The following is a 71,199-nucleotide window of genomic DNA, read 5'->3' on the forward strand; positions in this document are numbered from 1 at the left end:
GACATCCCCTCCTCTCCAGGGGAACTCAGGTGAGCGCTTTGTGATATCCCCCCTGCTTGTAACAGAGATCCCCTCCTCTCCAGGGGAACTCAGGTGAGCGCTTTGTGATATCCCCCTTGCTTGTAACAGAGATCCCCTCCTCTCCAGGGGAACTCAGATGAGCGCTTTGTGATATCCCCCCTGCTTGTAACAGACATCCCCTCCTCTCCAGGGGAATTCAGGTGAGCGCTTTGTGATATCCCCCCTGCTTGTAACAGACATCCCCTCCTCTCCAGGGGAACTCAGGTGAGCGCTTTGTGATGTCATTTCAGTTGGTCACCTGTTTCAAGGTGGAGGTTGGCTTCCGCTGTGACTCCTGGTGTGTTGTGATATCCCCCCTGCTTGTAACAGACATCCCCTCCTCTCCAGGGGAACTCAGGTGAGCGCTTTGTGATGTCATTTCAGTTGGTCACCTGTTTCAAGGTGGAGGTTGGCTTCCGCTGTGACTCCTGGTGTGTTGTGATATCCCCCCTGCTTGTAACAGACATCCCCTCCTCTCCAGGGGAACTCAGGTGAGCGCTTTGTGATGTCATTTCAGTAGGTCACCTGTTTCAAGGTGGAGGTTGGCTTCCCCTGTGACCCCTGGTTTGTTGTGATATCCCCCCTGCTTGTAACAGACATCCCCTCCTCTCCAGGGGAACTCAGGTGAGCGCTTTGTGATGTCATTTCAGTTGGTCACCTGTTTCAGGGTGGAGGTTGGCTTCCCCTGCGAATCCTGGTATGTTGTGATATCCCCCCTGCTTGTATCAGACATCCGCTCCTCTCCAGGGGAACTCAAGTGAGCGCTTTGTGATATCCCGCCTGCTTGTAACAGACATCCCCTCCTCTCCAGGGGAACTCAGGTGAGCGCTTTGTGATGTCATTTCAGTTGGTCACCTGTTTCAAGGTGGAGGTTGGCTTCCGCTGTGACTCCTGGTGTGTTGTGATATCCCCCCTGCTTGTAACAGACATCCCCTCCTCTCCAGGGGAACTCAGGTGAGCGCTTTGTGATGTCATTTCAGTTGGTCACCTGTTTCAAGGTGGAGGTTGGCTTCCGCTGTGACTCCTGGTGTGTTGTGATATCCCCCCTGCTTGTAACAGACATCCCCTCCTCTCCAGGGGAACTCAGGTGAGCGCTTTGTGATGTCATTTCAGTAGGTCACCTGTTTCAAGGTGGAGGTTGGCTTCCCCTGTGACCCCTGGTTTGTTGTGATATCCCCCCTGCTTGTAACAGACATCCCCTCCTCTCCAGGGGAACTCAGGTGAGCGCTTTGTGATGTCATTTCATTTGGTCACCTGTTTCAAGGTGGAGGTTGGCTTCCGCTGTGACTCCTGGTGTGTTGTGATATCCCCCCTGCTTGTAACAGACATCCCCTCCTCTCCAGGGGAACTCAGGTGAGCGCTTTGTGATGTCATTTCAGTAGGTCACCTGTTTCAAGGTGGAGGTTGGCTTCCCCTGTGACTCCTGGTGTGTTGTGATATCCCCCCTGCTTGTAACAGACATCCCCTCCTCTCCAGGGGAACTCAGGTGAGCGCTTTGTGATGTCATTTCAGTTGGTCACCTGTTTCAGGGTGGAGGTTGGCTTCCCCTGCGAATCCTGGTATGTTGTGATATCCCCCCTGCTTGTATCAGACATCCCCTCCTCTCCAGGGGAACTCAAGTGAGCGCCTTGCTGATATCCCCCCTGCTTGTAACAGACATCCCCTCCTCTCCAGGGGAACTCAGGTGAGCGCTTTGTGATGTCATTTCAGTTGGTCACCTGTTTCAAGGTGGAGGTTGGCTTCCGCTGTGACTCCTGGTGTGTTGTGATATCCCCCCTGCTTGTAACAGACATCCCCTCCTCTCCAGGGGAACTCAGGTGAGCGCTTTGTGATGTCATTTCAGTTGGTCACCTGTTTCAAGGTGGAGGTTGGCTTCCCCTGCGACTCCTGGTATGTTGTGATATCCCCCCTGCTTGTATCAGACATCCCCTCCTCTCAAGGGGAACTCAAGTGAGTGCTTTGTGATGTCATTTCAGTTGGTCACCTGTTTCAAGGTGGAGGTTGGCTGCCCCTGTGACTTCTGGTGTGTTGTGATATCCCCCCTGCTTGTAACAGACATCCCCTCCTCTCCAGGGGAACTCAGGTGAGCGCTTTGTGATGTCATTTCAGTGGGTCACCTGTTTCAAGGTGGAGGTTGGCTGCCCCTGTAACTTCTGGTGTGTTGTGATATCCCCCCTGCTTGTAGCAGACATCCCCTCCTCTCCAGGGGAACTCAGGTGAGCGCTTTGTGATGTCATTTCAGTTGGTCACCTGTTTCAAGGTGGAGGTTGGCTGCCCCTGCGACTCCTGGTATGTTGTGATATCCCCCCTGCTTGTATCAGACATCCCCTACTCTCCAGGGGAACTCAGGTGAGCGCTTTGTGATATTCCCACTGCTTGTAACAGACATCCCCTCCTCTCCAGGGGAACTGAGGTGAGCGCTTTGTGATGTCATTTCAGTTGGTCACCTGTTTCAGGGTGGAGGTTGGCTTCCCCTGCGACTCCTGGTATGTTGTGATATCCCCCCTGCTTGTAACAGACATCCCCTCCTCTCCAGGGGAACTCAGGTGAGCGCTTTGTGATGTCATTTCAGTTGGTCACCTGTTTCAAGGTGGAGGTTGGCTGCCCCTGCGACTCCTGGTATGTTGTGATATCCCCCCGGCTTGTATCAGACATCCCCTCCTCTCCAGGGGAACTCAAGTGAGCGCTTTGTGATGTCATTTCAGTTGGTCACCTGTTTCAAGGTGGAGGTTGGCTGCCCCTGCGACTCCTGGTATGTTGTGATATCCCCCCTGCTTGTATCAGACATCCCCTCCTCTCCAGGGGAACTCAGGTGAGCGCTTTGTGATGTCATTTCAGTTGGTCACCTGTTTCATGGTGGAGGTTGGTTGCCCCTGCGACTCCTGGTATGTTGTGATATCCCCCCTGCTTGTATCAGACATCCCCTACTCTCCAGGGGAACTCAGGTGAGCGCTTAGTGATATTCCCACTGCTTGTAACAGACATCCCCTCCTCTCCAGGGGAACTCAGGTGAGCGCTTTGTGATGTCATTTCAGTTGGTCACCTGTTTCAGGGTGGAGGTTGGCTTCCCCTGCGACTCCTGGTATGTTGTGATATCCCCCCTGCTTGTATCAGACATCCCCTCCTCTCAAGGGGAACTCAAGTGAGTGCTTTGTGATGTCATTTCAGTTGGTCACCTGTTTCAAGGTGGAGGTTGGCTGCCCCTGTGACTTCTGGTGTGTTGTGATATCCCCCCTGCTTGTAACAGACATCCCCTCCTCTCCAGGGGAACTCAGGTGAGCGCTTTGTGATGTCATTTCAGTGGGTCACCTGTTTCAAGGTGGAGGTTGGCTGCCCCTGTAACTTCTGGTGTGTTGTGATATCCCCCCTGCTTGTAGCAGACATCCCCTCCTCTCCAGGGGAACTCAGGTGAGCGCTTTGTGATGTCATTTCAGTTGGTCACCTGTTTCAAGGTGGAGGTTGGCTGCCCCTGCGACTCCTGGTATGTTGTGATATCCCCCCTGCTTGTATCAGACATCCCCTACTCTCCAGGGGAACTCAGGTGAGCGCTTTGTGATATTCCCACTGCTTGTAACAGACATCCCCTCCTCTCCAGGGGAACTGAGGTGAGCGCTTTGTGATGTCATTTCAGTTGGTCACCTGTTTCAGGGTGGAGGTTGGCTTCCCCTGCGACTCCTGGTATGTTGTGATATCCCCCCTGCTTGTAACAGACATCCCCTCCTCTCCAGGGGAACTCAGGTGAGCGCTTTGTGATGTCATTTCAGTTGGTCACCTGTTTCAAGGTGGAGGTTGGCTGCCCCTGCGACTCCTGGTATGTTGTGATATCCCCCCGGCTTGTATCAGACATCCCCTCCTCTCCAGGGGAACTCAAGTGAGCGCTTTGTGATGTCATTTCAGTTGGTCACCTGTTTCAAGGTGGAGGTTGGCTGCCCCTGCGACTCCTGGTATGTTGTGATATCCCCCCTGCTTGTATCAGACATCCCCTCCTCTCCAGGGGAACTCAGGTGAGCGCTTTGTGATGTCATTTCAGTTGGTCACCTGTTTCATGGTGGAGGTTGGTTGCCCCTGCGACTCCTGGTATGTTGTGATATCCCCCCTGCTTGTATCAGACATCCCCTACTCTCCAGGGGAACTCAGGTGAGCGCTTAGTGATATTCCCACTGCTTGTAACAGACATCCCCTCCTCTCCAGGGGAACTCAGGTGAGCGCTTTGTGATGTCATTTCAGTTGGTCACCTGTTTCAGGGTGGAGGTTGGCTTCCCCTGCGACTCCTGGTATGTTGTGATATCCCCCCTGCTTGTATCAGACATCCCCTCCTCTCCAGGGGAACTCAAGTGAGCGCTTTGTGATGTCATTTCAGTTGGTCACCTGTTTCAAGGTGGAGGTTGGCTGCCCCTGCGACTCCTGGTATGTTGTGATATCCCCCCTGCTTGTATCAGACATCCCCTACTCTCCAGGGGAACTCAGGTGAGCGCTTTGTGATGTCATTTCACTAGGATTCCAAATTCCAGCTAGAGGTGGGCTTCCTCTGTTACTCTTAATGTGTTCTGATATACTCCCTGCTAATAACTGATGAACTCCTTGTCTCTAGGGGAACTCAGGTAAGTTCTTTGTGATGTCATTTCAACAGGTGTCCAGTTTCTAGCTGGAGGTTGGCGCTTTGTGAAGTCATTTTAGTAGGTCTCCAGATTCTAACTGGAGCTTGGCTTGCCCTCTGACTTCCAGTGTGTTATGTTATCCCCCATGCCAGAAGAGACATTCCCTCATCTCCAGGGGAACTGAGGTGAGTGCTTTGTGATGTCATTGTAGTACGTCACAAGATTCCAGCTGGAGCTTGGCTTCCCCTCTGGTCTAGTGTGTTATGTGTTCCGCCATGCCAGTAAGAGACATTCCTTTGTCTCCATGGGAATAGAGTTGAGCGCTTTGTGATGTCATTTCAGTAGGTCTTAAGGTTCTAGTTGTAGGATGGCTTTCACTCTGACTTCTAGTGTGTTATGTTATCCGCCCTGACATTAAGAGACATGTCCTCATCTCCAGGGGAAGTGAGTGAGTGAGTCATTTCAGTTGGTCACCTGTTTCAAGGTGGAGGTTGGCTGCCCCAGGGACTTCTGCTGTGTTGTGATATCACCACTGCTTGTAACAGACATCCCCTCCTCTCCAGGGGAACTCAGGTGAGCGCTTTGTGATGTCATTTCAGTAGGTCACCTGTTTCAAGGTGGAGGTTGGCTTCCCCTGTGACTCCTGGTGGGTTGTGATATCCCCCCTGCTTGTAACAGACATCCCCTCCTCTCCAGGGGAACTCAGGTGAGCGCTTTGTGATGTCATTTCAGTTGGTCACCTGTTTCAGGGTGGAGGTTGGCTTCCCCTGCAACTCCTGGTATGTTGTGATATCCCCCCTGCTTGTATCAGACATCCCCTCCTCTCCAGGGGAACTCAAGTGAGCGCTTTGTGATATCCCCCCTGCTTGTAACAGACATACCCTCCTCTCCAGGGGAACTCAGGTGAGCGCTTTGTGATGTCATTTCAGTTGGTCACCTGTTTCAAGGTGGAGGTTGGCTTCCGCTGTGACTCCTGGTGTGTTGTGATATCCCCCCTGCTTGTAACAGACATCCCCTCCTCTCCAGGGGAACTCAGGTGAGCGCTTTGTGATGTCATTTCAGTTGGTCACCTGTTTCAGGGTGGAGGTTGGCTTCCCCTGCGACTCCTGGTATGTTGTGATATCCCCCCTGCTTGTATCAGACATCCCCTCCTCTCCAGGGGAACTCAAGTGAGCGCTTTGTGATATCCCCCCTGCTTGTAACAGACATCCCCTCCTCTCCAGGGGAACTCAGGTGAGCGCTTTGTGATGTCATTTCAGTTGGTCACCTGTTTCAAGGTGGAGGTTGGCTTCCCCTGTGACTCCTGGTGTGTTGTGATATCCCTCCTGCTTGTAACAGACATCCCCTCATGTCTAGGGGAACTCAGGGGAGCGCTTTGTGATGTCATTTCAGTTGGTCACCTGTTTCAAGGTGGAGGTTGGCTTCCGCTGTGACTCCTGGTGTGTTGTGATATCCCCCCTGCTTGTAACAGACATCCCCTCCTCTCCAGGGGAACTCAGGTGAGCGCTTTGTGATATCCCCCTTGCTTGTAACAGAGATCCCCTCCTCTCCAGGGGAACTCAGGTGAGCGCTTTGTGATATCCCCCCTGCTTGTAACAGACATCCCCTCCTCTCCAGGAGAATTCAGGTGAGCGCTTTGTGATATCCCCCTTGCTTGTAACAGAGATCCCCTCCTCTCCAGGGGAACTCAGGTGAGCGCTTTGTGATATCCCCCTTGCTTGTAACAGAGATCCCCTCCTCTCCAGGGGAACTCAGGTGAGCGCTTTGTGATATCCCCCTTGCTTGTAACAGAGATCCCCTCCTCTCCAGGGGAACTCAGATGAGCGCTTTGTGATATCCCCCCTGCTTATAACAGACATCCCCTCCTCTCCAGGGGAATTCAGGTGAGCGCTTTGTGATATCGCCCCTGCTTGTAACAGAGATCCCCTCCTCTCCAGGGGAACTCAGATGAGCGCTTTGTGATATCCCCCCTGCTTGTAACAGACATCCCCTCCTCTCCAGGGGAATTCAGGTGAGCGCTTTGTGATATCCCCCCTGCTTGTAACAGACATCCCCTCCTCTCCAGGGGAATTCAGGTGAGCGCTTTGTGATATCCCCCCTGCTTGTAACAGAGATCCCCTCCTCTCCAGGGGAACTCAGATGAGCGCTTTGTGATATCCCCCCTGCTTGTAACAGACATCCCCTCCTCTCCAGGGGAACTCAGATGCGCGCTTTGTGATGTCATTTCACTTTGTCACGTGTTTCAAGGTGGAGATTGGCTTCCCCTGTGAATCCTGGTGTGTTGTGATATCCCCCCTGCTTGTAACAGACATCCCCTCCTCTCCAGGGGAACTCAGGTGAGTGCTTTGTGATATCCCCCCTGCTTGTAACAGACATCCCCTCCTCTCCAGGGGAACTCAGATGCGCGCTTTGTGATGTCATTTCACTTTGTCACCTGTTTCAAGGTGGAGATTGGCTTCCCCTGTGAATCCTGGTGTGTTGTGATATCCCCCCTGCTTGTAACAGACATCCCCTCCTCTCCAGGGGAACTCAGGTGAGTGCTTTGTGATGTCATTTCAGTTGGTCACCTGTTTCAAGGTGGAGGTTGGCTTCCCCTGTGACTCCTGGTGTGTTGTGATATCCCCCCTGCTTGTAACAGACATCCCCTCCTCTCCAGGGGAACTCAGATGAGCGCTTTGTGATATCCCTCCTGCTTGTAACAGACATCCCCTCCTCTCCAGGAGAATTCAGGTGAGCGCTTTGTGATATCCCCCCTGCTTGTAACAGAGATCCCCTCCTCTCCAGGGGAACTCAGGTGAGCGCTTTGTGATATCCCCCTTGCTTGTAACAGAGATCCCCTCCTCTCCAGGGGAACTCAGATGAGCGCTTTGTGATATCCCCCCCTGCTTGTAACAGACATCCCCTCCTCTCCAGGGGAATTCAGGTGAGCGCTTTGTGATATCCCCCCTGCTTGTAACAGACATCCCCTCCTCTCCAGGGGAACTCAGGTGAGAGCTTTGTGATATCCCCCCTGCTTGTAACAGACATCCCCTCCTCTCCAGGGGAACTCAGATGCACGCTTTGTGATGTCATTTCACTTTGTCACCTGTTTCAAGGTGGAGATTGGCTTCCCCTGTGAATCCTGGTGTGTTGTGATATCCCCCCTGCTTGTAACAGACATCCCCTCCTCTCCAGGGGAACTCAGGTGAGTGCTTTGTGATGTCATTTCAGTTGGTCACCTGTTTCAAGGTGGAGGTTGGCTTCCCCTGTGACTCCTGGTGTGTTGTGATATCCCCCCTGCTTGTAACAGACATCCCCTCCTCTCCAGGGGAACTCAGATGAGCGCTTTGTGATATCCCTCCTGCTTGTAACAGACATCCCCTCCTCTCCAGGAGAATTCAGGTGAGCGCTTTGTGATATCCCCCCTGCTTGTAACAGAGATCCCCTCCTCTCCAGGGGAACTCAGGTGAGCGCTTTGTGATATCCCCCTTGCTTGTAACAGAGATCCCCTCCTCTCCAGGGGAACTCAGATGAGCGCTTTGTGATATCCCCCCCTGCTTGTAACAGACATCCCCTCCTCTCCAGGGGAATTCAGGTGAGCGCTTTGTGATATCCCCCCTGCTTGTAACAGACATCCCCTCCTCTCCAGGGGAACTCAGGTGAGAGCTTTGTGATATCCCCCCTGCTTGTAACAGACATCCCCTCCTCTCCAGGGGAACTCAGATGCACGCTTTGTGATGTCATTTCACTTTGTCACCTGTTTCAAGGTGGAGATTGGCTTCCCCTGTGAATCCTGGTGTGTTGTGATATCCCCCCTGCTTGTAACAGACATCCCCTCCTCTCCAGGGGAACTCAGGTGAGTGCTTTGTGATGTCATTTCAGTTGGTCACCTGTTTCAAGGTGGAGGTTGGCTTCCCCTGTGACTCCTGGTGTGTTGTGATATCCCCCCTGCTTGTATCAGACATCCCCACCTCTCCAGGGGAACTCAGGTGAGCGCTTTGTGATATCCCCCCTGCTTGTAATAGACATCCCCTCCTCTCCAGGGGAACTCTCCAGGGGAACTCTCCAGGGGAACTCAGATGAGCGCTTTGTGATGTCATTTCAGTTAGTCACCTGTTTCAAGGTGGAGGTTGGCTTCCGCTGTGACTTTTGGTGTGTTGTGATATCCCCCCTGCTTGTAACAGACATCCCCTCCTCTCCAGGGGAACTCAGGTGAGCGCTTTGTGATATCCCCCCTGCTTGTAACAGACATCCCCTCTTCTCCGGGGGAACTCAGGTGAGCGCTTTGTGATGTCATTTCAGTTGGTCACCTCTTTCAAGGTTGAGGTTGGCTTCCCCTGTGACTCCTGGTGTATTGTGATATCCCCCCTGCTTATAACAGACATCACCTCTTATCCAGGCGAACTTAGGTGAGCGCTTTGTGATGTCATTTCACTTGGTCACCTTTTTCAAGGTTCAGATTGGCTTCCCCTGTGACTCCTGGTGTGTTGTGATATCCCCCCTGCTTGTATCAGACAACCCCTCCTCTCCAGGGGAACTCAGATGAGCGCTTTGTGATATCCCCCCTGCTTGTAACAGACATCTCCTCTTCTCCAGGGGAACTGAGGTGAGTGCTTTGTGATGTCATTTCAGTTGGTCACCTGTTTCAAGGTTGAGATATGCTTCCCCTGTGACTCCTGGTGTGTTGTGATATCCCCCCTGCTTGTATCAGACATCCCCTCCTCTCCAGGCGAACTCAGGTCAGCGCTTTGTGATATCCCCCCTGCTTGTAACAGTCATCCTCTCCTCTCCAGGGGAACTCAGGTGAGCGCTTTGTGATGTCATTTCACTAGGATTCCAAATTCCAGCTAGAGGTGGGCTTCCTCTGTTACTCTTAATGTGTTCTGATATACTCCCTGCCACTAACTGATGAACTCCTTGTCTCTAGGGGAACTCAGGTAAGTTCTTTGTGATGTCATTTCAACAGGTGTCCAGTTTCTAGCTGGAGGTTGGCGCTTTGTGAAGTCATTTTAGTAGGTCTCCAGATTCTAACTGGAGCTTGGCTTGCCCTCTGACTTCCAGTGTGTTATGTTATCCCCCATGCCAGAAGAGACATTCCCTCATCTCCAGGGGAACTGAGGTGAGTGCTTTGTGATGTCATTGTAGTACGTCACAAGATTCCAGCTGGAGCTTGGCTTCCCCTCTGGTCTAGTGTGTTATGTGTTCCGCCATGCCAGTAAGAGACATTCCTTTGTCTCCATGGGAATAGAGTTGAGCGCTTTGTGATGTCATTTCAGAAGGTCTTAAGGTTCTAGTTGGAGGATGGCTTTCACTCTGACTTCTAGTGTGTTATGTTATCCGCCCTGACATTAAGAGACATTTCCTCATCTCCAGGGGAAGTGAGTGAGTGAGTCATTTCAGTTGGTCACCTGTTTCAAGGTGGAGGTTGGCTGCCCCAGTGACTTCTGCTGTGTTGTGATATCACCACTGCTTGTAACAGACATCCCCTCCTCTCCAGGGGAACTCAGGTGAGCGCTTTGTGATGTCATTTCAGTAGGTCACCTGTTTCAAGGTGGAGGTTGGCTTCCCCTGTGACTCCTGGTGTGTTGTGATATCCCCCCTGTTTGTAACAGACATCCCCTCCTCTCCAGGGGAACTCAGGTGAGCGCTTTGTGATGTCATTTCAGTTGGTCACCTGTTTCAGGGTGGAGGTTGGCTTCCGCTGTGACTCCTGGTGTGTTGTGATATCCCCCCTGCTTGTAACAGACATCCCCTCCTCTCCAGGGGAACTCAGGTGAGCGCTTTGTGATATCCCCCTTGCTTGTAACAGAGATCCCCTCCTCTCCAGGGGAACTCAGATGAGCGCTTTGTGATATCCCCCCTGCTTGTAACAGACATCCCCTCCTCTCCAGGGGAACTCAGGTGAGCGCTTTGTGATATCCCCCCTGCTTGTAACAGACATCCCCTCCTCTCCAGGGGAACTGAGGTGAGCGCTTTGTGATGTCATTTCAGTTGGTCACCTGTTTCAAGGTGGAGGTTGGCTTCCGCTGTGACTCCTGGTGTGTTGTGATATCCCCCCTGCTTGTAACAGACATCCCCTCCTCTCCAGGGGAACTCAGGTGAGCGCTTTGTGATGTCATTTCAGTTGGTCACCTGTTTCAAGGTGGAGGTTGGCTTCCGCTGTGACTCCTGGTGTGTTGTGATATCCCCCCTGCTTGTAACAGACATCCCCTCCTCTCCAGGGGAACTCAGGTGAGCGCTTTGTGATGTCATTTCAGTAGGTCACCTGTTTCAAGGTGGAGGTTGGCTTCCCCTGTGACTCCTGGTGTGTTGTGATATCCCCCCTGCTTGTAACAGACATCCCCTCCTCTCCACGGGAACTCAGGTGAGCGCTTTGTGATGTCATTTCAGTTGGTCACCTGTTTCAGGGTGGAGGTTGGCTTCCCCTGCGAATCCTGGTATGTTGTGATATCCCCCCTGCTTGTATCAGACATCCGCTCCTCTCCAGGGGAACTCAAGTGAGCGCTTTGTGATATCCCCCCTGCTTGTAACAGACATCCCCTCCTCTCCAGGGGAACTCAGGTGAGCGCTTTGTGATGTCATTTCAGTTGGTCACCTGTTTCAAGGTGGAGGTTGGCTTCCGCTGTGACTCCTGGTGTGTTGTGATATCCCCCCTGCTTGTAACAGACATCCCCTCCTCTCCAGGGGAACTCAGGTGAGCGCTTTGTGATGTCATTTCAGTAGGTCACCTGTTTCAAGGTGGAGGTTGGCTTCCCCTGTGACTCCTGGTGTGTTGTGATATCCCCCCTGCTTGTAACAGACATCCCCTCCTCTCCAGGGGAACTCAGGTGAGCGCTTTGTGATGTCATTTCAGTTGGTCACCTGTTTCAGGGTGGAGGTTGGCTTCCCCTGCGAATCCTGGTATGTTGTGATATCCCCCCTGCTTGTATCAGACATCCCCTCCTCTCCAGGGGAACTCAAGTGAGCGCTTTGTGATATCCCCCCTGCTTGTAACAGACATCCCCTCCTCTCCAGGGGAACTCAGGTGAGCGCTTTGTGATGTCATTTCAGTTGGTCACCTGTTTCAAGGTGGAGGTTGGCTTCCGCTGTGACTCCTGGTGTGTTGTGATATCCCCCCTGCTTGTAACAGACATCCCCTCCTCTCCAGGGGAACTCAGGTGAGCGCTTTGTGATGTCATTTCAGTTGGTCACCTGTTTCAAGGTGGAGGTTGGCTTCCCCTGCGACTCCTGGTATGTTGTGATATCCCCCCTGCTTGTATCAGACATCCCCTCCTCTCAAGGGGAACTCAAGTGAGTGCTTTGTGATGTCATTTCAGTTGGTCACCTGTTTCAAGGTGGAGGTTGGCTGCCCCTGTGACTTCTGGTGTGTTGTGATATCCCCCCTGCTTGTAACAGACATCCCCTCCTCTCCAGGGGAACTCAGGTGAGCGCTTTGTGATGTCATTTCAGTGGGTCACCTGTTTCAAGGTGGAGGTTGGCTGCCCCTGTAACTTCTGGTGTGTTGTGATATCCCCCCTGCTTGTAGCAGACATCCCCTCCTCTCCAGGGGAACTCAGGTGAGCGCTTTGTGATGTCATTTCAGTTGGTCACCTGTTTCAAGGTGGAGGTTGGCTGCCCCTGTGACTTCTGGTGTGTTGTGATATCCCCCCTGCTTGTAACAGACATCCCCTCCTCTCCAGGGGAACTCAGGTGAGCGCTTTGTGATGTCATTTCAGTTGGTCACCTGTTTCAAAGTGGAGGTTGGCTGCCCCTGCGACTCCTGGTATGTTGTGATATCCCCCCGGCTTGTATCAGACATCCCCTCCTCTCCAGGGGAACTCAAGTGAGCGCTTTGTGATGTCATTTCAGTTGGTCACCTGTTTCAAGGTGGAGGTTGGCTGCCCCTGCGACTCCTGGTATGTTGTGATATCCCCCCTGCTTGTATCAGACATCCCCTCCTCTCCAGGGGAACTCAGGTGAGCGCTTTGTGATGTCATTTCAGTTGGTCACCTGTTTCATGGTGGAGGTTGGCTGCCCCTGCGACTCCTGGTATGTTGTGATATCCCCCCTGCTTGTATCAGACATCCCCTACTCTCCAGGGGAACTCAGGTGAGCGCTTAGTGATATTCCCACTGCTTGTAACAGACATCCCCTCCTCTCCAGGGGAACTCAGGTGAGCGCTTTGTGATGTCATTTCAGTTGGTCACCTGTTTCAGGGTGGAGGTTGGCTTCCCCTGCGACTCCTGGTATGTTGTGATATCCCCCCTGCTTGTATCAGACATCCCCTCCTCTCCAGGGGAACTCAAGTGAGCGCTTTGTGATGTCATTTCAGTTGGTCACCTGTTTCAAGGTGGAGGTTGGCTGCCCCTGCGACTCCTGGTATGTTGTGATATCCCCCCTGCTTGTATCAGACATCCCCTACTCTCCAGGGGAACTCAGGTGAGCGCTTTGTGATGTCATTTCAGTTGGTCACCTGTTTCAGGGTGGAGGTTGGCTTCCCCTGCGAATCCTGGTATGTTGTGATATCCCCCCTGCTTGTATCAGACATCCCCTCCTCTCCAGGGGAACTCAGATGAGCTCTTTGTGATATCCCCCCTACTTGTAACAGACATCCCCTCCTCTCCAGGGGAACTCAGGTGAGCGCTTTGTGATGTCATTTCAGTTGGTCACCTGTTTCAGGGTGGAGGTTGGCTTCCCCTGCGACTCCTGGTATGTTGTGATATCCCCCCTGCTTGTATCAGACATCCCCTCCTCTCCAGGGGAACTCAGGTGAGCGCTTTGTGATGTCATTTCAGTTGGTCACCTGTTTCAAGGTGGAGGTTGGCTGCCCCTGCGACTCCTGGTATGTTGTGATATCCCCCCTGCTTGTATCAGACATCCCCTCCTCTCCAGGGGAACTCAAGTGAGCGCTTTGTGATGTCATTTCAGTTGGTCACCTGTTTCAAGGTGGAGGTTGGCTGCCCCTGCGACTCCTGGTATGTTGTGATATCCCCCCTGCTTGTACCAGACATCCCCTCCTCTCCAGGGGAACTCAAGTGAGCGCTTTGTGATGTCATTTCAGTTGGTCACCTGTTTCAAGGTGGAGGTTGGCTGCCCCTGCGACTCCTGGTATGTTGTGATATCCCCCCTGCTTGTATCAGACATCCCCTCCTCTCCAGGGGAACTCAGGTGAGCGCTTTTTGATGTCATTTCAGTTGGTCACCTGTTTCAAGGTGGAGGTTGGCTGCCCCTGCGACTCCTGGTATGTTGTGATACCCCCCCTGCTTGTATCAGACATCCCCTCCTCTCCAGGGGAACTCAGGTGAGCGCTTTTTGATGTCATTTCAGTTGGTCACCTGTTTCAAGGTGGAGGTTGGCTGCCCCTGCGACTCCTGGTATGTTGTGATACCCCCCCTGCTTGTATCAGACATCCCCTCCTCTCCAGGGGAACTCAAGTGAGCGCTTTGTGATGTCATTTCAGTTGGTCACCTGTTTCAAGGTGGAGGTTGGCTGCCCCTGCGACTCCTGGTATGTTGTGATACCCCTCCTGCTTGTATCAGACATCCCCTCCTCTCCAGGGGAACTCAAGTGAGCGCTTTGTGATGTCATTTCAGTTGGTCACCTGTTTCAAGGTGGAGGTTGGCTTCCCCTGTGACTCCTGGTGTGTTGTGATATCCCCCCTGCTTGTAACAGACATCCCCTCCTCTCCAGGGGAACTCAGGTGAGCGCTTTGTGATGTCATTTCAGTTGGTCACCTGTTTCAGGGTGGAGGTTGGCTTCCCCTGCGACTCCTGGTATGTTGTGATACCCCCCCTGCTTGTATCAGACATCCCCTCCTCTCCAGGGGAACTCAAGTGAGCGCTTTGTGATATCCCCCCTGCTTGTAACAGACATCCCCTCCTCTCCAGGGGAACTCAGGTGAGCGCTTTGTGACGTCATTTCAGTTGGTCACCTGTTTCAAGGTGGAGGTTGGCTTCCGCTGTGACTCCTGGTGTGTTGTGATATCCCCCCTGCTTGTAACAGACATCCCCTCCTCTCCAGGGGAACTCAGGTGAGCGCTTTGTGATGTCATTTCAGTTGGTCACCTGTTTCAGGGTGGAGGTTGGCTTCCCCTGCGACTCCTGGTATGTTGTGATATCCCCCCTGCTTGTATCAGACATCCCCTCCTCTCCAGGGGAACTCAAGTGAGCGCTTTGTGATGTCATTTCAGTAGGTCACCTGTTTCAAGGTGGAGGTTGGCTTCCCCTGTGACTCCTGGTATGTTGTGATACCCCCCCTGCTTGTATCAGACATCCCCTCCTCTCCAGGGGAACTCAAGTGAGCGCTTTGTGATATCCCCCCTGCTTGTAACAGACATCCCCTCCTCTCCAGGGGAACTCAGGTGAGCGCTTTGTGACGTCATTTCAGTTGGTCACCTGTTTCAAGGTGGAGGTTGGCTTCCGCTGTGACTCCTGGTGTGTTGTGATATCCCCCCTGCTTGTAACAGACATCCCCTCCTCTCCAGGGGAACTCAGGTGAGCGCTTTGTGATGTCATTTCAGTTGGTCACCTGTTTCAGGGTGGAGGTTGGCTTCCCCTGCGACTCCTGGTATGTTGTGATATCCCCCCTGCTTGTATCAGACATCCCCTCCTCTCCAGGGGAACTCAGGTGAGCGCTTTGTGATGTCATTTCAGTAGGTCACCTGTTTCAAGGTGGAGGTTGGCTTCCCCTGTGACTCCTGGTGTGTTGTGATATCCCCCCTGCTTGTAACAGACATCCCCTCCTCTCCAGGGGAACTCAGGTGAGCGCTTTGTGATGTCATTTCAGTTGGTCACCTGTTTCAGGGTGGAGGTTGGCTTCCCCTGCGACTCCTGGTATGTTGTGATATCCCCCCTGCTTGTATCAGACATCCCCTCCTCTCCAGGGGAACTCAAGTGCGCGCTTTGTGATATCCCCCCTGCTTGTAACAGACATCCCCTCCTCTCCAGGGGAACTCAGGTGAGCGCTTTGTGATGTCATTTCAGTTGGTCACCTGTTTCAAGGTGGAGGTTGGCTTCCGCTGTGACTCCTGGTGTGTTGTGATATCCCCCCTGCTTGTAACAGACATCCCCTCCTCTCCAGGGGAACTCAGGTGAGCGCTTTGTGATGTCATTTCAGTTGGTCACCTGTTTCAAGGTGGAGGTTGGCTTCCCCTGCGACTCCTGGTATGTTGTGATATCCCCCCTGCTTGTATCAGACATCCCCTCCTCTCCAGGGGAACTCAGGTGAGCGCTTTGTGATGTCATTTCAGTTGGTCACCTGTTTCAAGGTGGAGGTTGGCTGCCCCTGCGACTCCTGGTATGTTGTGATATCCCCCCTGCTTGTATCAGACATCCCCTACTCTCCAGGGGAACTCAGGTGAGCGCTTTGTGATATTCCCACTGCTTGTAACCGACATCCCCTCCTCTCCAGGGGAACTGAGGTGAGCGCTTTGTGATGTCATTTCAGTTGGTCACCTGTTTCAGGGTGGAGGTTGGCTTCCCCTGCGACTCCTGGTATGTTGTGATATCCCCCCTGCTTGTATCAGACATCCCCTCCTCTCCAGGGGAACTCAAGTGAGCGCTTTGTGATGTCATTTCAGTTGGTCACCTGTTTCAAGGTGGAGGTTGGCTTCCCCTGTGACTCCTGGTGTGTTGTGATATCCCCCCTGCTCGTAACAGACATCCCCTCCTCTCCAAGGGAACTCAGGTGAGCGCTTTGTGATGTCATTTCAGTTGGTCACCTGTTTCAAGGTGGAGGTTGGCTGCCCCTGTGACTTCTGGTGTGTTGTGATATCCCCCCTGCTTGTAACAGACATCCCCTCCTCTCCAGGGGAACTCAGGTGAGCGCTTTGTGATGTCATTTCAGTTGGTCACCTGTTTCAAGGTGGAGGTTGGCTGCCCCTGTGACTTCTGGTGTGTTGTGATATCCCCCCTGCTCGTAACAGACATCCCCTCCTCTCCAAGGGAACTCAGGTGAGCGCTTTGTGATGTCATTTCAGTTGGTCACCTGTTTCAAGGTGGAGGTTGGCTGCCCCTGTGACTTCTGGTGTGTTGTGATATCCCCCCTGCTTGTAACAGACATCCCCTCCTCTCCAGGGGAACTCAGATGAGCTCTTTGTGATATCCCCCCTACTTGTAACAGACATCCCCTCCTCTCCAGGGGAACCCAGGTGAGCGCTTTGTGATGTCATTTCAGTTGGTCACCTGTTTCAAGGTGGAGGTTGGCTGCCCCTGTGACTTCTGGTGTGTTGTGATATCCCCCCTGCTTGTAACAGACATCCCGTCCTCTCCAGGGGAACTCAGATGAGCGATTTGTGATGTCATTTCAGTTGGTCACCTGTTTCAAGGTGGAGGTTGGCTGCCCCTGTGACTTCTGGTGTGTTGTGATATCCCCCCTGCTTGTAACAGACATCCCCTCTTCTCCAGGGGAACTCAGGTGAGCGCTTTGTGATGTCATTTCAGTTGGTCACCTGTTTCAAGGTGGAGGTTGGCTGCCCCTGCGACTCCTGGTATGTTGTGAAATCCCCCCTGCTTGTATCAGACATCCCCTCCTCTCCAGGGGAACTGAAGTGAGCGCTTTGTGATGTCATTTCAGTTGGTCACCTGTTTCAAGGTGGAGGTTGGCTGCCCCTGCGACTCCTGGTATGTTGTGATATCCCCCCTGCTTGTATCAGACATCCCCTCCTCTCCAGGGGAACTCAAGTGAGCGCTTTGTGATGTCATTTCAGTTGGTCACCTGTTTCAAGGTGGAGGTTGGCTGCCCCTGCGACTCCTGGTATGTTGTGATATCCCCCCTGCTTGTATCAGACATCCCCTCCTCTCCAGGGGAACTCAGGTGAGCGCTTTTTGATGTCATTTCAGTTGGTCACCTGTTTCAAGGTGGAGGTTGGCTGTCCCTGCGACTCCTGGTATGTTGTGATACCCCCCCTGCTTGTATCAGACATCCCCTCCTCTCCAGGGGAACTCAGGTGAGCGCTTTTTGATGTCATTTCAGTTGGTCACCTGTTTCAAGGTGGAGGTTGGCTGCCCCTGCGACTCCTGGTATGTTGTGATACCCCCCCTGCTTGTATCAGACATCCCCTCCTCTCCAGGGGAACTCAAGTGAGCGCTTTGTGATGTCATTTCAGTTGGTCACCTGTTTCAAGGTGGAGGTTGGCAGCCCCTGTGACTTCTGGTGTGTTGTGATATCCCCCCTGCTTGTAACAGACATCCCCTCCTCTCCAGGGGAACTCAAGTGAGCGCTTTGTGATATCCCCCCTGCTTGTAACAGACATCCCCTCCTCTCCAGGGGAACTCAGGTGAGCGCTTTGTGACGTCATTTCAGTTGGTCACCTGTTTCAAGGTGGAGGTTGGCTTCCGCTGTGACTCCTGGTGTGTTGTGATATCCCCCCTGCTTGTAACAGACATCCCCTCCTCTCCAGGGGAACTCAGGTGAGCGCTTTGTGATGTCATTTCAGTAGGTCACCTGTTTCAAGGTGGAGGTTGGCTTCCCCTGTGACTCCTGGTGTGTTGTGATATCCCCCCTGCTTGTAACAGACATCCCCTCCTCTCCAGGGGAACTCAGGTGAGCGCTTTGTGATGTCATTTCAGTTGGTCACCTGTTTCAGGGTGGAGGTTGGCTTCCCCTGCGACTCCTGGTATGTTGTGATATCCCCCCTGCTTGTATCAGACATCCCCTCCTCTCCAGGGGAACTCAAGTGAGCGCTTTGTGATATCCCCCCTGCTTGTAACAGACATCCCCTCCTCTCCAGGGGAACTCAGGTGAGCGCTTTGTGATGTCATTTCAGTTGGTCACCTGTTTCAAGGTGGAGGTTGGCTTCCGCTGTGACTCCTGGTGTGTTGTGATATCCCCCCTGCTTGTAACAGACATCCCCTCCTCTCCAGGGGAACTCAGGTGAGCGCTTTGTGATGTCATTTCAGTTGGTCACCTGTTTCAAGGTGGAGGTTGGCTTCCCCTGCGACTCCTGGTATGTTGTGATATCCCCCCTGCTTGTATCAGACATCCCCTCCTCTCCAGGGGAACTCAGGTGAGCGCTTTGTGATGTCATTTCAGTTGGTCACCTGTTTCAAGGTGGAGGTTGGCTGCCCCTGCGACTCCTGGTATGTTGTGATATCCCCCCTGCTTGTATCAGACATCCCCTACTCTCCAGGGGAACTCAGGTGAGCGCTTTGTGATATTCCCACTGCTTGTAACAGACATCCCCTCCTCTCCAGGGGAACTGAGGTGAGCGCTTTGTGATGTCATTTCAGTTGGTCACCTGTTTCAGGGTGGAGGTTGGCTTCCCCTGCGACTCCTGGTATGTTGTGATATCCCCCCTGCTTGTATCAGACATCCCCTCCTCTCCAGGGGAACTCAAGTGAGCGCTTTGTGATGTCATTTCAGTTGGTCACCTGTTTCAAGGTGGAGGTTGGCTGCCCCTGTGACTTCTGGTGTGTTGTGATATCCCCCCTGCTTGTAACAGACATCCCCTCCTCTCCAGGGGAACTCAGGTGAGCGCTTTGTGATGTCATTTCAGTTGGTCACCTGTTTCAAGGTGGAGGTTGGCTGCCCCTGCGACTCCTGGTATGTTGTGATATCCCCCCTGCTTGTATCAGACATCCCCTCCTCTCCAGGGGAACTCAAGTGAGCGCTTTGTGATGTCATTTCAGTTGGTCACCTGTTTCAAGGTGGAGGTTGGCTGCCCCTGCGACTCCTGGTATGTTGTGATATCCCCCCTGCTTGTATCAGACATCCCCTCCTCTCCAGGGGAACTCAGGTGAGCGCTTTGTGATGTCATTTCAGTTGGTCACCTGTTTCATGGTGGAGGTTGGCTTCCCCTGCGACTCCTGGTATGTTGTGATATCCCCCCTGCTTGTATCAGACATCCCCTCCTCTCCAGGGAAACTCAAGTGAGCGCTTTGTGATGTCATTTCAGTTGGTCACCTGTTTCAAGGTGGAGGTTGGCTGCCCCTGCGACTCCTGGTATGTTGTGATATCCCCCCTGCTTGTATCAGACATCCCCTACTTTCCAGGGGAACTCAGGTGAGCGCTTTGTGATATTCCCACTGCTTGTAACAGACATCCCCTCCTCTCCAGGGGAACTCAGGTGAGCGCTTTGTGATGTCATTTCAGTTGGTCACCTGTTTCAGGGTGGAGGTTGGCTTCCCCTGCGACTCCTGGTATGTTGTGATATCCCCCCTGCTTGTATCAGACATCCCCTCCTCTCCAGGGGAACTCAAGTGAGCGCTTTGTGATGTCATTTCAGTTGGTCACCTGTTTCAAGGTGGAGGTTGGCTGCCCCTGCGACTCCTGGTATGTTGTGATATCCCCCCTGCTTGTATCAGACATCCCCTACTCTCCAGGGGAACTCAGGTGAGCGCTTTGTGATATTCCCCCTGCTTGTAACAGACATCCCCTCCTCTCCAGGGGAACTCAGGTGAGCGCTTTGTGATGTCATTTCAGTTGGTCACCTGTTTCATGGTGGAGGTTGGCTTCCCCTGCGACTCCTGGTATATTGTGATATCCCCCCTGCTTGTATCAGACATCCCCTCCTCTCCAGGGGAACTCAAGTGAGCGCTTTGTGATGTCATTTCAGTTGGTCACCTGTTTCAAGGTGGAGGTTGGCTTCCCCTGTGACTCCTGGTGTGTTGTGATATCCCCCCTGCTCGTAATAGACATCCCCTCCTCTCCAAGGGAACTCAGGTGAGCGCTTTGTGATGTCATTTCAGTTGGTCACCTGTTTCAAGGTGGAGGTTGGCTGCCCCTGTGACTTCTGGTGTGTTGTGATATCCCCCCTGCTTGTAACAGACATCCCCTCCTCTCCAGGGGAACTCAGGTGAGCGCTTTGTGATGTCATTTCAGTTGGTCACCTGTTTCAAGGTGGAGGTTGGCTGCCCCTGTGACTTCTGGTGTGTTGTGATATCCCCCCTGCTCGTAACAGACATCCCCTCCTCTCCAGGGGAACTCAGGTGAGCGCTTTGTGATGTCATTTCAGTTGGTCACCTGTTTCAAGGTGGAGGTTGGCTGCCCCTGTGACTTCTGGTGTGTTGTGATATCCCCCCTGCTTGTAACAGACATCCCCTCCTCTCCAGGGGAACTCAGATGAGCTCTTTGTGATATCCCCCCTACTTGTAACAGACATCCCCTCCTCTCCAGGGGAACCCAGGTGAGCGCTTTGTGATGTCATTTCAGTTGGTCACCTGTTTCAAGGTGGAGGTTGGCTGCCCCTGTGACTTCTGGTGTGTTGTGATATCCCCCCTGCTTGTAACAGACATCCCCTCCTCTCCAGGGGAACTCAAGTGAGCGCTTTGTGATGTCATTTCAGTTGGTCACCTGTTTCAAGGTGGAGGTTGGCTGCCCCTGCGACTCCTGGTATGTTGTGATATCCCCCCTGCTTGTATCAGACATCCCCTCCTCTCCAGGGGAACTCAGGTGAGCGCTTTTTGATGTCATTTCAGTTGGTCACCTGTTTCAAGGTGGAGGTTGGCTGCCCCTGCGACTCCTGGTATGTTGTGATACCCCCCCTGCTTGTATCAGACATCCCCTCCTCTCCAGGGGAACTCAGGTGAGCGCTTTTTGATGTCATTTCAGTTGGTCACCTGTTTCAAGGTGGAGGTTGGCTGCCCCTGCGACTCCTGGTATGTTGTGATACCCCCCCTGCTTGTATCAGACATCCCCTCCTCTCCAGGGGAACTCAAGTGAGCGCTTTGTGATGTCATTTCAGTTGGTCACCTGTTTCAAGGTGGAGGTTGGCTTCCCCTGTGACTCCTGGTGTGTTGTGATATCCCCCCTGCTTGTAACAGACATCCCCTCCTCTCCAGGGAAACTCAGGTGAGCGCTTTGTGATATCCCCCCTGCTTGTAACAGACATCCCCTCCTCTCCAGGTGTACTCAGGTGAGCGCTTTGTGATGTCATTTCAGATGGTCACCTGTTTCAAGGTGGAGGTTGGCTGCCCCTGCGACTCCTGGTATGTCGTGATATCCCCCCTGCTTGTAACAGACATCCCCTCCTCTCCAGGGAAACTCAAGTGAGCGCTTTGTGATGTCATTTCAGTTGGTCACCTGTTTCAAGGTGGAGGTTGGCTGCCCCTGTGACTCCTGGTGTGTTGAGATATCCCCCCTGCTTGTATCAGACATCCCCTCCTCTCCAGGGGAACTCAAGTGAGCGCTTTGTGATGTCATTTCAGTTGGTCACCTGTTTCAAGGTGGAGGTTGGCTTCCCCTCTGACTTCTGGTGTGTTGTGATATCCCCCCTGCTTGTAACAGACATCCCCTCCTCTCCAGGGAAACTCAGGTGAGCGCTTTGTGATAGTAGTCAAACTGCGGCCCTCCAGATGTCCATGGACTACAATTCCCATGAGCCCCTGCCAGCATTCGCTGGAGGGCCGCAGTTTGACTACCCCTGGCCATGCGGCGCATCCTTCCAGGGACGGGCAAGCCTGGACCCATCCTGGGCCCTCCGCCAGCAGCAGTGCAGTCCCTGAAGCATGCTGGGCTTAGTGTCTGCATGTAACCCATGTCATTTTTGTTTTAATAATTTCCATCTGTTTAGGATTTAGGCCTAGGGAGCCAAAGGTTACTGAGCATGAGCAATAAATTGCTCATATATTAGTTGCAAAGCCCCACCGCTCAGTCAATCTGGCCCTGCAGCAGGAGAGAGAAGGGCCGGAGCTTGACGGAGGGAACTGCTACTTCTTTTGCAGGTGCTTGGTGGGCATAACGGCCAGGGGGGAAGGTTGCACCTTAGAATTTCCTATTTTTAATTGTGTACTGTTTGAAAGTAAGGCTTTCCCCCCCTCAGTGAGTCAGTCTGGCCCTGCAGCAGGAGAGAGGAGAAGGCCCAGAGCTTGACGGAGGGAGCTGCTAATTCTTTTGCAGGCCAAGCCAGGGAGTGAGTTCCTGAGCAGCAGCAGCAGCAGCAAGCCAGCTCCTGAAGGGGAGGATCAGAAGCAGCAGCCAGGCACTTCTATAATTTCAAGCTGGACTTTCTCCTTCCAGTGTGCCAGGACTGGTTCTGTTCCGAGTGCCCTTTCTGAAGGACACTGAAGATTTTGTTCCCATTAATGTTGCTATGCTCATAGCCATTGCGTTAGGGCCACCAACCTCTTGCTTTGCCCCACTTGAGCGGGTTCAAACAAAATTTCTTAGAGCGTTACTTCAGGTTCCAAACTGTGTTTCGAACTCATGGATACGCCTAGAGACAGGGTTTCCAAAATTCAAAGCGAAAGCAGTAACTTCATCCATCTCCCTATGGTTAAAGGCACACTGGGCCACAGCTGGTTTACTTCCTTCAATCCTCTGTGACAATTTTAAATCCCAGTGGCTGTTGGCCACCGAGAGGGAAATTATAAAATTAGGCTTTTCCCCACTTTCACTACTTGGGTTGGGGTACGATCAGGCGAAAATTGTAGTGAAACAAAGGATTGAGGACACAGAGCGTCAAACTGACCTTTCTCGCTCCCCTAGGTATGGTGCACCACCGTGTTCCAGATATATTCAAGCCTCTGCAGACTATCTCTCCTGTTTGGAAACAAAATACTATAGGAGAGCATTCACACTAGCTAGATGCTCTGCGTTGCCTTCTGCCATGCTGGTGGGCCGCTTCAAGAAAACCCCATTAGCTGAAAGACTCTGCTCCTGTAATTCCAGGGAGATAGAGTCAATCGAACACGTCCTCTTAAGGTGCCCTACTTTTAGCTCTGCGAGAAATAAATTCATCCTCCCATTACTCAGGAATTCCTCCATCAGTTCAAACAAAGAAAAAGTAAAATTCCCCCTGTGGAATAGTAGGGGCCATATTATTAAGCAGGTTGCCAAATTTTGTGCGCATGTGCTTAGCACAAGGGAAAGATTTTTAGAGGTATTTTACTATGCATTTTTTATAATGTACGCATTAATTATACAATTTTATATATTTTAAATTTTGTACTGGCTCCCTGATTTTGCAATCTTTTACTGTGAAATGTTTTTTCTCGTTATCTGTTTTATCTGGCCACAGTGCTGTATCAAATAAATTTGATTTGATTTGATTTGACATAGCCATTGCGATTTTGTTATATATCTAGTTTTACAGTTCTGGGGTTTCACGCAGCTCACATAGAGGTCGCCATCAGCAGAGGCACAACCTGGGAGTTGCCCTGGCCCCACTGCTGGGGGCAGAGCAGGCCCTCTGTCTGGTGCAGGCCCTGGGCTCAGGAGGAAAAGGGAAGGGATCCCTCGTTGCACACAATAGGCTATACCAGGGTAGTCAAACTGCGGCCCTCCAGATGTCCATGGACTACAATTCCCAGGAGCCCCCTGCCAGCATTCGCTGGCAGGGGGCTCCTGGGAATTGTAGTCCATGGACATCTGGAGGGCCGCAGTTTGACTACCCCTGGATGCAATACCATCTCAAGGCAAGTCTAAAACCGGCAGCAAGCACCGGAAAGCCACTAATCATTACAGCAGACTCTGGTCAGGCCTAATTCAACTATCACTGACCCTCCTTCCTGTGTATGTTTTAGTTGCTGGGCATATTCTTTTTAGAACATCTTAATGTTTTAAACTGTTTTTAGAACATCTTAATGTTTTAAACTGTTTGCCTCATTCAGGCCCCTAATCGATGGGAAAAGTGGGATACAACATTTTTAAAATAAAATAGTAGATAATAGTCACAAATTTCCAGGCGTTTCCCAACTTGGATCTGTCAACTGGCGACCCAAGCCCACCTACTAGTAGATAATTGAGGGTAGGACTTGAAATGAAACTACTGATTTTAGTCAAGGATTTGTTAAAAAATATTTTTTTAAGAGCCATCAGCAACAGACGTAGCTAAACCTGACCAGGTCTGAAAAGCTGGAAAATCTGTTATTGGAACAGGATGACAAGTGCTCATTCCCTTTCAAGACAATTGTGCCCTGTATCTTAAGAGCATTCAAGTCAGCTGACCTTTAAAATATTTTACAGTGTCAACAACACTCTAGTAAAAAAGAAAGTATGAGATAAGGAAGATGAAGGCTTGCAAATTCAATCAGAAGATAAGTTGTGCAATAGAAGTTATGCAACTTTAATTTTTCTTTCTTTTTTCTTCATCTCTCACCACACACACACACACACACACTTTGATTCACTGTTTAAAGTTCTTAATTCCTTTGGCCCAGCATCATTGACCAAGATTTTGGAGAAAATAAATTTTTGTGTGCAGCTCTCCTAATAACATTTTCAAGGCACAAAATTCATAACTTTTCCAAAACAATCTTAAAACATTCCTAGGTAGAAAATGCATGAGGAACAAATCCTCCTGGACAGATGAACATGCCAGCCTTTCATTTCTGCTTTCAGGTAAGAGGTTTCCCAGCCCCACTGTACCTTAATATTCCACAAATGAGGCGTCATCAAATATATTGCTTATGGATCTCCATTTAACTATATCAAAATAACATGGGTCAGGTCAGGGGACAGTGAAACTCAAAATGCTAAGGGAGGAAACAATCTAGTCATGATTAGCTTGAATTTTCATTAATTACAGGTTAATGGAGAATGAAAATGATAGAAAGAAACTCCAGCCTTTCAATGAAACCTCGTAACATTATAATAGTTACTGGCTTCCTAAGAACGGGCCTTGAAAAGGTCCCCTCCCCGGGCCCCTGGCCAGGCAGCTTAAGGTGGCCTTGGGCAGCTGCGCGCAGCCAGATCAAGTGGGGTGGGCGGGGGCTGGGCAGCTCGTTAGCAGGGCCCACAGACCTCCGTAGCAGTCAGGTAGTCAGCTCCTTAGCAGTCCTTAACGAGCAATCAGCAGGCCTAGCCTAGCAGGCCAAGAGGCCCTCGTTAGGAGGCCCTCTGCCGTGATCCTCTGCCCAGGGCATTACCTGGTAATGTATATTCCCCTGGAAAAAATGGCTGTTTTGGAGGGTGGATTCTATGGCTTGGTGCTGTGCTAAGCCCCCCCCCGTTCCCCAACAGCCCCTTGCTCAGGCCCCAGGTATTTCCCATCCAGAGCTGGCAATCCTAGTCAGACCCCGACCCGGAAGCTGGCAACCCTTTATGTCTGAGATTCAAGAAGCAGATACCTGCTCTCATGGTCCCTGTTGGAACAGAGGGCAGTATTTCATTGTGTTGCCAATATCAAGATGAGGCCTGGAGTTGCCCCCAAATAACAGCTGACCTCTATACTACCCAGATCAGTTCCTCTAGAGGAGGGCAGGCTGTAAGGGGTCTAGGAGGAACTGGAAGGAGTAAAAGCCAAATGGGTTCTTGACAAAGGGAATGGTTTGTAAACTACCTAAGGTGGTGTGCTATTATGAAGGCTCTAGTAAAGCAGCCTCGGTCTTTGTAGGTGTCCAGGTTTTAGGGCCACTGAGGGAAGAGAAGGGGAAGACCGATAACAGTCCCTGGGGAAAACAGCTTTTCTTCTTGGCTTCTCTACTGGACCTGAAGGAAGCCTCAAGATCACAAGTTACATGCAGATGGCAGGCCTTGGTACACAGTCAACAAGGAGCCCTGCAAGGAGGCTGGAGGAGAACCTTCCAGCAAACCTTCCAAAGGGGCAGGGGTGGCGTGACGTGATCTGAAGGTGGAGCCAGTGGGGACCATATCAATCCACATGAGTATTGACAAGCAGTCTTAGCAAAGAATAGCATGAGATTAGCTTGTTTCTTTTTAATAAATCACTTTTGCTGGACATGTCAAGCCTGTTTATTGAGACATCGACTAGGGTTGGGTGCTTCGGCGTACCAAGCGGCCAACCTGGCAACAGGCACTCCTCATTCTCCTCTGCTTTCTGCACCATCACTCCATGTACTCTAACCTGGAGTGTTCAAGGGGTGGGTTTCTTTTGCAACACATTCTGCGCATACCTCCCAGTGGCTTCAAGATTCCAGTCTTAGTCCCCAAGCCCAAAATGGTGCCAGCAAAGCAAACTGATCCATTACGCACACAAGTAAACAAACTCAGCCCTGTGCTCCTGGGGAAAGGACAGGGAAGAAATCCGCACCCCACACCCAAGTTGCCTCCAGCTCTTTTACGTCCCTTCGTACAGAAATGTGTGGTTCTTCTCGAAGACACAGTTCTCTTGTGCTGTGCAAGAACTGGCAATGCCGTTTGTAAAATCCTGATGGCTGCCCAGGGCCTCGGAGAGACCCGTGTTTCAGTCAGTTTTATTTGGCTGCCAGCTGGGTGAGGATAGAGCGGCATGAAGGGAGAACAATAAAAGAGTAAACCCCACAAAAGATTTTCCCTAACAAGAATGAGTTCATTGGTGCGGTGTGCCTGGATCTATATCCAAAGGAACAACAGACTCCCCCGGCTGTTGGGTTCAGCACGCACTCGCTACCTCCAGCCATTTCATCATGCAAAGAAAAATCCAATTTATCTTCCTGATCTGAGGCTCCCCTTCACGCCATGCATTTCTAGATGCTGGCACAACATGTCCCCTTAAGATAATGCTGAGGTAAATGTGGACGTTCCTGCTGAGGCAAAAAGCAATGCAAAACGAAACACAAAACCCTGAGATATTTTAAGGGGAGCTGAAAGTGCAGTTAGTAAACATTTCACAGGGATGGTTTTACACTAAAAGAAGTAGTCTAGTCAAGGAGGAGGAGGAAGGACTGCATTTCCTCACACTATTTCATGGCAGCAGTGGTGGGGATGGTGGTGGCATCATCACGTGGAGAAACATCAGAGCTAAAAGTTCTTCTGCTTCTTTTCCCATAGATTCCTCCTAGAAAATGTGGTCATCTCCTCACTCCCCCTCCCAACCCATATCATTAGTGTTCGGCTGACCCAAAGTCTTGTTTCAGTTAGCAATAATTACGCCTCAGATTAACCTCATTGGCTACGATTCTGCCACTGCGCAAATGCAAATTTTGTCAATTAGAGCCTGATTTAGTGTCACACACTCTATTTCAGGGGTAGTCAAACTGCGGCCCTCCAGATGTCCATGAACTACAATTCCCATGAGCCCCTGCCAGAGAATTTTGGCAGGGGCTCATGGGAATTGTAGTCCATGGACATCTGGAGGGCCGCAGTTTGACTACCCCTGCTCTATTTTATTGTCCATTGCACTTTATGCTCAGACATCAGTTCATTGTTCCTATCACTGTAAGTTTTTCTGGTCCCATGGCACATTGAGATTCACTCAATATTTCTAGTTGATAAATCCCCAGAAATATCGCCGAATTCTTGGCCACGGTGATACAAAGGGACAATCGGCTAAGCAAGAAATAATTCTGATCCATGGGCATCTACAGTTGGTGTAAATTATTGTTTACTGAACATTCTGGAGGAGTGTATTATCATATTATCACTTATTTACTTCATTTATTTTATTTTATTTATTTTATTTTATTTATTATTATTTATTTTATTTATTTTATTTATTTTATTTATTTTATTTATTTTATTTATTTATTATTATTTATTATTTATTTTATTTATTTTATCTTAGAGTATGTAATTGCTATTAATTGCTATTAACTTAATCAATTCCTAATTATTTTTATTCAGATGCTCTCCTTATATGCCATTAAAGGTTTTTTAATTTGATTTTTGTCTTGTCTCTGATGTTCTGAGGGAATCTTGTAGTAGCTTGCCTGTGTTAACTGATGTCCCCCCCCCGCCATGTGCCCCCACAAATCTGTCTTTCAGAGGACCGAGGTCACAGCATGAGGGGCCTGCAATAAAATCCTGAGGGACTTGGACTCACACCTTGAACTCACAGCCCATCCCGCCTGAGACCAGGTTGGTGGAGCCCTGAGGAACAAGGCAGGCAGCTTCTTCAGAGGGGGCAAAGGCACATGGTTCCTAGTCACTGGAAGGAGGCCAGATCTCAGGATGAAGACCAGAATCAGGCGAGATGACTGTTTAAGGGCAGCTGGGATGGCAAGCTGGCATGGAAGCAACCGTGCCATCTGCTTGCTACATTACTGCATCTCACCTCCCCTGTTTTCTACCTCGAGAGACTTCTTAGAATCCTTGACCCCATACTGGATTTTTTGGACTGCCCATTTGCCTAAGCCTAGGAATGCCTGCCTTGACTTTTGGAACTCCTGTTTTGACGTGGCTAGCACCCAGATGACAGTCTCCCTCTCTACCCAGCTCGGCTCTGAGATGGCCAGGCTGCTCCCAGTTGTAAAAAGGAGAACAGCAGTCCACACCTGGAGACTGGCAAGCCAAGGAAACATGCCAATAAAGCTAGGTCTCTGGTCCTATAGATGGGGTGCGATGCAGTTATGCTAGGATTTGTTTGTTAGTTTGTTTGTTTATTAGGTTTATAGATTGGCACTCTTGGCTCAGCTGGCTTGTGGCGGTTTATATAAATTATTAAAACATATAAAAAGTTCCAAATCCAGTCGATAGTGGCACAGTGAAAAGCCGAACTCCCCTGATCCAGAACAACAGATTATACATCTTCCAAAATGCCTCTCTCTCTTTGCAAATGTGTCTTGAATATGTGCACAGGGAGACCCTTTCTTTATTTCTTTGATTTCTAGACCACCCCCCAACAGACTGGCTCACCATCCCCATGTGAACACCATTCGCATAAAATAATTCAAACAATTCATTTGTCCAATTAATAACAATCACAATTGCTTTGTAAAAGCAGTTCATTTAGGTACTGGATCTTATTACCAACAAGCAACATCAACAGTCCCAGTTAATGACAGTTCTTCCGGAACAGGAGGCTGAAGTTGGTGACTTATTCCTTATTAGTAATCAAGCCCGCTGTACCTGAAATACAACGGGCGCTATAAAGCCTGGTTCTTGAGTTGCCAACCTCCAGCCAGCACTTGAGATGCCCCGCTATTACAGTTGATCTCCAGATGGCTGCTGGCAGTTCCCTGGGAGGAGGTTTGGAGAGTGGGGTCTATGGCGTTATGTCCTGTCGAGGTCCCTCCCCTGCCCTGCCCTGCCCTCAAAAGGCTCCTCCCCCCAAATCACCCGGAATTTCCCAACTTAGAGCTGGCACCCTGCTCCCATCTTCCTCGGACCTGCTTAAGTTCCAGGCTTTTTAAACCTCACTCCTTAAGCAACATGCCTTTGTTTTATCTTGCATGAAAGTAGGTCAAACTTCTATTTCTTCCCATTTCTTTTGCTTAAGAAAGGTCTTATTTTTACCCCCTGAGAAAAACTCTCCACCTCCACCACCTCTTAAACTATTGTCAAGGATTTATAACCTCCAAACAAATGCCTTTTAAAATATTTCCCAAGTGCATTTCAGAGACTTAAGGCTTCTTTCTGAACCCTCCCCTAGAGGCCTTTTTCTTTCTTCTATTGCAACTTTAAAAGAAAACATTTTGAGCAAAGAGCCTGGGCAAACGTTCCAGGCAAGATGCAGTGAGCTCCAAAATATAATTAGTGAGACGCAGTGAAAAGTAAAATATTTATGGAGAACATGCTTCCTATCACCCCATCTGGTTTTTAAATATAGATTTTGAAACTGGACTGAAATGCAAATGTCTTGGATGTTTGAGGGGAGTTTTATCGTTTCTAATTCATTGATGAGGAATGGCGTATTGATCATTTATACACACAGTGGACTGCACTTTTGCTTATCTTGGTGCGGAACAAGCAAACCAACCAAAGCAATGATGCAAGGGTCAGAAACACCACTCTGGCTTTACAGTCCCAAGAGTGATGCGGGGGAAAAAGATTAGTGCTGCAGTCGACACAATGCACACACTTCTGCATTTTGGTAAAGCTTTTGATTTTATCTGGATTTCAGTAAAGCTTTTGATAAGGTTCCACATGATATTCTTGTTGACAAGTTGGTAAAATGTGGTATGGATCCTAATTCTGTCAGGTGGATCAATAACTGGTTGACAAATCGTACCCAGAGGATACTTGTTAATGGTTCAGCATCTTCTTGGAAAAGAGTGACAAGTGGAGTACCCAAGGATCTGTCCTGGGGCCTGTGTTGTTCAACATATTTATAAATGATTTGAATGAGGGATTAGAGGGGATACTTATTAAATTTGCAGATGATACTAAACTGGGAGGGGCAGCAAACACAACTGAAGACAGCAACAGAATACAGGATGATCTTGATAGGCTGGAGAAGTGGGCTAAACTGAATAAAATGAGGTTCAATAGGGACAAATGTAAAGTTCTGCATTTAGGTACGAAAAACCAAATACACCAATGTAAGATGGGGGAGACTTGTCTTGGCAGTTGCATGTGCGAAAAGGATCTTGGAGTCTTGGTAGACCATTCATTGAATATGAGTCAGCAGTGGGACTCAGTGGCTAAGAAGGCAAATGGGATTTGGGGCTGTATCAAACAGAGTATCGTGTCCAGATCACAGGAGGTGATGTACTCTGTACTCTGCTCTGGTTTGGCCTCACTTGGAGTTTTGGGCACCCCAGTTGAAGAGGGATGTTGACAAACTGGAACGTGTCCAGAGGAGGGCAACAAAGAGGGTGAGGGATTTGGAGACCAACACGTATGAAGAAAGGTTGGGGGAGCTTGGTCTGTTTAGACTAGAGAGGAGACGACTGAGAGGGCATCTTCAAGTATTTAAAAGGGTGCCATATGGAGGATGGAGCAGAATTGTTCTCTCTTGCCCCAGAGGGACAGACCAGAACGTATGGGATGGAATTAATTAAAAAGAAATTCTGTCTAAACATCCAGAAGAAGTTCCTGACAGTTCTAGCGGTTTCTCAGTGGAACAGGCTTCCTCAGGAGGTGGTGGGTTCTCCATCTTAGGAAATTCTTAAACAGAGGCTGGAGAGCCATCTGACGGAGAGGGGTGATTCTGTGAAGGCAAAGGGATGGCAGGTTACAGTAGATGAGCGATTGGGATGTGAGTGTCCTGCATAGTGCAGGGGGTTGGTCTAGATGACCCATGAGGTCCCTTCCAACTCTATTGTTCTACTAGATTTAAAGCCCATTTTACTCTGAGATAAAATGGGCGCTAGCGGGGGGAAAGGTAGGGGCGCAGGGAATTTTTGGCCGGGCGAGGTGAGAGGTGAGAGTGCATGAGTGTGCTGCGTAACTGTTCTGTGCATATGGTCTTTTCATTCTGTCCTGGAGGAAAACAGGGAGAGCAGGAAGGCTGCAAATAAGCCAATCAAGACAAAATATCGGGAAGTTCCTAAGCTATGCTAAATATAAATCTCCCCTGATGCCCCCTGCAAGGTATTCTTCATACGCCTTTGAATCATGCACACTACAGATCTTGCACATTCCAAGAAAAACAGTTATTTTAATTAGCTCTGTTCTCACTTTTTCTTTTTATCAAATGGTCCATTGGCCCTGACCAAGGATCTCATTATTAACAGAGGTTCTAAATAGTTTCTTCTCGTTTTCTGGAACACTGAACATCATTGACAGCCTCAGCAGTGGTGACGTTACTGTTTTTTTGAAAAGAACTTCCACTTAATATTTTCCTGAGACCTGTTTTCAAGGACATCTGAATGTTTTTGAAAGCTTTTCTGACATCTCGCCCTTTCGCTGAGATGGAAACAGCAATTGAAAGGAAGGCGTTGAGCTAGCTTTTTATCTTAATAACTTGCCGTAAGCTCATCTCATCTCATTTGGCAAGTGGGTGCATCCCACTTAGGAGAAATCGCCTTGCAATCTGCCCCTTGCATTGCATACCAGCCAGTCACACGGGTTATGCAAGCCTGCCAAGAAGGTCTGTGGTAGATTTTAATTTTTAATGATTTTTTAAAAAATGATCAAGGAACAAATGCAAGCTTGCAACATCATTTTTAGAGCTCATCACAGAATAAGGGTCATTCAGGTCACCAATTTTTAGGAGATCCAGAGTCATCTCTTGCCATTTGCATCCATCAGCCTCTTTGTAATTGCCTAGCAGGATGTGCAAAGGAGAGGTTAGACTATCTTGGCAGGGTCTGGATATGCAGAGATAGCAGAATGCCAGGCTCCCTAAGGAATAAAATAGTTTTATCTCCTAGAAGTACAACTTAGATTCTGACAACAGCATTCTTTGCCTCCCCTTCCCAGTTTGCACCCCCAAAGTCTCAACCAAAGAGATTTTCCTCCATCGCCCCAATCTGGTGGAACAAGCTCCATAGCAAAATTAAGGCCCCATCGGAAGTCCAACAGTTCCGTAGGGCCTGCAGAAGGGAGCTCTTCTACCGGGCTCCGGGTTGAGGGCTGCTCCAGGGACCTCCCGCCAAACGCGGGGCCTGTCTAGCAACTCTGACCCTCCACACACCCCAACCCAAAGCTGCCGCCCCGCTGTGGCCTCCCCCTCTGACCGATCTATTCCCCCAAGCACAAAGTCTGAAGTTTTGACAGCTGTTTGCCTGTTCTTGTTCATATTGTCATCTATGTTTTAAATGTGCTAGTTTGGATGTTCCCGGACAGCATTGTGAGGGGCAGTATATAAATCCAACGAATGAACAAATAAAAGAAATTAACTCAGAGTTGGCGGCTCATCTTGGATCCAGGCTGAGAAGCTTCCTCCATGTGCAGCCTGCCTGCTTCTCCTCTGTGCAGTGCAAGATGGGTGAGGCTACAGAAATACGGTAGGGATGAAATGCCATCTCCGTTTTCAGGGGATCGACGCTGCCGTTTCATATTCAGGGGCTTCTGGGGCTTCCCTGGACTAATGGATGGAGGTGGTTCAAAATCTGTACCCTGATTTATACTCCTGGAAGGAGAAACATGATAAAGCAGCAAAGCACAGACAGGGCCTGGCTGGGTTTGGACTGTACTCTCTGGGACCCTTTATGCACGGTGGCAGCTACTCCGTGCCGCTGCGGCAGAGCAGGATGCCCCGCCGTTCCCCGTGAATGCATGGGGCAGGGCATGTGGGGCTGCCCCGGCATAGTGTGCACACACACGCTTTGCGCCTGGGCCAGCAGGCTAAGCGGTAACAGCCAGGGTGGGAGGGGGGAGATGAGGAGGGGCTGGGGGAGTGGGGGGCCGGGCCCCCTCCACACGCTTCGGTGGGGGCAGGGGATGCCCCTGCCAGCTCTGTGGCTGTTGATACAGCCCAAAATGGCATTTGCCTTTTTTACCGCTGCATCACACTGCCTGCTCATATTTAGTTTACAATCCACAAGTACCCCAAGGTCTCGTTCACACACAGTGCTACCTAGAAGCGTATTCCCCATCCAGTAGGCATGCTTTTCATTTTTCTGACCCAGATGCAGAACTTTACACTTATCTTTATTAAATTGCATCTTGTTCTCATTTGCCCATTTTTCCATTGTGTTCAGATCTCGTTGAACTCTGTCTCTATCTTCCGGAGTATTTGCCAGTCCTCCCAATTTGGTGTCATCTGCAAACTTGATGAGTAGTCCCTCCACCCCCTCATCTAGATCATTAATAAATATGTTAAAAAGTACCGGGCCGAGCACCGAGCCCTGAGGTACCCCGCTACTCACCTCTCTCCAGTCTGATGAAGCACCATTGACAACAATTTGTTTTGTTTTGTTTTTAATGTTTGTGTTTATTATCTTAGTTGTAAGCAGGTCTGTGGAGAGGCAGAACATACATTTTGGAAATAAAATAAATGTCCGTATCTGGGCAGGCACCACTAAATTGTTCTAAGGCTTACATGGTTCCCCGAGTGGTGCTGGGGCAGAAAGAGCATCAGTTCTGTGAACTGCCAATCACAACAGTAGTTCTATCAGCCATTAAGTCTCTTGTTCAAACATCTATCTGCTGAATTTGCAAACACCTGCTCCATCCTTTTCTCTCCCTTTCCCTGTTTGCATATTTTAGGTTTTTAAGCAACTTCAGAGGCACGCTGGAAAAGTTCTCCAATGAGTCATGGAAGGAACGCAGTGGCTCCCTCTGACTTGGCTGCTTGCCAGCGGCTTTCTCTCCCGGGTTTTTGGTGCAGCTGAGGCATCAGCTGAATCGAGTGATTAAATATGAAAACGTGGCACTGGGGTGTTAGCATCACCTTAATAATTAAACCAGCCAACGGATGCCAGGGTGATAGAACATGAAATATATGACAAGTCAACCTACAGCCATATTCAATAATAAATATCTCCTGGATGTCACAGAACACAAGACCACAACAAAGTGTGAGGGGAGCCACTGGCCTTGGCCTGCTTCTCCTTTGGATGAGTCGGCAACACATCCAAGCGAGTTTAAAGAAGCTCTTTTTTACACCTAGAACAGATCTCTGCTTCCCAGCCTCCTGTCTGCAAAGGCTTGCAAGAGAATTTTCCTCTTCTTCCTTCTCTTCCTGCAAGCTGGAAATTATTTATTCATCACAATGTTTTATGCGTAGCTAATAGGGGGTCGGGTTGTTATTACCCGGGAGGCATTTATGGGCACGAAGCACAGATCTAGTTGTGTTAGGAAGAACTGATTTTGCAAAGACAAGGGGAAACCCCCAAGGTGGTGGTGGTGGGGGGGGGGCAGGGGCAGGGGTAGATCAGCCCCTGGGTTATTACAGCAATTTTAGTCTCAGTGAAACTCTGCTACAAAAGGCATTAACTAGGCACTACTGAAGTAGAGTCAGTTGAACCTGTACAGTCAATTGAACCTATACCTAATAGGTTGCTGGGTTCTCCCAGCCGCTGGCAGGAGATGGGGGGTAGAGGTGCCAGATCCTCCAGATTTAGAGGGCAGCCCGGGGCGGACAGGGGCCTCAGTGATGTATGTTGCCACCCTCCAAAGCACCTGTGTTCTCCAGCGGAACTGATCTCTGTAGTCTGTAGATCCCCAGGTCCCACCTGGAGGCTGGCATTCCTAGTGCCTACCTCATGTTGATATGAAGGAAGAAGGCCCTCAGCAAGAGGTTAGATTTAGGCTGCTGTTACAGGCGCACTTACAAAGGAGTAAGGCCATTGAGCTCAAAGAGATTTTCTCTTTGAGTAAACATACTTAGGATTGCGCTGTTAAGCAAGTTGCCCGGTCATTTGATTCTTCCTCCCGAGAACCTCGGGAACCAATCATGGTCATCCCAGGTTTGGCGTAGGGTCAGAACTGTGTAGGGTCAACAGAACGCAGGGTGTGGTACAAGGGGATGTCCCTGCCCCCTCCCCATGTCCCAAACCATGCAACAGGAGCTGATGACTTTTCTTGTTGAACGTTAAATATATAATTATTACGAACTCTTGCAAGGGATTGTAACTCTGCGTAGGAATGCATCTTCTTTCTTCCGAACAAAAGTGGGTTTCATAATGCCTCAAAGGACAACAGATTTATAAGACCATAACAACTGCTGAATTAGAATATTTACTTAGCCCCTTTCTTGTAGGGGGGAAACCTACCTCTCAATTTCTGAATTCTTTGGCTCCTGTCCTTTGTCATTTCCAACCATCTATGAGACCTCTATAAGAGCAATCAGAATCCTACTCAGGTCTATTCAGAGCAGTTTACTCACAGGAAAAAAGTGTCCTTAGCCTTGCACTGTCATGTGCCCATCCTGAAGAGTATTACGGCAAAGGTGGGAGGACTAGCTGTGCTTTGGCCATCTGCATCCATCCTAGCACTTTTCCCCTTGAGGCTGGGGTTAGAGCAGGCTTCCTCAACCAGGGCTCCGTGAAACCATGGGGTTCCCTCATGACTCTGGAAGGGGTTCTCAAATGGGTGGGAGTTAATTAATTTTTTATTAATTTTTAAAATTTGTTAAACATTTTTTGGGTGATATGACCATATATGGTCATGTTGACCCATCCACCCCTCCCAAAATAGCCAATGAGAGGCCTGGAAGGGGTGGGAAGGGGAGGGGCCCCAGGTGGGCGTGTCCACAGCTCTGCATCCCAAAAGAATTCTGCAGGATTGCATCACATCTGGGGTTTCTTGAGGCCCAAAGAATGTTTCGGGGGTTCTCAAGTTGACAAAGGCTGGTTTAGATGATGGCCAAGAAAATAAGATAGGATGAAAACCTTTTTAAAAATCTGTAATCTAAAATTTGCCCAAGTAGATTTCCCTTCAAACATGTTTAGCATAGTGTAATAATGTGTGGGGAACTGTAGTTTGCACGAAAGGTGTTCAAATTTATTTTTTATTTACTTCCAAAAATGTCCTTCATTCCCCTTGTAGTCAGGACGGCATGCATACATGCTCATTGTTAAATGTTTCTTTGCTCCCACTGTGGATGCCCCTCTCTTCTGCACCTCTGGCAGGGCATTTGCTGTAGTGTAGAGGGACAGCCAGTCAGGAAGCCAGGCTACCAGTTGGACAGTCAGCTAGCTAGTTTGCCAACAGGAGGATGGGTGCAAAAAAAGTATTTGGTCATGACCCGCTTTCTCTGCACTGTAGACATGGTTCCCAAACCTCAGAGGAAGTGGCAATGGGAGGGAGAGAGATTTTATTCCCTGTTTACCTGGACAGTCCACTCTGCCCTGTCTTCCAGATGTAGGGTGGTGGGCTTTGGCTTGTAGTTTAAACCCATTACTGCGCGTCATTTCCTCTGCAGCCAACGGAAACAGCATCCTGCCCTCCTCCAAATGACAACCTTTCAACTATTTAAAGAGGGCTATCATGTCCCCTCTCAACCTCCTTTTCTCCAGGCTGAACATTCCCAAGTCCCTCAACCTATCTTCATAGGGCTTGGTCCCTTGGCCCCAGATCATCCTCGTTGCTCTCCTCTGTATCCTTTCAAGGGGCCTCACGCCACCGGACAGTTGGGTGACATTTCAAAAAGATTCGGCTCACCAATTATAACAAAATTCTCCATCTGTATAAACTGCAAGAAGTCATTTGTGGTGCCCTCAAGGCCGATTTTAATTGCTGGGCCTGACTAGAAGCACATGATGCTGCCTTAGACAGACAAGTTATTTTAGGTGCTAAATTCCGTCCCTGGTTTAAATTAATTTAAAAGGATCATTCTAGGGCACACTATCTGTCCAAAATTGCCTTCTACAACCTTCGCTCTGCCTTCACATCTGTTCGCTTCCAGACAATGCAAAGAGCCATGCTTGCAGGACATCACACACACAGCCCCCCCCCCCACACACACACATATACCCGAATCAGCATCTATACATCTGCCCAGCCTTAGAACCAGAAGATTCATGTCACTGCTGATTGGCCTGTGAGCTTTATTCAGCCCCAGGCACAAAATTGAAGACAGAATTCTGGCTAGGTTAAGCCCAAGCACGTTGATGGGGAACGTTTTATTTCTCTTTGCAGATGAAGAGCCACAAGGCTGATCTTTTTGCCGTAACTGCCAAGAAAAGCGGATCTAAGTTAGGGTCCAGACTAGGCCAGCAAAATGTTATTCTTTTATTCTCTAGAGCCAGAGAGAGCCAGATTTCACCCTACAAGGAGAGGTCTGCCAGCCTCCAAGTGGAGCCTGGAGGTCTCCTGATATCCAGACTACAGAGATCATTTCCCCTGGAGAAAATGGAGGCTCTGGCACAGGGGTAGTCAAACTGCGGCCCTCCAGATGTCCATGGGCTACAATTCCCATGAGCCCCTGCCAGCAAATGCTACAATGCAGGGGCTCATGGGAATTGTAGTCCATGGACATCTGGAGGGCCGCAGTTTGACTACCCCTTCTCTGGAGGGTGGGTCCTATGGCACCAGCCTCTGCTGAGGCCCCTCCCCTCCCCACCCCAGGCAACCCTACATATTGCACATCTTGAAAATGTTCCCAGGGATGTCAAACTCCAGGTGGGACCTGGGGATCCCCCAAAATTACAGCCGATCCCCAGACTACAGCGATCGGTTCCCCCAGAGAAAAGGGCTGCTTGGGAGGGGGGACTGGATGGCATTGTGCCCCACTGAGGCCCCTCCCTCCCCAAACATTTATGTAAGTGATAGGTGGGGGAGGGGAATGAGGCTGCCGTGGCAAAACTTATGCATTTGATGCAAAACAGATCTAAATCAGATTTTAATAGAAAATGGAGTTCAGTATTAGATTATATTGAGTGATGAAAGAACACGGAACGAAATAATTGATTTATATGAGGGCTATGTAAACGATAGAAATATGTAAACTTGGGGAAATACAGTAAGTATTTTTGCTGTATTATTTTTCTGCTGTATTATTGATGAGGTAAATGGGTGTGTGAAGATATATTGTGAAATGTCAGCTTAATATTCAGATTTTCATAAATGAAATATGTTGTGTCTTTTTCTTTTCTGTATGCGGTACTTTGTAGTCTCTTTTTCCCCCTCTCTGAATAAATAAAAAGAATAGAAAATACCAGAGGCTGGCGGTCCCATTGTTTCCGTCCCCTCAGCAAATCCTCCAGAACAGTGCTGAGGTCATCTGCCTGCACGCACAGTCCAAAGCAGTGGAAAGTGGGCTGAGCCTGGCCACGCCCCCAGCGGCCCTGCTTGCCTGGCCAAAAACAGCTTCTGCCCACAGCACTGTGGTTGGGGGCCGCCTATCTTGTACCTCACAAAGAGCGAGCCGGAGTCGCTGGCCGTGGGTGGGACTGGCTTCGGTTGGCAATGACTTCCGTGCTTCATGTCCCCCGTCCCCTTTTGAGTGCCATGGGTCTACCCTGCTGAGAATTGGGGGACTTCCTCTTGCCTACGTGGATGTTCAGGAGCATCCAGAGAATCCTTTGAATGACCTACTGCTGGTAAGACAAGGTGAAGTACTCTGTGACGTACCATAATTCCATTGTAGCCCCTTAAATCAGGGGTAGTCAACCTGTGGTCCTCCAGATGTCCATGGACTACAATTCCCATGAGGCTCTGCCAGCATTCACTTTGTGACGTACCATAAAATTCCATTGTAACTCCTTAAACTAGGGATAGTCAAACTGCGGCCCTCCAGATGTCCATGGACTACAGTTCCCATGAGCCTCATTCCCATTTGCTGACAGGGGCTCATGGGAATTGTAGTCCATGGACATCTGGAGGGCCGCAGTTTGACTACCCCTGCCTTAAACCATCCCAGTAACACACACTGAAAACTGCAGAAGCTCCCTGGAATTCAGCCAGGACACCTTGCTAGGCTGTAGGGAACAGAGGCGGGTGACCCCAGCAACTTAAAATGGGGCACAGATATCCAAGCCTGTTTCTTAAAAATGGGAAATAATGTGGGTTTTTTTTTCAGAATTAAAAATTGTAGCTTCCTTTGTGCTCCTAATTCCAGAGATGTTTAGGGTCCGAATCCTGCTCTACGCCCCTCCCCAACCGCCACGCCTTCACAAGGCTCTGTGCCCTGCCCTGCTGATCCCTTCATCAAGAATTTACTTGGCTGTGATATTTTGGGTGGCCTTTCTGCGAGGTCTCTTTGCGCCCCTCCCTGCTATGGCAACACCCCAAGTACCAGTCAAAAAAGGCCTTCATGACACACCCTGGGTTTCTTCTGAGGCTCCTCTGTCACTGCTGGAAAGGTCAGTAGAAAGTGGGGCTGGAAAGGAACGGTAATAGATTATAGATTGTCAGATAAACGCCCTGAAATAACTTGCCAGAGTTGCCAGAATTGCATGGAAGGCAATCAAAACAAGGAAGAGCTGGGTGAATTTAGAGCAACTTAGATATAGTCTCGATTGCTTGAGATAATGTTTGTGAATTTTAAAATGTAATTTTGTTGATTCTTTTAGCTGGAATGTTTTAAATTTAAAACTATTTTAATTACCAATGAATACTTTATGTACATTGTAATTTGATTACTGGTCTAGCACTGTAATAAAAACTATGTTATGTTATGTAATAGATTATAATCCAGAAAACCTTTTGAAGGGGACTATGAGAAAGTTTATGAAATAAAGTAGGATTGCAGAGTCTAGATACGCCAAGCACCAGAATGCTTAGAAGAGTAAAATAGTTTTATTGTGAAGAGAAACAACTTTGTATAGAAAGTGAGGAGACAGTCCTAACTAAATGTCTAACTATTCTGTTCTCTTTATTCAGTCTCTTGTGTTCTGGAGGCAAGCAGGGAGGAAGTGCACTCTAAGGAGCAGGAAGTCTCCCAGTGAGCCAACCCAGACACTAGAGGAGACGATATGAAAAATACCAGGAAGTTGCTAACCTGAATATGCTAATGACACATCTCCCCCAATGCCCCTTTAGGATCTCTGTCATTCATTTAATAACATACCGCCTGTTCCTGCATGCAAGTTCAGGGGGGTTCACAACATGCATCGCATGTACTTCTTCTATAAATCACGTTCAAAACATTATTAAAAGTTATGGTGCTCTATTACATGTGCCCAATCCATTGATCCACCTCTTCATCCATTTAATGGGGTGCTAACTCCGTGAAGGGAAACCTGGAGATGGAGGAAGATTTTATTAGGTGCGAGTTTTTTTTGTGTGGCCTCAATTCAGCCTGACGGAAGAATGCCATTTTGCAGGCTGTGCAAAACTTAGGTAGTTCTGTCAGGGCCTGAGTGTCCACTGATAGCTCATTCCACCAGGCTGGGGCCATGATTTAAAAGGCCCCGGCCCTGTTTGAGGCCAGATGCACTTCCTTTGGGCCGGGGATCACCAAGAAGTTGGTATCAGAAGATCTTAAGTTCTTTCTGGGACATACTGTGAGAGGTGGGCACAGATACACAGGGCCCAGACCAAAGAGGGCCTTGAAAGTTAAAACCAACACCTTAAACTGGATTTGGAATTCAACCAGGAACCAATGCAGCTATTGGAGGGTAGATCCTCCAGATCTTCCGTTGTGTGGTCTATAGCCGCTGGTACAGCGGGTGGGGGTCGGACGGAAGATCCGGAGGAGGAAGCTGCGCAGCAACATCACGGCGGCAACGTCCGGTGCAGCCAGGGGCGACAGCCGAAGAGACGGCAATGCGGAGCAAACGGGATGGAGTGCAGAGCGGGGCTTCCTGGACCCGGACCGTTAAGCAGGCTGCTGTGCCAGAAGCGCCCGACAACCGGGCTGCCTAGGGCACGCACAGGAGCAGACAACACGTATGCCGGTTGCGTTCAGTGTGTCCAGGCTGCTGGAAATCGAAGGGGGGCAAGCCAGCAGATGCAGAGGGCAAGGGAGGGCACAGAGGCCCGTAGCAGTCAAGGGGCCAGAGACCGCAGGATGGAGTGCAGGGCAGCCGCGGTGGCAGCCGCCCTCCCCGGTTATGCATACTCTCCGGCGCTGCGTTTGGTTGTGTCTTGGCCGGGCGGCAGGCTTCACTTTCTTCCGCGTTGCCCTAACACGGGTTTTTCAGCGGCCTGCATCGAACCTGTGCTCGGCCTCTGCTGGTGGCATGCATCATTGGGGATTTCCACTGCCATCATTCCAGCTCTGAGGCAGACCTTCCCCTCCGTGCATAATGGGTCATAGTGAGGACTCGCACAGCCACATTTTGTGCCAGCTGCAGTTTCCGGGTCCAGGTTTAAGGGTTGACCCACATACAGTGCGTTACAGTAATCTAACAATCACACCTGGAAGTGACCGTCACATGAATAGGTTGGACACTTCAGTGTGCTTCGGACGCTTCGGTGATCATGGAAGCCCAAAGTGGCCAGTGCGAAACAAATGAAGCACGCCGAAGCGCCCAAGCCACTATGTTTCCCAGGGTCAGGTAGGGTGCTAGTAGCTTCGTCTGATGTGCTACCTTTTTGCTCTGAGCCTCCATTATACGGAGGCATCGAAGATCAATCCCAAGTTCCTGATGCTGCCTGACGTTGTTGGCTGTCCTCTGTCAAGGCAGGGAAGACCTGCTTCCTCTCCCTGTCCTTTCCTCTCCAGCCAAGGGCCTCCATCTTCTTGGGTTTGAACTGAAGCCATTCTGTCACAGTCTTCAGACGCCCAGGATGTATCTGGCCATATGCTTTTGAATCAGGCACACTATTGACCTTGCATAGTTCAACAATTGCTGCCACTGCACTTGACCAAGGAGCCATGGGTGAGCCAGCCTACACATGAATTACAAAGCACTTCCCACCTACTGGAACGGCATTCTCTCCCTCATTTGTTCACTGTGTTTTCCTGTCAAATGAGGCACATTTCTTATTTGCAACACTCCATTGCTGAAGTGATTCCAAGTGATCCTTTGGCGCACGCATGTATGTGTGCGCACAGACACATAAGATGCTCTGCTTCCAGAAATAAGACCTGTGCATAGACCAGCCTCTCTCAACCATTTTTCAGTCAAGAAAGCCCTGAAATATCCTTCAGGTTTCGAGAAACACCAGAAGTGGTGTGATTGTGCAGAATATGGCTAGAAAGCATAGCTGTGTACATGCCCACCAGGTGCCTGTCCCCTTCCCACCCCCTCCAGGCCCACCACTGGCATATCACCTGATAAATGTTAACAAAGATTAAAAATATATCAAAATCAATTAACTCCCACCCATTCAGGAAACCCAGGGTTCCATGAAACCCTGGTGTAGACCATCGATAGCCTGCGATGGTGCAGCTGAGCCGTACAGTGTGGTGCTAGCACCATTATTAAGTAGCAAGGGCAGCACAATCTCCTGGCAGTCCAGACATTCACATAAGAGCACAAGCATGCCTCCCCACTATCGGCGCCATCAAAGACACTTATAGGACTTCATTTTTATCACCTGCTCTTGCCTCCTCAATTCCATGTTAATTTTTCACTGTGTTTCCTCATAATGACCCAAAAGACGAGACTTACTTGGCTCATGAGCCAAATCCAGGCCCAGCTTCTACTATACTGAGGGCTGTCTACTATGGATTGGGAAATTTTTGAAGATCTGAGGATGGAGTCTTAGGGAGGGACCCTAGCAGAGTATAAACTGCCCTTTTCCCCCAGGGGAATAATTCTTGTGCATCCGCCAGGGTGTGGGATCCCGTCCCCACCCGCCAATCAGCAAGGTGGCAAGAAGACTCAGCAATGGTGTGGGGAGGCTGAAGGTGGCAATGCAGAAGCATCACTGGATGGCCCCTTCCCACTCTAGGGTTCTGAGTGTCTACTCCAGCAGTGGAAGGGTGATCCTGCACTGAGCAGGGGGTGGGACTAGGTGGCCTGCATGGCCCCTTCCCACTCTAGGATTCCAGGAGTCTAGTTCAGCAGTGGAATCGAGCGGGGGGGGGGGGTAGATTGCCTGTGTGGCTCCTTTCCAACTCTATGGTTCTAGTCCAACCCCCTGCTCAAAGCAGGGCCAGCCTAAACCTTCCACGATTTTTTGCCTTGAGCAGCAGTGAGGCTCATCAGCACCCCTCTTGGCTTAAATGCTTTTGGGATGGACGGAGCCAGCTGTTTCTTAAGTTAGGAAGTCACGTTATGGAAAATTCTAAACTTTGCAAGGCTCACAAAAAAATATTACTGCAATAATATTATTATTATTTGATTATTGCAAAATGGTCCCAAAACAGTGAAAAAAATCAATTTCATCAAACTAGTTAAGTGATATTTTAAACTAAAGTGTTCTTAGAATAAACACGCTCAACTGAAGATTGCATACGGCTTCAGAAAGACATTGGAATTCCAGGGGAAGCAGATGATACATTGTTAAGATTATATAATATTGTATATGTATTTTGTATATACACATACACAGAAAAACCAGACTCTCTAGAGACTTCGTCCCACGCATTAGTTTGTTTCTTCATATAGACCATAATATGTGGTGTTAACAACCATGAAAAACATTACAAATGTTTTTTTTTTAACAAGTAGAAAAATATTACTAGTTTATATGGAAATTATTAATCTAATACTGTACAGAAGTTAAGTGTGGATTTTACAAATAAATTATCGCTTCCGTGACCTCTCCAATGCACCTGGAGCATTTTGGGCTCCACAAAAGCTTCTCTGACCAACCCCCCTATTTAGTGCCAGTCGAACGTTCTGCCCACGAGCTCAAAGAACTTCCGATTCGGTTCATGGAAATATCTCTGCAGTTTTTCAAGCAAAACCGGATCGACTTTTGGGTGCGCTCTTCCTTTTGACTCGTGTAAGCACCGGTCCCTCCCACTGTCTCTTAGGCAGTAAAAACCTTTCGTTTTATTGAAGTAAAAGTTTGAAGCATTTATCTGAGGCGTCAACCTCAAAAACCTTTCTACCTTTACTATTTCTGGGAAGGGATCTTTGATCAGCTTGTCGCCATCGACAATGTGAATGTGATTCAGAGGGAAATACTTCAACCAGTTTTGCATGTGAACGTAATACAAGCTCCGGTTTATTGCCTTGTAGTTCACGTTGAGTTCTCCGTCTTTAACCAGGAACTCTTCGATGGAGGGATACGGCTTATGTTTTTGCAAGTGGTTAAAGAACACTTGTGTGTAGTCCGACAACACTCTCTCGGTGGGGTCCCGCAAAATAAGCAGCAGTCTTATGAGCTTATTCATGCTGTGAACTCTTTCAGGCACTTCAGGGGAGGTGAAATAGGCTGGGGTTTTCTCTACCGTGGTCTGGTGCGGGTAAGAGAACGGCATTTGGTTAGCGTACCACTGCAATCCATTTCTGAAATGCTCGTCCCAGTCGAAAAAATGGACTTCACTCTCTGCCGCTGCTACGTCTGGGTGGAGGCTCAGCATCTCCAGCAGGGCCCGGGTCCCCCCTTTCCGGACACCAATGATGACCGTCTGCGGGAGGTGCTGGAAGGTCCCATTTGGGCGGACGGTTTCTTTGAAGTCGTTCTTCTTAAAGGGCTCCTTCTGAGCCGGCTGTGCTGCAGCTTCGCCCTTAGAGCCGACCGTTGGTCTTGAAGTCACCGCCGGAGGCTGGACAATAAGCAAGGCCGCTCCCAGGAAAACCATGGCCATGGCGGATGCCCAGAGGCGTCTGTCACAGAGCCAGCAAAGGAGACATGGGGGAAGCACCAAGAGCTCTCGGTGAGCAAAGGTATCTCCCTTCAACAGATTGTTCACTAGGAATGCAAAGGAAAAGGAGAGTCAGAAATGTCTCTTCAGCTTACGAATGCAGAGAAACATATTTTGTATCGTGTCCATGATGTCTTTGCACCCCCGGGTGAAAGAATATAGACTTGTAATTTTACAACAGCAACATTCCACGTAACGATGTCACCCTACTCATCATCTGCAGTCCAACACCCAGAGTAATGTTCCCTGGCAAATGACACTGGAAATGGCTGTTTAGCCCACCACCCTCAAATAATCCACGTGCTGCAACCCTTCCCACCCCCCTTTCCTCTACTACACAGTGAAAAGGAGCAGAATGCATGCATAGCCCAGTGAAGAAGCTGCTCAACTACTATCCCTCTAAATCAGGGTAGTCAAACTGCGGCCCTCCAGATGTCCATGGACTACAATTCCCATGAGCCCCTTTCATTGTAGTCCATGCTGCAGTTTGAAAACCCCTGCTCTAAATCAATGGAACTGGAAAGGAGCCAACTGACCCCCACAAAGGTACTTTGAGACTCTTTCGGGTAGAGAAAAGTGGCATCTAAGAACCGACTTTCCCCACTTTCCGGTCTTCTTGTCTCTGTTTCCTGGCACTTTATTTCTGCTTACAGAAGTATTTAAAGTATCATGATGTTGCTTTGGTTTCTGTGCTTCTAGGACTGTTTCTTGCCATGGCTCCTTCTTTAGTAGTCTGACTGTTCTACATTCTCTGTTTTGATGTTATTGCTGGACAGCTGGGCACAGAAAAGGAAAGCAAGACGTGGAGGGCTTCTAGAAATTAAAAGAAATAACCAGAAATAGAAATTAAATTCCCAAGAGTGCCGGCTTCATGACTGCTGTTGGTGACTTGGTGTGCTAATCAGTCAGCTGCTCATTCCCTAGCATAAATGGCAAAAAGAGACAGATGGATTGCAGCAACAGTACAAAATCCACGGAAATTGTTCCATGCATCAGAGTCTGAGTTCGCAAACATTCTTGATGATATGATCATACTACTCATCCACCATTTTTTTCTTCAACCAAAGAACAGGAGTTGGGACTCTGTTGTGGGGAAATAAAAGGCGATTGTAAGCCACTTTGAGACTCTTTCGGGTAGAGAAAAGTGGCATCTAAGAACCGACTCTTCTTCTTCTTCAGTAATCTCAGGGCTCTCTCAGCCTCACCTCCCTCACAGGGTGTCTGTTGTGGGGCTAGGAAAGGGAAGGCGAATGTAAGCCGCTTTGAGACTCCTTCGGGTAGAGATAAGTGGAATATAAGAATCAACTCTTCTTCTTCAGTAATATCAGGGCTCTCTCAGCCTCCCCTCCCTCACAGGGTGTCTGTTGTGGGGAGAGGAAAGGGAAGGCGAATGTAAGCCGCTTTGAGACTCTTTCGGGTAGAGAAAAGTGGCATCTAAGAACCAACTCTTCTTCTTCAGTAATCTCAGGGCTCTCTCAGCCTCCCCTCCCTCACAGGGTGTCTGTTGTGGGGAGAGGAAAGGGAAGGCAAATGTAAGCCGCTTTGAGACTCTTTCGGGTAGAGAAAAGTGGCATCTAAGAACCAACTCTTCTTCTTCAGTAATCTCAGGGCTCTCTCAGCCTCCCCACCTCACAGGGTGTCTGTTCTGGGGAGAGGAAAGGGAAGGCAAATGTAAGCTGCTTTGAGACTCCTTCGGGTAGAGAAAAGTGGCATATAAGAATCAACTCTTCTTCTTCAGTAATCTCAGGGCTCTCTCAGCCTCCCCTCCCTCGCAGGGTGTCTGTTGTGGGGAGAGGAAAGGGAAGGCCATGGTGGAGGCCCAGAGGCTTCTTCTTGAACATCGTTGACCTCCTTCTCCTCCACCCCCCCTTTTTAGGAAGGGGGGGTAGGAAGGGGATCTTATTATTGTGCTGCCATGTTGTGACATTTTAAAGTCTTTTAATGGGAGTTTTAATGTGGTTTTAAGACACTGTAACCCGCCACGAGCCATTTGGGAGTGGCGGGAAATAAATCGAAATAATAATAATAATAATAATAATAATAATAATAATAATAATAATAATAATAATAATAATAATAATAATAATAATAATAATGGAGAATGTACGCCGCTTGGAGACTCCTTTGGGTAGAGAAAAGCGGCATAGAACCCCCCACCCCCTCCCTCCCTCCTCTTCTTCTAGTAGTATCAGTTAGATCCAGATGGGTAGCTGTGTTGGTCTGAAGCAGGAGAACAAAGTTTGCATCCAGGGGCCAACAAAGGTTTACTCTGGGTAGAAGCTTTGGTGTGTGCATGCTGAAGAAGTGCATGCACGCGAACGCTCATACCTTGAGCAAAACTCAGAACCCACAGATCTGTGCCACGAAGAGTGGGGCTTACTCTGGTGGAAGGTGCTGGTGCTGGACAAGGGCTCCAGCAGCCGCAGATCCAATTTATTAGGTTTTTATTCTCACTGATAAATCAGCAAATCAAAATAAAATACACTGGTTAAGTTGTAATATGAAGTATAAGTCCTTCGTGCCCTAAGTGACAGCATTTTCTTAATTTGTTCTTTGGCTCCCTCATATTGATTAGCAGAATTAGTGGCCCTTATTTATTCGGGGGGATTCCTTGCAGTCCTCACCACTACTAGTCAAACTGTCCTCCCCAAGGCTAATTGACATTGCCAAAAGGTTGCCGCTAAGAAACCCAATTATCTCATAAGTGTAACCTGAAAGAAGCGTCAGGAAGCTTTCATACAGTTTAAAAAGCATTAAATGGCACAGATTAAATCCAGTTTGATCTAGCCTGAGTATTAGAGATTTCTTTTCTTTAAAAAGAGAGATTATGTGATTGCTCTTTGGCAGGATCCTTGATCTTCTTCTATTATAAAAGAACGTAACAAAGCAACCAGAAAAAGGCACCAAGACAGGAATAATTGTAAGTGTGGATGGGGCCTGCAGAGATGCTGGGGTGAGGGAGAGGATCCCAGGCCTTCTTCTCTGGGGTTCCCACAAACCCCTGAGGCTGGTTGCCCATTATCAGGGACTAAGTGCAGCATTTGATCTCAGTGCAAAGAAGAGTAGGTTTTGGTACTCTGATTTCCTTTACCTGAAGGAGCCTCCAAGTGATCTACAATCACCTTCAGTGGCCTCTAAGCAGGCGAGTCAGGCTGATTTCCCACCTCTCTGCTTGCAGCCAGCTGGGTGACTTTGGGCCAGTAACAGAGCTGTTCTCACAGAGCTGTTCTCTTAGAGCCCTCTTAGCCTCACAGAGTATCTGCTGTATGGAGAGGAAGGGAAAGCTGCTTGGAGACTCCTTCAGTTAGAAAAAAGCAAGGCATAAAAAACCCCAGCTCTTCTTCTCTTCTCCTGGTAACAGGCACCCTGTGAGGGAGGTGGGGCAGAGAGGGTTCTGAGAGGGCAGGGGCTGACCCCAAGTCACCCAGCTGGCTTTGGGGAGGAGGAGTGGGGGAACCCCCTCCCCTGGTTTTCCAGATTAGAGTCTGCTGCCGGGGGTAGTCAACCTGTGGTCCTCTAGATGTCCATGGACTACAATTCCCATGAGCCCCTGCCAGCAGATGCAGGGAATTGTAGTCCATGGACATCTAGAGGACCACAGGTTGACTACCCCTGGTTTGCTTCTGGTTTCTGGCTGATCAGCCTTCCTCAACCTTTTTACTGTTGAGAAACCCCCAAAACATCCTTCAGGCTTTGAGAACCCCAGAAACAAGGTCAGCAGGCCATACCTCCCTGCCAAATCCCCAGAAGTCATGTCATCCCAATATGGCATTATTCTGCTCTGGAAAACATGGGCCTTAAACCAAGTTACGTTTCCCAACTGCATCCCATTTATAAGGAAAGTCTCGTCTGGAATTAGGGGAAGGAGGCCTGGGGCCAGACTTGATTATTTGATTTCCCTAGCATTAAACATCCCCTGGACCAAAGTTCTGATCTCTCATGGTTTAGTACTGGTTGCCTTGGTTACCTTGGATAACTACTCTTTGATTTTTGTCCCAGTTTATTTACCTCCTTCTGCTAGTTGGGCAACCGTGAATCACTATCTTGAATATGATAAATGGCTCAGATGAACAATTAAGGGAGTCCTTCCCAGACACAAGGGCTATTTTAGCAGGAGACTTCAGTGCCAGAACCGGGAGTGACAGTGAAGCCTTGCAGGCGATCCGACTGGGGTTTAGTCCAGAGGAGAACCTTCCCCCTGTGATGAACTCAAGGTCATCCTGGGCTGGGAACAAAGAGGCTTTCCCACCACTGATCACTGTTTAACTCTCTTTCATCCATACAGCTAGTCCTGGCTGGGAGCTTTAAGGAAGTGCTCAGACAGCCAGGGCAGGCTGTGGGAGAAACTGCTGGGCCTATTCCCTTGATAAAAGACTACTGTGGCTAATTAAGATCCTCTGTGGAGGTGCGGGACAACTCTCAGTGGGTTTCAGCATCGATGGAGTGTGTGGGGGGTGGGGGGTGGGGGGTGGGGGGTGGGGGGTGGGGGGGTGAGGAAAGGCTGTCTGCTTGTTCCTTTTTTTCAATTCATACCTAAATGACCTGAAGTCCCATCTTTCTTCTCCAGAGTTTCATGACCCTAGATTAGCTTCAAAAACAAATACCTTTGCTGCTGTTCTTATCTCTTGACCGAGATTGGCCTGAATAGACTTCTGCGATGTTTCTCAAACCACTGCTTAAATGAGGACTGGCAAATAAACCATAACAGATCCCAAATAGGGTTGTGCGTGGCTGTGTCCGAATCGGCCACTGCAGCCAGCACCTCACACAACCCTAATCCCAAATCTTGGCTCTACCCCCCCTCCCTGAAAATGGCACCCTCTGACAAACTCAGATACTGAACAAGCCAGGAATTTCTGCTACCTGGGAACTGTTTTCTCTGCAAAGCTCTCCTGGTCTCACCAGCTCAAGTTTGCTCTGAATACATCTGCTTTTGGGTCAATATCCCTCTTCACCCTCACTGGGGGAGGCAGATATATTCTCAGTGCAATTCAGGTGCTCAATTCCAAAATAATACCCTCTCACTATGAAGGGTCACTGTCTGGATTTTAGTGATCACAGTTTACACATAGGATGATGGGAATACCTTGTTATGTCTCAAATAACTCTCTCAAAGATGAGCTTGGCCAAAAGTCACTGGAAGCTAGAGCAGGGCTCAGCGCTATCAAGCTAAGGATTAGTTTTGCTTCAGAAGCAGGAGGTTTGCTGTCCTTTCTTAAACAAGATGCTTACCCTTCTTGCTGGATGCTCAATGAAGGCAGCTGGGCCTTACAGCTGCAGACAGCTAAGGCAAAAGTCCGTTCGCTTGTCCAGCATCAGCTGACGGAGCTGGGTTACAACACTAGAGTGACTCACCCTCCCAAAGTCTGCTTTGGTGTCTTCTCTGCCATTACACCTGAGACACACAATGGCCCCTCACCCGGTTCCGGTATTCGCTTTAGCTCTCCCTGCTGAAGTCTTACTGGAGAGATTCTGTTGTATTCTCTATCCGGATCAGCTTTGCTCTTGCGGTTGGGGTAAAACTGATACTCTCTCACTATTTGTTTTAACTGCTTTTAGGATGCACTGGATCCCAATCCTCTCCATTTAAACCTTCAAGGGGTTAATGTTCCCTACCTGATGCTCGACGGTGATCCAACCATAACCTACTTGATTGCTAAATTTCTGTCTAATACATTTTCCTTAAGAAATAATTATTCTTTTAATCATTGCTCAAGACCAGGGGTAGTCAAACTGCGGCCCTCCAGATGTCCATGGACTACAATTCCCAGGAGCCCCCTGCCAGCATTCGCTGGCAGGGGGCTCCTGGGAATTGTAGTCCATGGACATCTGGAGGGCCGCAGTTTGACTACCCCTGCTCAAGACCATCTGATCATAGCAGCTCTGGAAAGCAAATGAAGGAAGGCCATGTTTCCCCCCCTCCGAGGAAGAATGGAGCTGCCCTTGGCACCTTGGCTAGTCTGGAGGGCAGAACTGCTGCTTCCATTCCCTGTTCAGAAGGGTTCTCAATCACAACTCACATATTTTGCCTAACTCTCAAAAATGAAGTCAGTGTCTGTCTGCAAAGCCCCCCCCCCCCACATTTGCCTTGTGCCCTGCCCCTGAAGGGCTTATGACTGGGTCCCATGGGCCTCTTCCGCTTTGGACAGCACCATACTCTGTTGCGAGGCATCTTCCCCAGGTGCAAGGCGGAGAAGGAAGAACCCCTGGGGCAGCCGACAATGCCCGGCATGTAAGAAAGACGCCAGCCCACTGGGATGCCACCCTCCAGCTGGGGATCTCCCAGAATAACAGGTCATCTCCAAACTACAAAGATCCGTCCCCCTGGAGGAAATGGACACTGGGGAGGATGGACTTTGGGCACGGTACCCCGCTGCGGTCTCTGCTCTTCCTAAAGGTTCATCCCCAAATCGCCATTCGTTTCCCCACCTGGATCTTGTAACCCTAATCTCCCAAAGGGTTAAAAGCAAGTTCCTGGCTTTAATCCTATCGAGGTCCATGGATCAAAACCACTGTCAGGAGACACTTAACTGGTTTGTAAATCATGCTAACGTTGGGGATCTTGTTCATGAAAGTTCTTTCAAGCAGAACCAGATGCCAGTTCTTGTGGGATCACTTGGCAGTCTCAGCAAGATCTCCCTGACCTCTTATTGAACAATTATGTTCCCCTTCTAAAAGTAGATGGATGGGCTGCCTGCACTTTCACTACAGGTAGGCTATTCCCTCAGGATCACATACTCTGAGTATGAACAGAATATATATCGGACATACATTTTGGGGAACCATGAGATTCTAATTAAAGCACCCCAAAACTCCCCACTCTGCACATGCACTCTCCCCTCCACACAAACACTGTTTGCCACTTGATGCAGATCTTGGTGCAGATCCAGTTTGGCTTAACTGAGTAAGTTTGGTGAATGGAGAATCCCCGTCTAAGTAAAGTGAGCACTGAGGCATTAACTTCCTCTGGGGGGAAAAACCAGCAGTTATCATAGGGAAGGTGTATGCTGGTTTACTGTATAACTACAAAATAAACAAACTATAAAGGCCTTCGTAAAGAAAGAACAGGCTTTTTATTGTTTATTGTCTAGCTTACAAATCCCCATGATGAGGTTTCTATTTAGGGTTGGATCCAATGGATCTGCCCCACTTACACTTTGTGGAGTCGCAACCCAAGATGTTCTTCTGTCGGTGTCAGATGAAAGGGTTAGGGCCATCTGTCGAAAAGATCCGTGGGAGCCAGCCCCAGAAACCCTTATGGCCCCTGGTTCCCTATTCCCCTGGGACAGGGTTAATGTCTAGCCAGGGTTTGTTGGCATGGCACGTTCGCTGCAAAAATGTGCAATTTCTAAATTTAAAACATTCAGGAGCACACTTGCCGACAGAATTCTATTTGCAGCTTTAAAAACCTGCCAGCAAGGAAACAGAACTTGTAGTGCAGCCAAAAAGCATGAAAACACTCCCAGAATGTGTATGTGTCTATAAAGAGAACAATTATTTTTATATACATATAAATGTGCATGTAAAGGCAACTATGAAGGCGCCAATATTTTTGTCAGACAATTTTGCCACTGGCCTATCTGTATTTCCACTTATTTCCTCTTATTCTGCATTTTTACTTCCAGGGGAGCTTGGCTGAGCCTGGCCCCCTTTCGGTTCCCTGCCCTAGCCAGTGGGGTGCTTCCAGGCAGCCCTCAAGAAGCCACGAAGGGGAAAGTGCCCCTCCACCACCACATGCACCACCACGACAGGCAATCTGGGGGAGCCCATCAGGACAGGTCCCATTTCCCTTCCGTGACTAGTCTGGCTGGGCACTCTTCCTTCAGGATTGTAGGCAGGGATTTCTGACACGATCTTTGATGTTCTCACTAAGCTACAACTCCTAAGATCCTTTGGTCAAAGCCGGGGCAATTAAGCAGGTATAAAACTGCTACAGATTTGTGGCCATGACTCTGCACCTCCTTCCATCCATTCCTTAAATAAAGCTGTAGCTGAGGTCAACCTCAATTTATTTCAGCAGGCATGCCTTCAGCCTTCAATCTAACACCTGCAGCTGTGACAGGAAAGTCCGCTGCCGTGAACATGACTGACTCCTCCCAATGGGGTGCGTGCATTGGCCACAGAGAGCTCTCCTTTAGGTAGACAAGGAACATCTCCGCGCCAGAGAGAATGGCATTTGAGCCTGCTGCAGTAAAAAAAAGCAGCGTCCGAAGACTAGCTTCCATTATGACACAAGACTGCTGTCTACAGAAGCTCACGGCGCCACAAGTAGGTCCCTGAAAGGTGCCACAAAACTCATTTTCATGTTTTACATGTGAAGAGTTCCCAGCTCCACACAGACAGGAAGGCATAGGCTTGCGTGCTTCGGCCACTTCGGCGGCCATTCAACCCCGAGGCGGCCAGCTTGAATGGCCACCAAAGCGGCCAAAGGCTTGAAATAAAATCTGGGCTTGCTGCCACCTAGCGTCTGGATTCCTGTTTCGGGAGGAGGTGTTCCAAACCCAGGTGTTAGTCTATTTGCATACAAAAATATAATAATGCAAGAAACACGAGGCAGTTAATAGGCAGTTAATAGGCACTCGTTTATAAGTACCCTAAATAAATATACATCGGATCACAGCCTGCTCTCCCCCCCCCCCCCGTGTATTTGTGATCACAGCCTAAACGAAGCAGTACGGCTCTTCCTAACCTAGAGAAAGCATATAACCATTCCTATGCAAAAGTATATCTTCAAGAAAAACATCTGGGATCTCAAATATGTTCTTATTTCAATTATTTATCATCTGCCTGTGGATTAAGCAATATAAATCAACAGCATGATACATCTATAGGAAACATTGATCGATCAATCAATAGCATAATACATCTAATAAGGAACTTTACAGGACTAGGGATTATAGAAATCTGAAACAAAGCCATCACCGGAACAAAGCGAGGGCATGTTAAGCCATCCCGAATGCAGAAGTACATCAGGGAGAACAGGGTGCATTTTGCCTGGATCAATATGCTGGGAAGCAACCCTTTCCAAAATCCTTTCCAAAAATGCCCTCTTGAACAATTCTGTTTTACACAGTTTGCCAACAAGCCAGGAGGGTGGGAGTCTTCCTGACCTTTCCAGACAAGACATGTAACAGTGTGAGAGCCACCACTGAGAAGGCCACAAGTATCTGATGAGTTGTGTCCGCACACGAAAACGTACACCTTGAATAAAACTTCAAGAAGAGATCCAGAAACTTTCCACTCTTCTTCCCCGGGTCTCAAAAAACTCTCGTTTTGTTATCTGATGATGTTTCCTCTATAACCGATCAAGTAGCACTCTTTGCTCTGGCTGCTGGGAGGCTATGAGCCAAGGAAGCAAAAAGTGTTGGGAACAAAATACATGGCCTCATTAAACTAGGGGCTTCTTGTCTGCCTCGCACTGCATAGAAAACTTTCTGGTGTCTTTGTTTTCATCTGAACTTTGCATTTTATATTGTAGACTAGGGGCAAAGCCCGTATCTAAGAATACAACGGGCGCTAGAGCTTGGCAGTGGGAAGAGGAAGGAGAGGAGTTGAATGTGTGTGTTGTGTGGGAGGTTGTGGTGGCGTGGTGGCAAATGAGGACGTGGGTGTGGAGAGATGGGTGTCAAGAACCTGTGGTGTGGAATGTTCATTGAGTGTGGGAGAGGACTGACATTTGGGAATGGTGGCATAGTGGTTACAGATGAGCTTTCCAGAGCCAGGTCTTCAGGTATGTGAAGGGAAAATCAGACTGGAGACTCTTCTTAGGGGGAGATTACATGGCAACCAATTCCTCCCAGTTCTGCATCATTTCCCTTCTTGTGTGAATTAGGCCACAGACACCGAAATGCCTCTTTGCCCTAATACACATGGGGTAGTCACATTACACAGGTGTCCACCCTGTTCCTTCTTCTCCATTTTTTCATTGTTGATAAATCATTATGTGCCTACATGCTTCTTTCATGGTTGCTCCTTAGAAGCAGTTCACAAACACCTTTTCCATTTGTCTCTCCACAATAGTCAACCTGTGAGGTATGTGGGGCTGTGAGAGGTCTGAGAGAACTGGGAATGGGCCGCAGTGACCCAACAGGCCTCAGGTGTCTCAAAGCATTATCCAATCATCTTCCCTTCTTCTCCCTTTCACTATTTACAGTTTCAGGCTGTAAGAATTTATTTAGATCTTCCTGCACTTTCCAGACTCACAGGACTGATGCTGGTCTGCCTGTCTGCGCCCCAGAATACAAACAGTTGCTGGTAAGGGCTGGCCATAGCCCATAGCCCAGGAGGGACACTCCTGCCCCACTCCCTCCCAACTGCAGGCAAAAATGGCTCCTTTGAAGGCTGGACTCTGAGGCATTGTACGATTTTGAAGTCCCACCTCCAAACCTCCAGGAATATTTCCAACCCAGGGGTAGCCAACCTCCAGGTGGGGCCTGGAGAGCTCCTGGAATTACAGCTCATCTGCAAAGTATAAAGATCAGCTCCCCAGACAAAAAAGGGCTACTTTGGAGAGGGTTGTGGTAGAGAAGAAACATTTAAGGCCTCCCACACAGGTTGTTGTTGTTGAATTGAAAGACTTGAGGCCTACTGCACAGGGTTGTTGTGCAGATGAAAAAGGAGACCAAAAAAACAGTTTCATCTGCAGAATAACGCTGTGCAGTGGCCTCAAATCTGCAGAGAGTTGCAAAGAAGAAAGACACATGGCTTGGCTGTGTCTAACCCCCGGCCAGAGCAGTATTTTAAGTGAGAAGGGGCTTTTCTGTGGCTTCCCTGTCAGCCAACTGGGCTGGCACAACCTGTGTTCTCATCCCCCTTGGCAGCCCTACTGACCTCCTCTCCCTTTGGTGGTCAGGAGCAGACTGGCAGCCATGTCTCCAGATTGCCCCTGGCTGGATGGAGTTTTGGTCTGTCCTGGTGAGGGGCCTGCAGGATCTGGTCACCGGCCCTCCGCTCGTCAGTCCAGGGCCACGGGACCAATTGTTGCCCTTCCTCATCACGGACTGAGCCCACCCCAACACCCTTACTGTTTTATTAAGAGGGAAAAGATTTTGTATTTCTTTTATACCATCGATGTTTAGAGCCAATGGAATAAGTACTGGCCTCGCTGCTGAAATACAGAGACCTGCCCTCCAAAGATTTTGAATCCCCCCTACTTTAAATTAATTGGGGGTTACAACGAATTACAAATACGTCTTATTGATTCTATGGAAATTTGACTATGCAACTCATGGCCTTCTTCGCATTACACCTCCCAAACCCTGGGCTCCCTCTACCCCCAAGTCTCCAACCCCAGAGTTCAGAAAGCAACTTAACAGTAAGAGCAGAACGGCGTCTTCTGAGGCCGGCCTGGGGCTCCCAAGCCACTATGAGCCTCGACCACCCATTTCCCCTCCTCACTGCAGCCCCAAACCTGTGTGTCCTTTGTGAGGTGCAGGGAGGGAAGGAACCATCTGCTCTGCCACAGTAACAGCAGTGAGACGGTAAAGTGACCCCAATTGGGTAATGTACCCAGAAAAGTCAGCAATACATCACAACCACAGCACCCGAGATGCTGGCAGGGGCTCATGGGAATTGTAGTCCATGGACATCTGGAGGGCCACCATTTGACCACTGCTTTAAATGGTGACCAGATCCTGCAGTGCAACGTGATGGTTTTTCAAAAGCCATTCTGTCCACAAACTCAGCCAAGCGCCGAAGGGCCCCTTGAGGGGGGCAGCCCTCATCTGGGCCCCTTCCTGACCTTTGTTTTCTTCGCCTTGCGCTGGCCTGTGTGGCTGCCCACACCAGCTTTTTACATCGTGCCAGCCCACCAGTAAGCACATCCCATTTCGTGCCCTTCTTCGATTGATGAAGAAGCCACAGGGCCTTAGGAGGCGACTTCTCCCGGGGAGCGAAGAAGAACTCCAGCGCAGTCATCTGGACAGAGGCCCAGACAAACGACCGAAGACAGCCTCTTCACAATCGACCACAGCCAAAACGCAACAGTCCCTCTGCTGTCCGTCAGAACAACAAACGAGCCCTTGCCAGGTTTCTCACAGCCAGGTCAGCAACATGCCCCGCTGTGGAGGATATTCTCTTGAGCGTTCAGCAGCACAATCTGACAGGTGGCCGTCTGTGTGGACGACTCCTCTGCCGCGGCTCAGCTTTGACAAAGTACAGAAGGCCGGCCACCCCAGCATGCGGCGGCTACAGGATGCTTCATCCTCAGGGACCGAGGCCAGCATTGGAGGCCACGTGGTTTGGGTGATCCCCAGTCTTCCCAGCATTGCTGAGATCTGGCTGGAGTCACGAGGAAACAATTTGGGTTGCTTCCATTTCATTTCATTTTGCCAGGGCATTAAGTGGATTAAGCCCAAGTTCTGCTGCAGCTGCATTATGCAGCACAAACTCTCCTGGATCAGCTCCCCATTAGTGGCCCGCAGTGCTCGACACTGTGGAAAGTGACCACAATAAAGCCAAGGGTGCCTGGGGTCTGTGGGCAGCCAACACCCTTTCTGCTCTGCATTGTCCAGCTTCAGCTGCCTTCATTCAACGTCCTTTGCCTGGATTCTGGCTCATTAACTTTTGGAGGAAGCCACCTTAATGATTGTCATTATGGGAGACAGCCAGAAACTTCCCAAAGAAAACAGTGGGACAGAAATAGGAATCATAATAAAGGTTGTGTCAGATGTACAAAATGGTTATTTTTTAATAGCCTGTTTCAGTAAAAGTTGCTCTTAACCGAAAGGCAGAAGAATTGCAAGAAAAGGGCGCCAGGTAAGCCAAGATGCAGCCGTGTCCTTTATGTCCCATGGGTCATCTTCACACCAGGGGAAAAGATCTTGAGCCGAAAATCTTCTCCACCACCAGCTTCTCAACCGATAACTGCGCATTCATATAGATTTCATGTTCTCTCCAAGCTGTTGCTGAATTAACTGAACCTCTCTTACTCTTAGTCTTAATTCTGAGTTTTCCTAGAGTTTTTGTTCCCTCTCTCAACGTATTATACCTGACAGAGACAAAACCCATACTATTGGCCACTTTTCCAAGTATACTCCAGTTACATTAAGGTGACCAGATTTCAACATTGGTAAAGCGGGACTTGATTAAAATTTGGTCTATATGGAGCAACAAAAAGTTTCAAAGAACGCATAGAATGCAAAAATAGTATTGTTTTATATATATACACACACACACACACACACACACACACAATTTCAACATAGGTACAATTTGCCAGGTGCCCCCAGATGTCCCTCCCAAAGTGGGACAATCTGGTCACCTTACGTGAGACTCAAGGAAGGTTATCGAAAGAGGGCACAATTTCCCAGAGAGGTCGACGAAGGCTTGACGTTTTCGGCCTGAGAATGCCTTCCAGGGCTTAATGAAGGGGGGGGGGAGGGCAGAGCTCTTGCCAGCTGCACTGGGGATTAATTACTTTTAAAATGTCATTAAAACAGGCGAAAAGCCCCGCTTCGCGTCCCTCTCTCTTCCATGGCAAAGTCTTCTTCGGCGGCCCAGAGAGCCCCGAAGGTTCTGCGGTCCCTGCGGCTTCTGAGCGGGTGGCCTCCCTCGCAGGGCGCGCAGCAGGCCTCCCTTGGGCAGAGGACGCCTCCGCGGAAGCCTTGAGCAGGGCCCGGGGGGGGCAGCTCCTTTCCTCTGCGCGGCCACCCCGGCCTCTGGAGAAGCGCCCTCGTCGCCTGTGCTCTGAAGGCGCGGGAGGGGCCGGCTCTCCCGGTGTCGCGGCTCCTGGGGGCCCCTCGCAGGACGGCGCACCTGCTGGGCTCGCCCCGGGAGCGCCCCCGGAGGGAGAGTTGCCCACTCGGACCCGGGGCAGGCAGCAGGGCGGCCAGGGCGGCCAGGGGGCAGCGGTCAGGCGGGCGACGGCTCAGGGGGGAGCCCAGCGCCACCCCCCCCCACCCCCACCTGCCTACGCCAAGGGACTCGCGCGGCTTCCAAGGAGGGGCGAGCGGGCGGCGGCGGACGGAGCGCAGGCTCTGGCGCTCCCCGGGCGGGACCCCCAAGCCGGGCAGAGGAGGGCGCGTCCGGGCGGCCACGAGAGCCCAGGGGTGGGTGGGGGTGGGTGCGCCCTCCCCCCCCTTCCCTGCTGGCCTCCGCGGCCCCTCCGCTCCCGGCCTCCTGGGCTCACCTGCGCGTGGCGGCGGCGGCGGCGGCGGGCGGCGGCGGCGGCGGCGTTGCCTGCTCGGGCGGGTTGGACGGGCTGTGCCATCTGGCCGGGCCCGGAGCCGAGCGGGAGAAGCGGCGGCGGCGAGCCGGGCGAGGAGTGCCGAGCAGCCGCGGCGGCGGCGGCGGAGCTAATCCCGGCGGGGGGCGGGGGGCGGGCGGGGCCTGGCGGAGGGCGGCCTCCCCCCTCGCCCCGCCCCGCTCCAGGTGGGCCGCCCCGCCCCCGGGGAGAGTGCGATGCGGGCGAAGCGCCTCCGAGGGCCGCCTGGCCGCCGCAGCCACGGAGAGGAGCGAGCGGGCCGCGGGGAGGAGGAGCTGCCGCTCACCGCCCGCCCCCCTGGAGCCCGCCCCCCCGGGCCACAGTCCCGCCCGCCTCCCCCGCGGAGAGCCCCTCGGACCGGCCTCCTCCGCCGCACACAGCCAACTGGGGACCCTGGGCTCGTCACAGCCCTGATCGTCCTGTCGGGCTCTCTCAGCCCCCGCTAGCTCGCAGGGTGTCTGCGGCGGGGAGAGGAAGGGACTCCTTCGCGGAGAGAAAAATGGGGCATGGAACCCAACGCTGCTCCCTCCCTGCAAGAACAGGGCATAGAAGGCAGGGCTTCCCCCCCCCCCCTTGCCTCCTGGCTCTGGGATTGCCCCCTCCCCGCATCTTTCCACCATGTAGGCCAAAGACCTGGTCTGTTATAACGTCTCCATATGCACAGGGCTTTGGATCAGGCATACATTTACCTCCAGCATCACTTTTAATTGGTTTCCGGAATGACTGGCAAGTCATTCCTTTGCTGTTGGCCTGCAGAAGAGCTCTGAGTCTCCCCCAGGGAGACACAAGAATACATGCTGGCCCTGGACATTCCCCACCTTCCTTTGCTAACAGAAACCGAAAAGCAACAGTAACAACTTTTAACGCTGCATGCTTTTGAATCTACAAAACCACATGAAGGGCTGGCAAAAACAGGTACTTGCCTGAAACATCTTACTCCCCTCTTCCCCAAACACCTCTCTCTTTAAATATTTGGTAACTTTGATTAATTATCTTCCTTTACTTATATTCCATCTTTCATCACAATGGGGAACCAAAGTAGCCTCTATCAAGCTCCTTTTATCCTCACAGCAACCTTGTGAGGTAGGCTAGGATGACAGTATGTGACTGGCCCCAGGTCCCCCTGCCAGCTTCCCTGAAAGAGTGGGGAATTGAACCCAGCTCTCCCAGATCCCAGTCCAACATTCTGACCCTTGCACAACACTGGCTACATGGTCACATGGTGTGATTAAAAGTTTTAGTAATCTGGAAAGCTTACGTGCTGTTGTGTGACTCTGTAGTTACACAAGATTGCGCTTTATAAAATGCGTATCCACAGATGGTTGTGCCTCCATCCTGGGATGAAGACCTGAAAAGTGAGGCATGTGAACTGAATGAGGGTCCGATTACGGTCAATCGGAATAATCATTTAAAAATCACCCTAAGTCCCCATAACTCTAGTATTATTTTAACCTGAAACAGCCCGATAGGAAATATCACATTGCATGTAGGTTTCTTTGGAGAAACAAATGCAGGTTCTCCAGAATCATTACAGGCAGCCTGACCTGGGTGAATTTGCCACAGGCTTTTTATCTTCGGTGATCCCAAATTAGACATTTGATTTCCATTCTGATATTTAGTGCTTTACATTTTTCCTATGCAACATCTATGATTGATCCCCGGTGATCCTACCTTTCACCCGTGATATCCAGGAGCAGATACAAGTCGCTACTTTTGAGGAAAACTCCAAGAGCCCCAGAATTAAGTGTGAATGTTCTGTGTTTTGCTGGATTAACTTTCTCCCTAGTGCTGACACAGTGAAGCTGGTCTGGGCCTCAGATCAAAGACTGCCTGGTTCCCAATTGCCATTCCCTCAAGAGTTATTTTTGTCCTCATTTTGGGATCTATTTTAATGTAGCTGCGCTCCAGAAGCCACACTTCTCTGAGCAAAGATTTGCCTCTTGGATTTACTTTCCCCTCCTTATTCCCTGTGAGGCTGCTGCCTCCCCTCCCCAATCCCCCCCTACTCCTACAGGAAAGGAAAGATAAACAAGTAGCCTTGTGCTTAATTTACCCCTCCCCCACCTTGCTCTGGCTGTAGACTCGGGAGTCAAAAGACAGGAAATTAAGCACTCTCCAGCCTTGTGCTCCTTTAATGCTGGGTGGAACTTCCCCAGACGACCTCCCCCCAATCAAGTGGAAAGGAGACTGAAAATTGGAACAATGCAAATGCAGAAGGGCGATGTGTTTAAAATGGGGTTCAAATCAACCAGAATTTGGCAAGATTTATAGTAGGCCTGAATCAGATCTATGTGCACCTGGGAATCAGGCCCATGTGCATGCCCTGTCCTCCCTCTCCCCCAGACCTTCTGCCAGCCCTCCCCTCTCCCCCGAAAATGCCTGCCGTGACCTGTCTAAGCCTCAGCGGGCATTTTCGGGGCAGGGAACTCCCTTTCCCCCCAGCCAGACTCACCAACCTCCTTTCCTGGCGGAGATCAGGGCAGACTGGCAGCGATTGTGCCAGGCTGCCCCTTGTTGGGTTCGTTGGGGGCTGGTCCAGCCTCTGTTTCGGCCCGTGGATCGGAAACAGAGGCCAGACAGGCTCAGCTGAGGAGGCCGCTGCTCAAATATTAAGAGCAGCTAAGTGTTACACATGATACAACAATAGAAAGCCACAATTTTTCTTTCTTGTAACATATAATGGATTTTTCAGGAACATGAGGGCCGCTCCCCACTAATGCTCATCTCAGATTAAATCCAGATAACCAAGTGTCCAGAAAGATGAATGGTGGAAGGCTTTCGCGGCCCGAGTCCTCTGTTTGTTCTGAGTTTCCTGGGCTGTGTGGCCATGGTCTGGTCATTTCCATCCCTCGTGTTCCATCAGTGGGTAGGTAAACAAACACTGAAACCGTTTCAACAAAAGAGTCTGGAAATCAATGAAACCTGGCTGCCAGCCCTAAGAAACATCGGAATAAAAACTCTAAAATACCTTGCAGGGGCTCATCAGATAACACTGACAAGACCTTGACTAATGAACTCTGTCCAAGCCCAGGGAAAGCGCTTCCTTGTTCCTCTCTTATCAGGGGGACTCCCAAACAGGACAGGAACGTGATGGATTACACACACAAGCACAAAGTAGATACAATGCCCAGCAAATGCCCAACACACTCTACTCTAACCTCTGGAGATGCCAGCCACAGTTAATGGCAAAATATCAGGGACGGACCCTCCCAGATCCCATTGGCCACACAGCCCAGAAAACCCACAAAAACTGGTCAGAAAGATGCTTCGGTCAAGATGGAATTATGTTGTGAATTCATGGTCGGCTGCCGTTCCTGAGGGAGGTAATCCCAGTATGGGTCCAAGTGTGCCTCCAACCTACAAAGGGGTTCTGTTGAAATACACTTCATTTTCCTCCTGCTTAGGCAGTTCAGAAGGAATAATCTTGTCCATGTGTGAGAGCCAAGAAGGAGCTCAGAGCTAATAAAGGTAAGAGTTTTATTGATTTCCCAGGAAGGGGGGAAATGGTTTTGATATGAAAGGGGAACTTAAATACATTTGCTATGATGTGTGTGGCATAAAGCTCTCTTGCATTCTCATTTCTGTTGCATGTGTGGCCCTGTTGACCACAAGAGGGAGCAAAACATGTGCAGAACCTCCCCCCCCCCAGCAATAGTGACACAAAAACAAAGAAAATGAGAGTCATGAAGATCCCACTGACTTGAGAAACATTTTCACTTTCTAGCTTATTGTTCCAAAAAGGGAGAGTGATAGATCCAGTCCGCTGTTTGAGCATGGATTAACACATTTTCCACAAGCTTCCCAAGCCTTCCAGCCCCTTCTCCATTAAGTAAAGATTGTCTCTTGATAGTAGGGATAGAGGTTCTGCCCCTCCACATGTCTGCCCTGGGAGAGTGTCAAGCCAGGATGGAGGGCACTGTGCAGCCACCTGGTTTCCTGCCCAGTAAGAGCACCCATTGGGCAAATGCAATTGGCTTTCCAAAGGAGGGCATAGTATGTGCTTGTGCACTTGGCATACCCGAAGTACCTCGTTGGATCTCACCCACAGCTGGCTGGACAGCAGTGGCTGACACAGATGTTGATTCCCACACCATAACCGGATAATGGTGATTTTAAAATGGAATGGCCATCCCTGAAGGCTGCAGTGTATACTTTCATTGTATTTGTTATTTGATGACTGGAAGCAGGTGGGCAGCAGTTGAATTGAAAACGACTTTACACTTTACAGTGGTTAAGGCGTTGGAGTGTAATGTTTTTTTTATTCTTATTATGAAATTTTATTGTTTATTGTTATGTAAAGCATTTACAGAAAAGTAAAAGAGAAAAAAAACGACCAGCTAATAAGTAATTATTAATACATAGTCTATACATCGTCTATGCATGTATACCATACATAGTATAATCTGATATTATCTCAAGAAATATGTAGTCAGTTCCCATTGCATGTTAGCCCTAACCTAAAAGTTACTGCTGTCTTTCTTAAGTTTACAGAAAAATAGAGGGGGGAAAAAGGAAACAGCCGGCTGGCAGAGTAATCATTAATCTATATAAAAACACAATCCATTCTTATCTTGAAAAGTACGTACTCAATTCCCATCGCTTAAATTATAAAGAAAAAGAGACAATCAACTAACCAAATAATTATTGATACATATGAAAGTATAGTTTGCCATCCTCTTTTAACATACATATTCAGTTCCCATCACATATTAGTCCTAATCTAGAAGTTATTACCATCTTTCTTAGCAAAGTAATTGTTGATACATATGAGAGTATAAATCTGTTATCTGTAAACCGCCCGTGGCGCCGCGGGTGCCACGGACTAAATAAAACAGTAAGGGGTTCTGGGGCGGGATGAGTCCAGGATGAGGAAGGGTCCAGATTGGACCCTTCCTTATGACAGACAATTGGAGGGACCAATTGGCAGGCGCGAAGCCCAGGAACTGCGAGCCGCGCGCAGCACGGTTCGCAGTTGCTCCCGGCCTGACGCGGCGAGAGGCGTGAAGCGCCTCTCGCCGCATCAGGCCGCCACCTGAGGGAGCCCCCAGCAGTCGCTTCAGTCCCCAGCAGTCGCCCCCAGCAGTCGGATGGGGACGGGGACGGGCCAGCAGCGAAGGAGCGCCCAGCCCCGCAGAACCCCTGGACGCCTCCGACGTTCTCCCTGGCTTCTGCCGGGCCGGGCGCTCCCTCGGCGCGGCGGAGGAGCGCCCGACCCGGCAGAAGCCGCTCCCGCTGACCTCCGACGTTCTCCCACTCCGCCCCCCCCCACCAGCAAGCAGCCGCCGCAATAGGAACCTGGAGGATCGCCAACTCAAGCTCCTCCATCGGGACTGCGGGTGCTCGCCACAGCTTTCCACAAGCGCCTGCTGCGCTCCGGTGGTGGCTGGACTACCAGCCCCAGCATGCATTGCATCCCCGTGCAATGCATGCCGGAAACAGGGAGGGGTGGGGGGATGAGCATAGGGGAGGAAGCGCCCATCCATGTTGTCTGCAGCCCGGGAGCCCGGCCCTAGGTTGCCTGCGTGCCCCATCGACCTTTCCCAGCTTCCGCGAAGCCGCCTGCTCAGGGTTTCCCACAGCAGTCCCTGGCGCGACTCCTCCTCCTCCTCCTCTGTGCATGCCTCCTGCTCTATCGGCAGCAGCCCAACAGGTGAGCCCAGGCACACGACTGTGAGGGGGACGAGGGGAGAGGCTCCTAGGGCCCGCTGTATTTAGCGTACAGCGGGCTTAACTTCTAGTGAGAGTATATTCTATTATTGTCTTAGGTAATATAAAGTCAGTTCCCTTCACCTAAAGTCAGTTCCCTGACCTAAGAATTACTGCTGCTGTCTTTCCCACAGGAAGCCAAGTGAATGCTCCACTGTTCATCACATTCTTCAGGTGGTCGCAGAAAATGAAATTGTGTTCTTTTCCATGATGTATCTGTTTGTGGGTCTCGAAGTATTTGTGTTTCTTGATCCACCCCACTCAGCGGTGTCACCTGATGCTTCCTGTATAGAGTATTTCTAGCCGCCTTATTATCAGGGCCAAAAAAGTATCTTGGTTGATTCTTGCTTGCAGTTGCCTTTGAGTAGGCTCTGTATACTTTATCAATCTGGATCTCTTCCTCCTGTATGTAGTGTTCCAGGCTTTTTTAAATTTCCTTCCTTAGATCTGTTTTCCCAAGTTCTTCTGGGTCGTCTTTAATTTTAATGCTCCTAGCTTGTGGTTCTGCTTCCAATGTTGTCCCACTCCTGTTGTCTGACTTCCGGACTTTGGTATGTTGCCAGCTGATTTGTGTTTTCATCAGCTGTTTTCTTCAAACCGTCGATTCTATCTGAGAGCTCTTTCCTGGTATCTAGAATTTCATTTTCAATCTTTTTAACTGCTTTCAGTATCTCTAAGTTGCTTTTGTTTAACAAATAAAACATCTGTGCATTTGTTAGATTTTCCATTTCTGTGCGCAGTATGCGAGAGTTCAGATGCTCAGACGTTATCAGTTAGCAAAATCTCCATATTCTTTCAGAAACTTCCCATTAACAAATTCTCAAGCTCTTTCATTGTCCGTTTTAGCGAGTGTATTTAGCTGGCTTGCCTCCCGTCCGAAGAAAGAATTCTCTTGTAAATTAGTACGGGTGAAAGGAGGGGGTTGGAATGCCTAGCTTTAAAGGAGCGAAAACAAAACAAAGAACTCACATTTTTTGTGTTCCTCAGACTTCTGCTCTCTTCAGGCTGGAGAAAAAAAAAGAGATGCTCTAGGAAAAATGCAGGCTTTTATCAGCTGGTCGTTCCAGGCTTAAAAGATTATTTACGACAGGGTCGCCATTATGACTCCCAGCACAGGAAGCGGTGATCCGGAGAACTTAGTCTCCATGGATCTGTAGGACCCTCAGGATGCTGTTCCCGGTTCCTGGGGGCGATCTGCAAGCAAGATTTGTGTATCTTGCTTCTGCTCCTGGCCTTCTGCCTGGCTGGGAAGCCCGATACAGATCAGGCTAGCACGGCGCCATCTTCAGTCATCTCGTTGGAGCGTAATGTTGTTCCATTATATATACTTGTCTATACCGGCAGCCTAAGACTAAAAGAGAGCATGGTGTAATGATTAGAATGAGAAGCTTTGGCTGAAGTCCCCCCTCAGATTGGCCATGTAGTTTATGGTGTGTGTGTGTGTGTTAGTGCTTAGCTGTTTGCCAGAATCCTGCCTCACAGGGTTGGTGTGGGGGAGCTGGCCATGCTGCTAGGGGGATCCTTAGGTGAAGGGCTAGAGCAGGGGTAGTCAAACTGCGGCCCTCCAGATGTCCATGGACTACAATTCCCAGGAGCCCCCTGCCAGCGAATGCTGGCAGGGGGCTCCTGGGAATTGTAGTCCATGGACATCTGGAGGGCCGCAGTTTGACTACCCCTGTGCTAGAGGGATCAAATGTGATACAAATATTTGAGAGAACCTGTCAAATTAAACGACCCTCTTTTTGGGACAAGTGGATGCATATATCTACATGCACACATGCACAGAGAGAAAGCCAGTCCTTATCAGAGGGAGAAAAGAGAGGGAAGATGAACAGAAAAGAAATCAAAATGAGGAGGAAAAAACAGAGGTAGGGGGAAGGTGTTACTTATCCCTGCGGACACAAATAAGATCTGTATCAATTTTCATGCTGCTGTAAAAATTCAGCCCCAGTACCACTGGATTTTGTTCTTGCCTTCAATCTATTAAATGTATCTGTTTTCCTGTCCTGTTCTTTATGGGGAGGCAGAGGAAAGGAGGGGGAAGGGGGAGAAGGCCTCCCCTGAAGTCAGAAGACCAGCCCTGCTCACCAGAGACCCACTTAGATCTAAAGCAGCCATTTGGCCTCATAGAGGTCAGTGTCTGAGGAGGAATGTTTTCCGCACAATGATTGTCAAGCCATGCTGCCGCTTGGTATGTGATCCGTGACTAGTTGCTGTGATTTCCCCCGCTATCAAACAGGTGTCTTTAAGCTGCTTTATCCCCTGTCTTGCTTCCTCATGAGTCAGTCATGGACTGGAAGCCAGGAATTCCTGCCATGGCTTTTTTGTTTGTTTAGGCTCAGTGTCACGTGGCATCAACGCCCAGTCAACTTTCAGCGCTAACTTTTCATGCCTGGGGGCCTACCCTCAGAATATAACTTTTAAAAACTGGACCTGAATGGTGTGGTATTACAGAACCACTACAACAGCCAAGATTAAAAGAGGCTTGTGCTTCTGTTGCATACGTTCCATAAACACCCACCCACACACGGACGAGGGGTTTAGGTCTCTGGAGTTTAGCTTTCTGGAGAGAGGGGTAGTTGCTTAATCATGCACTCTAAACCCGCTCTTGGCCACCCCACCCGCAACTGAGAATGAAAGGCCTGGGAGACAACATTAAAGATGTTCTCCCAAAATTAGGGTTGTGCAATTCGGCCGCCAAAGCAGCCATTCCCGCCCCTCGCAGCCAGCGCCACAGCGAGGACTGTCCCCATTCTCTCTAGAAACAAGTACCTAAAAGGAGAGGTGCCTGCCAAAATGATGGTGGTGGGAGGTTGCCATTCGGTGCCACTGGAATTGCATGCAATGCAAATGGACTATTTCTTAAAATAAAAAAGCCAGGGAAAGGAAGTGATGATCAGGGGTTGAGGAGGTGGGGGTGGAGAAAGCACGAAAGTGCTTCTAATTCCAGACACCTCTGTCGTGACTTGCAGCACAATATTTGCAGCAGCAAAAAAGGGACTGCACATTTCCCTTTGTCGTGGGGTAGCAGGCAGCCAGAATTGCAACAGCCCTGGGACTACCACGGACCAGCATCGATGTCATGAGGACACGGGAAATTATGGCGGGAACAGACAAGCGCTGAGCCACAGCAATTGTGCGCAAAAGGTCAGGGAGAATGCGAAACCCATCCCTTTTCTGTTGGAATTTCTGCAGTCTCGGTGATCAAGACTGAACCCATTCCACAACCCAGAATTGCAGCTGCTTCTCACTGACTGTTTACGCACTGGGAACTTCACTGCCCCAGCTCCTGTGCAGGAGCACAAATCGGGGGCGGATGAGGCACACCAGGCCGAATGCTCCCCCGGGTGGGTGCAGGAAGAGGCAGGGCAACCTGCCACAACCAAAACTCCAGCCTGCAGCCTGGCATGAAACCTCCAGTGCATAAATGGTCACTATGGCCAGAAATGAGTTAATGGTTAACAAGCAAAACATTTAGTTTCTTTGCTCTTACATTCACAGCGCCATTCCGCACAAGCACCAATGTTGCCAATTGCTTTCACAAAGCGGAAATGCTATTTTAAATAGTGGAATCTCGGCGTTCCACATACCTTCATTTGTAGTGGAATCCAGTAGCGTTTCATTCATTCCCCACAGTTTTCTGGTCTCGCAGGAATCGCTAGAAAGGAAGCGATTTTTTTCTGTGCTTGTTCCCGCCCCTGGCCGTCAATCAAACGAACAGCCAATGGGCGGTTGTTATCACGCTCCCGAAAAGCCCCTTTCCCTTTAAGCACAGTTAGAAACACACACACACACACACGTTTCAACGAATATGCCTTGATTCTTCGCAATGTAGAGACCCATCTAGTGAGTCATCGTTACCATCTAGTAACCATCGTTACTAAGTGAAAAAAAAAATCCCCCCCCGGACGGGCGCGATTTTTGGCCGAAATTAAAGGGAACTGGCGAACAGGGGGCGATGTTGTGCTTGGGGACTTAGGGGAGCTTTAAAGCACTTCTGTGGAGGGACTGTAGCCGGAGAAGCCTCGCTGGGTGAATGGAGCCTCGCTGGTTCGTTGCTTTCCCCGCTCCGAGGAAAAAAAATGCTGATCGCTTCGCCGGTAGTTCAGAGGAGAGAGCCAGGGGGAGGGACTTTGTTGCAACTGCTACATTGAGAATGCACATGTCTATTTCTCAAGTGTTGCAGGTTGTTGGCAGGAGTGTAGCGATTTTCTGAGGGTGAATCCACTTTTCCTGATTCTCCGGAAATCACTACAACGAAGCGATTTTGGCGCTAGTGTTGCAGGAGTGTTGCAGATTGCTCATGACGTCATGTGGAACGTAGTTTTAGTGGTGAAAACAAAATGCAAGACTAGTGCTATATTAAAGTCATGTGGAATGGCCCACAAAGTCTTACTTTAACAGGTCTCATAGTTAGGACGCTGAATAACATAAATTGCGGAATGTATTAATAGAAAAAGTTCTAATATTGGAGGAGTTCTGAAATGTTTTCCTGGTCACTGCAAAAACACATCCACATGGGAAAAAACCCTTTTTGGTGCTGTTTTCCCACTCCCCATACACACACAAACAAACACACACACACAGCTGTTGTCCTTCCCCTCTGGGAGCCTGCTTTTCACTAGCAAGTTTCTTGCTTTCCCGGTCATGAATAAGGGAGGATTTGGGCATCTGGGGAAGTTAAAAGCCAATATTTTTCTATAATTGCCTGAAATGTAAGTAATATCAGCAACTTGTTCTTTAACTCTTGGGGTAAGTAAAGTTGTCCTGGGTGTATTGTAAGCCCTAAAAATGCTTGCTTTAATATTCTTGAAGAATAACCTCTACCTACAAGTTGAGTCATCGAAATCTCAGCTTGTCCCTGGAAGTCAGCAGTTATACTATAATTGCTCCTCAGTCTTAGTAACTGGGAATAGGGCAGGTCCCTCTTCTGGGTCTGAATGGAAACCCCTGCTAGGTATGAATTGGCATCTGTAGGCTTTCTATAAACCTCTGCCTGTATTGCCAGCATTTCTGATTTCTAGGTCTAGAAAATGCACTTTCGATTTACGTGTACTTCAGATTCAATTGTGGGGGAAAAAACAAAATTTGTCAGCAGTTCCTTGGTTTCATTCCAAATCATAAAGATTTGTGTTATTCAGTTGCCTGTTAGAATGAATGGAAATGCCAGTGTGGCATAATGTAAAGAAATTAGAAACTCAAACATTAAAAAAGCTCTGCCAAGGAAGGGATATTATTTTCAACCCAGGGGTAGGAGCAGAGCAGTGGCAATTCAGGGCAGGGGGGATCACATGGCAGAGGCCTATAGATGGCAGTGGCCTCGGAGCCCCCTCTTGCCTCCCAGAAAATGGTTGGGAGAAGTGTGGCCTTGATATGGCACTTGTGTGAGGTGATAGGATCACGGAAGGGACCTCCTGGGTCATCTAGTCCAACCCCCTGCACTGTGCAGGACACTCACATCCCTCTCGCTCATCCACTCTCACCTGCCACCCCCTTGAGCCTTCACGGAATCAGCCTCTCCGTCAGGTGGCTATCCAGCCTCTGTTTTAAAATCTCCAAAGATGGAGGACCCTTCACATGTAGCAGAAGTTATGAGCTCTCTCCTCTCTGGATCCAATTCAAACTTCTGGACATCCAGATAATAAATCTGAATACTTCAGACCGTCTCAGGGGTGTGTGTGTGCGGGGGGGGGGGGGGAGTGCCTACTCATCTCTTCCTCAGTGTTATGTTGTCCTTCCTCCAGAGCAAAGCAGATGCAATATCTGCTCATCACTCTGCTGTTTTCTGTATGTTCAGGCGACATGTTGCCAATTAAGAAATGCCCTTTGGTTATGATCAAGTAACATTAAAGCTAAAGGAGGACACTGGAGAATAAGAACTCAGATTGCCAACCTCCAGGTGTTGCCCAGAGGTCTCCTGGGATTCCACCTGATCTCCAGGTGACAGAGATCAGTATGTTGTCAGAGAGCATCACAGGAGAGGGAGTGGCCTGTCAGGCGGCATTATACCCCACTGAAGCCTCTTCTCAAACTCCACCCTCCCCAGGCAGGTATTTCCCAACCTGCAGCTAGCAGTGCTCCTCAGACGTGGCCACTCCCTCTCCTGTGATGCTCTCTGACAACATACCGAGACAGCTGTCAGCCTGGGAATCAAA

The 71,199-nt window shown here is 49.5% G+C and overlaps 1 protein-coding gene across 1 annotated transcript; it reads right to left on the bottom strand.

The window, feature by feature from the left end:
* Positions 1 to 40,204: 40,204 nt before the first annotated feature.
* Positions 40,205 to 59,509, bottom strand: LOC143819622 (heparan sulfate glucosamine 3-O-sulfotransferase 1-like). Its single transcript, XM_077301465.1, has 2 exons — positions 59,264 to 59,509; positions 40,205 to 45,182 (listed from the first exon to the last, which is right to left on the bottom strand). The coding sequence occupies exon 2, from the start codon at positions 45,076 to 45,078 to the stop codon at positions 44,143 to 44,145; it is 936 nt and encodes a 311-aa protein (XP_077157580.1). The 5' UTR covers positions 45,079 to 45,182; positions 59,264 to 59,509; the 3' UTR covers positions 40,205 to 44,142.
* Positions 59,510 to 71,199: the final 11,690 nt, after the last annotated feature.

The sequence above is a fragment of the Paroedura picta genome, chromosome 10 (genome assembly GCF_049243985.1).
Source record: "Paroedura picta isolate Pp20150507F chromosome 10, Ppicta_v3.0, whole genome shotgun sequence".
NCBI classification, from domain to species: domain Eukaryota; kingdom Metazoa; phylum Chordata; class Lepidosauria; order Squamata; family Gekkonidae; genus Paroedura; species Paroedura picta.

What these genes read in the sequence shown, in the direction of transcription:
- LOC143819622 (XM_077301465.1), bottom strand. Translation starts at nt 45,078, where the DNA reads ATGGCCATGGTTTTCCTGGGAGCGGCCTTGCTTATTGTCCAGCCTCCG.